A 72,089-nucleotide genomic window follows, 5' to 3' on the forward strand; every position below is an offset into this window, starting at 1 on the left:
ACTGTCCAGTTTGACCAATGTACATGGCAGAGGGGCATTGCTGGCACATGATGGCATATATCACATTGGTGGATGTGCAGGTGAACGAGCCTCTGATAGTGTGGCTGATGTTATTAGGCCCTGTGATGGTGTCCCCTGAATAGATATGTGGGCACAATTGGCAACGGGCTTTGTTGCAAGGATAAGTTCCTGGGTTAGTGGTTCTGTTGTGTGGTATGTGGTTGTTGGTGAGTATTTGCTTCAGGTTGCGGGGCTGTCTGTAGGCAAGGACTGGCCTGTCTCCCAAGATTTGTGAGAGTGTTGGGTCATCCTTTAGGATAGGTTGTAGATCCTTAATAATGCGTTGGAGGGGTTTTAGTTGGGGGCTGAAGGTGACGGCTAGTGGCGTTCTGTTATTTTCTTTGTTAGGCCTGTCCTGTAGTAGGTAACTTCTGGGAACTCTTCTGGCTCTATCAATCTGTTTCTTTACTTTTGCAGGTGGGTATTGTAGTTGTAAGAAAGCTTGACAGAGATCTTGTAGGTGTCTGTCTCTGTCTGAGGGGTTGGAGCAAATGCGGTTGTATCGCAGAGCTTGGCTGTAGACGATGGATCGTGTGGTGTGGTCAGGGTGAAAGCTGGAGGCATGCAGGTAGGAATAGCGGTCAGTAGGTTTCCGGTATAGGGTGGTGTTTATGTGACCATTGTTTATTAGCACTGTAGTGTCCAGGAAGTGGATCTCTTGTGTGGACTGGACCAGGCTGAGGTTGGTGGTGGGATGGAAATTGTTGAAATCATGGTGGAATTCCTCAAGGGCTTCTTTTCCATGGGTCCAGATGATGAAGATGTCATCAATATAGCGCAAGTAGAGTAGGGGCTTTAGGGGACGAGAGCTGAGGAAGCGTTGTTCTAAATCAGCCATAAAAATGTTGGCATATTGTGCGGCCATGCGGGTACCCACAGCAGTGCCGCTGATCTGAAGGTATACATTGTCCCCAAATGTGAAGTAGTTATGGGTAAGGACAAAGTCACAAAGTTCAGCTACCAGGTTAGCCGTGACATTATCGGGGATAGTGTTCTTGACGGCTTGTAGTCCATCTTTGTGTGGAATGTTGGTGTAGAGGGCTTCTACATCCATAGTGGCCAGGATGATGTTATCAGGAAGATCACCGATGGATTGAAGTTTCCTCAGGAAGTCAGTGGTGTCTCGAAGGTAGCTGGGAGTGCTGGTAGCGTAGGGCCTGAGGAGGGAGTCTACATAGCCAGACAATCCTGCTGTCAGGGTGCCAATGCCTGAGATGATGGGGCGTCCAGGATTTCCAGGTTTATGGATCTTGGGTAGTAGATAGAATATCCCAGGTCGGGGTTCCAGGGGTGTGTCTGTGCGGTGAATTTATGTGGGGGGGTGGAGGGTGAGAAAACCTGGATTTGTGCTGGAAATGGCCCACCTGATGATCACTTTAGATAAGCTATTACCAGCAGGACAGTGGGGTGGGAGGAGGTATTGTTTCATATTCTCTGTGTATATATAAAGCCTGCTGCAGTTTCCACGATATGCATCTGAGGAAGTGAGCTGTAGCTCACGAAAGCTTATGCTCTAATAAATTGGTTAGTCTCTAAGGTGCCACAAGTACTCCTTTTCTTTTTGCGAATACAGACTAACACGGCTGTTACTCTGAAACTTATCTTATTAGAACTCCTGGGGCAATTTAAGTAAGAAAAATTAAATTAGCTAAATTGGAATTTAGCCAACATACTCCAGTTAATCCTTTTACCTCAGCAAAAAGTGCAGCAAAATTTAAATGACAACAAACAATCAAGGCCTTGGTTTTAAGTCTTCTCCAAAAGGCGTGTATATTATCTAAATATAATGTATATTACATATACCTTCATACTAGGCCTCTCCACTCTGTTTTCAATGTGAAGAAACCATCCCACCTAGAATGACAGAGCAAAACTCATCCACTATGTCCTTCCTACCATGGGTTTCGTCCCCGGGCTCCACCCAATAGACCTCTGCCCTCATATGTCAGTAACTCCTTCCAATTCAATTCTTCTGGCTACTCATTTTGAGCTCATGCCTAGCCACCTTTTGCTTTGCACTGAAGGTTGGGCTGAGACCAAGAGCACTCATCGTGTGCTCCAAATTAAAACATAGGCTCTTTGTCGGAACCTGTTCTAGTAAAGCAAATGAGTGCACGTGTTCTCTTAGGGTAAGTCAACACTCAGGGTCCCAGAGCCCAGGTTCTAGCCCAAGCCTGGACATCTACATTACAATTTTATAGCCCCGCAGCCCAAGCCCGGCAAGACCATGTTGGCTGACACTGACCAGCCACAGGTGTTTTATTGCAGTGTAGACATACCCTAAGAGCTACTAGTCTTCTGGCTCTTTTTTATGGAGCTTAATCTGTCTCTTTTATGAAGCTGAGTACATTTTGGAAGGCTCTGCCATTTGGGAGTAATTATCACATTAGAACTATTCAGGCTTTGGACACACCAAACTGAAATAAACCAGGATCTTTTGTAGACCAAAATCACCTCTCATTTGTGAATGGCAGTGAATTCCCTCAACATTTAACCATGCTTTTTTTGTCCCCGGAAGCACTCAGAATTTAAAACTATTACCATATAAAAAAGCCTGGAGCTGCTGGCAGAATACCCCATGCCAGAATGATCCCTCTATGGGCTATAGTTTGAAATAGTTTATCAGTATAAACAACCTAGACTAGTCACTAGTGCTGGCTGAATAGCAAAATAAAACCGATTCACTAATATTTTCAGAAATAAAACTGCCATGTCCTCTTGACAGTGATTAGGGAAATTATAAGGGGCCAGACTGTTAACCCTTTACTGTCATTTGTAAGCAATTACTCACTTGAGTAATCCCATTGAGACTGGCCATGTAAGTAGCTGCTCACTATTGCAAGGCCATTGTTAGAGACACAGCTGTCTGGGAAATGTCAAAAATATTGATGTTTCAATAAAAAATGAACAACATTTTCAATGGAGTTTCCCACAGACTTTTCTCCTCCTTGTTTTTCCACTACCTTAAATTAGCCAGTCTCTGAGTATCAGTAAAGATACTATGAATCCCCAATTAGGGTGAGCAGATAGCCCCAAATATCAGGACTGTCCCTATAAAATCGGGGTTTCTCTTATATAGGCACCTATTCCCCCCATGTCCTGATTTTTCACACTTGCTGTCTGGTCACCCTACCCCCAATATTTAACTATTTTAACACAAACAGTCTGAAAGTTCCTACAGGAAAGTGGGCTGTCCACTATTCACTATTCTTCTGTTAAAAACACTTCAGTCACCCAATCAGGAAGCAGAAACAGTACCATGTGGATTAGATGACCAACCACACAATAGGAATTGTGGATAATTGAAGATAACTTTCACATGCTTCTCCAAATGCTATCTGTCCAATCTATTCAACTAATACTCATGCATAACACATCCATTTTTTGGAAATCAAGATCAGCCCATAGACAAATAAAGATAACCAAAATGGGACTGAATTCATAATGAATATTATTGATAATGAATAGTTTGACCATTTCTACCAACCTTTGTATATGGATATTGAGAGCAAAGTGGATTAGTCTACTGAGATTGTCCAGATGACACCATGGATAATTTTCATCCTGTATAATGAGCCCAATGGTGGCTGATTACCTCCTATTCTCAGTATGTTACAGTTTGGGACGTGTATTGCCAGAACACCCATAGAAAAAAGTCTAGAACTGACCTGAAGGGTAGGTGACAGTTTGTCAACGTTTCCCATTTTTAACAGGTAGGATACTTTATCAAGTTCTGATCAAGAACACAGCATATGTTAGAATTTTTGTACTAGGAAGTTCCCCAATTGAAGAGAATTACTTGAACTGGTGCTGAAAGTGTAGGGTATTATTATTTATTCACTTGCATTATAGTAGTGCCTATCTGGGACCTAGCTAAGCATTGTACATACACTCATTCCAAAGACCATCCCTCCCCCAAAACACTTACAATCACTTCTACAACAGGCGGACAAAACAAACAAAAGGAGGGGGATCAGAGTGAAAGGTAGAGAATGAAGTAATAGACACATTACATATATGGCACAGTCATGGCTCTCCTCCCTCATAGCCATTGTCAGCTAGCACTGTCTTTTAGGCCTCATGGGAGAGTTGAGTTTTAAGGAGGGTTTTGAAGGCAGCTAAGGTGGTTATTAAACAGATTTGTCAGAAAGCTTTTCCCCATGCGTATAGATCATCATGAGATGAAGTCTGTAGCTGAGACAAAGCCATAGCGTCAATGAAGCCAGACCACTGTCTGCACCATTACAGATGGCATGGCTGAGAAACAATTTCTAAAGAAACAAAATAAAGATTTTTTTAAAAGAAGTCATTTTTAGAAACGCTAAACATTTTCCATTCTTTCCCCATAAATAAAGACCAGGACAAAGAAACCCTCACTAAATAAAATATCAGAACAAGATTTTATTATTTTTGCGGGTACCTTATTAGGAAGTGGTGGTAAAAAAATGAGGAAAGCTTTGTAACAGTGACAGGTTTCAGAGGAACAGCCGTGTTAGTCTGTATTCGCAAAAAGAAAAGGAGTACTTGTGGCACCTTAGAGACTAACCAATTTATTTGAGCATGAGCTTTCGTGAGCTACAGCTCACTTCATCAGATGTTTACCGTGGAAACTGCAGCAGACTTTATATACACACAGAAATCATGAAACAATACCTCCTCCCACCCCACTGTCCTGCTGGTAATACCGTGGAAACTGCAGCAGACTTTATATACACACAGAAATCATGAAACAATACCTCCTCCCACCCCACTGTCAGTGGGGTGGGAGGAGGTATTGTTTCATGATTTCTGTGTGTATATAAAGTCTGCTGCAGTTTCCACGGTAAACATCTGATGAAGTGAGCTGTAGCTCACGAAAGCTCATGCTCAAATAAATTGGTTAGTCTCTAAGGTGCCACAAGTACTCCTTTTCTTTTTGTAACAGTGGTTATGATTGTACCCTAACACTCACAGATCTCTGTTGCAGCACTCCATTCCCCTGACTAGTACCAGTAATGACTAGGAAACAGAGTGACACCCAACAATATATTTGCCATAGGCCTCTGAACAGCCCTCTGATAGTAACGGCCTTCAGTCACTACTGACGTGTTGGAATCGAACCAATGAGCTAGAGATGAAAGGCTCTATACCTTATTACCAAACCTCTGAGTTATACCAACCATGTTTCTTTTTAGCCCTCTCCTCCTCTTTCTCACAACTTCTGTGCTGCAGGCTTTCCATCCCATCCCATCGACATGACAGGGAAGTTCGGACGAGCATTGTATGTCTAAAGCTGTACTCGAGATGGTCACAAGGAGTTGAAGAGAGATGCCCTTTTATAGGCAGGGTGAGTTTTGATGAAGGTGACAAAGGCATTCCCATGATCCCATGAAAAGGGAAAAAAGATTTTAAAGGACTCAAATGTTCTGAGTCTCCCTCACCCCGGTCCGGTCTGGGGCTGGACTGAGGCTAATTTTCTCCCTCCTGTCTGGTTGGTTGGATCAACAAAATGCAAGAAGACCTGGAAGACCTGGCTTTTTTATTTTGGGCAGGGGGTGGTGGAAGGTTGGCCTCTCCCTTTGAGACATGGGGCCCAGATTGTCTGATCTGACCCCTCCTGCCTTAATCAGCCATTGGCGCCATCTCCCCTCTGGAGCAGAAGCCTGTACAATTGCAGAGTACTTGGCAGGCCCTACCACCAAGCATGAGAGAGAGAACAAAATACAATTTTTTCTCATCTGTGTGCAAGGGTGCAGGGGAGGAGAGTGGGGAATGGGGATATCACCCGCTGATTGTTTGGTGTATTTTTTTTTAAATGTTGTTCACAAAGACAGTGAAATGAAAAAATGTGCCTCTAATTATTACCCCTCTGTGCTCCCTAAAAGCCTCTCTCTGAACTTTAAAGTCTGCTCAAGTTTCAGGTCCTCTCTCTCCATTTTTTTTATTTAAACTAATCTAAAAAAGCTATAAAAAGCCTCTGACACTATAAATTCCCTTGTAAACCCTGGTTTTATAGGTTTAATTGCCTCATTTTACTGCCTTGCATGCTTTGTTCCTTGAGCATTTTGAAGAGCAGCCCCAGTACTTCAGTGCAAGCAGGAGGCTTAGGAGAAAGAGGTTGTCAGTGAGCTTGCTGCTGGGGTTGGACTTCATCAGGTCTTGGCATGATCAGTGTCCTACGGAGACTGAGCCTTGAAACACTTCCAGGCAGACTCACCACATGTCGTAAACTGACCCAGATAAAAATAGGAAGCGCTTGGAAATTCAAATGTCATGTGGCATGGGAGGCATTGAATCTCCCAAAGCCTTAAGGGAAGGGAATGAGACCAACCGTAAAGGCATTCTCATCAAGGTAGGTTAATAACAATATATTACCTAGCTTATAACCACAGTCAATATCTATTTTATAGATGAGGAAACCGAGGCACTTGCTGCTTGCCCAAGTTCAGGTAGCAGGCCAGTAGCAGAGTTAGAAATAGAGCCCAGGTCTTCTGAGTCGAAGTACAGTGCCCTATCCACTAAGTTATATCACCTCCCCATCTTTGGAGCTCATCCTTATTTATTATTTTCATTATGCTGGCCCTTAGGACTCCCAGTCAAGGATTAGAACCCCATTGTGCTAGGCACTCACCAGGCAAGAAACACAGAAGATGGCCTCTGTCCTAGAAAGCTCACAGTCTAGGTTGGTTAGGATTATGTGAGAGAAGAGGAAGCAGGTCCCATAGAGACTTTCCCTTTGTTCTTTATAGCTGTGAGATAGCTCACTCCTGTTAGCAGCCCACAGCATTTTTACAAACAATGGCCAAAATCCAGTCATGGTGTAAACGTGTGCAAATCCTAGTTATGTCAATAGAGGTCTCTGATTACCTAAAGCCAAATTCTGTATGTAGCATTGGTGTAGCCATGTTGGTCCCAGGATATTAAAGAGACACAAGGTGGGCAAGGTAACATCTTGTATTGGACCAAACTCTGTTGGTGAGAGAGACAAGCTTTCAAGCTTACACAGACCTGAAGAATAGCTTTGTAAGCTCAAAAACTTGTCTCTCCACCAACAGAAGTTGGTCCACTAAAGACATTATCTCACCCACCTTCTCTCTCTAGAGCCACATGTGACCTTATGGCTAGATTGTGTCTGGCCCTGCGTGGGTGCAACGTCAGGGTGGCTGCAAGGAAAATTCTACATCGGGGCAAGGCACAAGCCCATTATTGCTGGAGATTTTGCTGGACTACCCCTCCAGAGGGTAAGCAGCCCTAGGCCACGCTGCCAAGCAGAGTGGGCTGGCCATGGGGAATATAGGAAAGCAGCAGCCTGTGTGACAGGTGTTGCGGTTGATTCTGCACTTTTGGGGAGCCCAAGGGCCTCAGGACTAAGTAAGGCTTTTATACGGGGTGAAAGGGTGCTCACGTTATAGGACCGTGGAAGCTACCATATGGCACTTCAGAATCTCCATCCTCCCCAGTTATCCAGCTTGGTACAGGAGTTGCTCAGGCTGACTGGGTGACTCCCAATGCCCATGAGTAGGATAACCCTCTGGGCTGGCTCAGGAACTCATGAGCAAACCCCAGGTGGCACAGGCTGCAGTTCTGTGATGACTGAAGAGAGAAGGATCCACCTTTGTCATGTTAAAACTATCATCCCCACTCCAGTCAGAGGCCAGAACCATCCTTTGTTCTTGTCAGGGCAGAGAACCTATGTCACTGAGCCTCCCACAAAGCTTGATGGGCCTGGCCGGATTTCACCTTCAGCCAAAGGAGTATACTGTAAAGTCCTTGGCCTACTCTGTCAGTAGCTGTTCAGGGTATTATGGCCTCCTCTTCTCAAATATTCATAGTGTGCCTCCTTGGTATCTTCTCCCAATACCTCATCCTTACTGGTCTCTTTGGTACATATGTGGCCTGTGATATATAGACTCTGATTTAAAAAGGGTGCCTAACTCCTACAGATTTAAGTGGGAATTAAGGGCCTAAATACCTTTCTGAATCTGTGCCATAAAGCTATGGGGTTCGAGTCAATAGTGGAAAAATCATTCCAAGTTGGATTGATTTCAGTACACTGTCCTTTGATTTGGCTGTGAGAAAAGCAGAGACTTCATTTCTCTCCTGCTAGAGGACCCACCAGGTCCCAGCCAGAGGGCTGTTCCACTTGATCAACAGCTTGGTAAATCCAGACTGCTCAGAAAGTCAAATTCTTCTGCCTAGGAGAGTTTTCAAGTTAATTTGGACCAGAATGTCCACCTACCTAGTACCCATTCTCTGTCTTCAGGGGACAAATTCAACAGCCTCCCTGTCTGAGTATGAGCCCATCATGCTCACTGAACTAATAGGTATGGCTTGAAAACTTCTCCCACAGTGACTTGAGAGTTGGACTGTGATCACTGGCAAAATAAACTGGAGTGGCCCACTGTTGGCCCCGATTGTTAGCACCTTCTAGTGGAAGAGCAGGATAGCGCCTTTCTGACATGTATGGCTGTTAGGCCCATACTGCAAAAGAATCCATCTTTTTATATTATTGATCTGACCAGATGCTGCACTATTTCTAATCTCCTCTCTTAGGGAACATTTGAGAAGATTGTGAAAAAGCAGCTTCAGGGTTATATGAGCACACAGATTTCCTTCTAATCTTGTCAATGTGGTAAGAATAGTGTAGAAATATGGCAATTTCTTTGAAGTACAGAGTAAGAACAGCCTTTCTCCCACTAGTACTCCTCCATTAGTTCCAGTTCAAAGAAGAAGTCTCGTGCGGAAAGGTATTTAGAAATAGAAAATAATAGGGAGCAGACCGGAGGTAAGTAAATATTTCGGAACCTTGAATGAATTTAGTTTTAATTATGTCAAGAAATGGGAGAAGGTTCTGGGTGTGTGTTTTGGGATGACATTTTTATTTGCTTCTGAACTTGTTCTTCCTTCCCTATTTAGGGTACCACTTAGTGTATTAGTTGGGATGGGGGAACTGGTTTGGATAAAATCAGTACACGCCCCACTTTGGTTTTGCGCCAAACCAAACCCCATGTTTATTTTTTCAAATTCAACAGCAGTCAGCCAGCTTTGTTTTCCTTTTTTTCCATCATTTCATGCACCACCAGAGATCAGTAGCAGGAATACCATAAACTGGATTATTCATCCACTGGAGAAGTAATGAACAAATCTGCATTCACCAAAACATTCAGCTGCCCCCAAAATACCAGTCCCACCCCACTTTTCCATGAAAGACTTCCCTTCTCCCCCCACTCTTTATTCTTTTCCTCTCCCCTGAATAGCCTGTCTCTCCTTATCCCCCACTGCTTGCTTCTGTTGGCCTCCTAGATCTTCCCCGCCCAGCTCTGATGGGTAGACCCATAGTTTCTTATTGATTCACTGGTGTGCTGTGTCCCCCGGGCTTAAATTCCAAGAGACCAGCCTTGATTTATCATTGCTTCTCATACTATTTTATGTCTGGCTGAGCACAGAAAGTGCTGGATCTCTCATGAGAAAGATCATTCACGTGTAATTTCCAGGCCAGCTTCCAGAGTAAAGAGGTTTCTTATTCAAACCAAACCTTCTGAAACTGCGTCGCTACATCTAGTCTCTGCTGAAGTTTTCTATGGTACCTTTATCTCCTAAGGGTACCATTACCTGTCTCCCATGTCTCAAGAAGAAACATTCCTTACTCATGAAAATGGAGTTTCACATCCAAACGTGGTGGACACACACACACACACACACAATTCCCCATGAACTGTGGTTCCAGAAAGGAGAAGTCATTTGTTTTATTCATTAAGCTGTTGGCAGCCAGGAAGGGGAGACAGGCAATCAGGGAAGCCTCCAGAGGAAAGGGGAAAAAAGAGGGAGGCAGCTGAAAGGAGTGAAATCTGGAGGAAAAAGTACATTAAAAACAAATGAACTGAAGAAAGAACTTGTTGATGAAGTTGATCCTACATGCAGCCCCACCATCTTGTAAAAGAGGTTTTATTTGCTTTTTTGTAGGAGTCCTGGGAGGAAACTATTAAAGGAACAGGCTTTAGGCATTTTGTGTGTACGTGCGTGTGTACGTGTGCATATACGCATGAGCCTGTGTGCTTTGCCCCACCTTTTACAAGGGCTAACTGGGTTGCAAGGTTAAAACCGGGGGGGGGGGGGGGGGACTTAGTTTGCATTGTAAGGCTTTTTACAAAGTGCAAAGGATCTAAGTAATTAGCTAAGGGTAAGAGCCCAGGACTGTCAGAGAAGTAACCCAGCCCTGACCACCAGACTGTAACTCCATACATCAGGGGCAAGTTAATCAACAGGACTGAGCACAACATGAACTGTGGGCCAGATGCTGGGCAAAAAGAAGCTGTGACAAAACTTTGGCTGGAGCAGCCTCAAAGGGTTCAGTTCAGCTGGCCCAAGCACTGAATACTTGGAATGTTTTTTAACCAGCTATCTGAGCCTGTTGGGTCTGCAAAACCACACTGGGAACAGGCTTTCGAGTGAAATGTCCAGAACTTCCTGCTTACAACTGGACTGAAAGTATCTCCAGAAGAAAGTCTATTGTGCTGGCATTATTTCCAGTCCCCCTGCTGAAGGCGTAACACAGGGAGACATGTACAAACCAGGCTGGGGAAAGGGGAGTGATAGATAACCAACCTCTCAACAGTTTTACCTGGTGACTCCAAGGCAGCAGGCCAAAGGCACCTGCAAAGCTGTGTGGTGGTAACCAGGCTCTTGACTGGAGCTTGCCTTTGTTTTCATTGTTTTCTCTGTGTGCTGGGTCTCTCTCTGCTGCCTCTGCCATGCTGGGTGAATTTGAATCTTTAGGCAGTTACCCTGCTGCCACTAACGTCAATAGGAAAACTCCCATTGACACTGACAAGAGCAGGATCGAGTCTTTGGGGTAGTTGAAGCAGGAAAGTTTTCTGCATTACAGCAGTATCCAAATTTCAGTGCCAGATTAGAGTATGGCTGCAGCAGGGAGCTCACTAGCTTCCTTCTGGATCCCTAAAGGAAATATTTTGGGAGCAGGTGTTTCTCCAGAAGCAAGGAAAGTTTCTTTGAAAGTGATGTGGTGAAAGCTGAGGAATAGTCATCAGCATGACTGATAATTCCCAGCTTTGCCGCTCACTTGCTGGGTGACCTTGGGCAAGTCACTTCACCTCTCTGGGCCTCCATTTCCTCATCTGTAAAATAGGGCTAATACTACTGCCGTATGCCAGGCCATAGGGATGCTGGAAGGCCAGATTCATTAGTAGGTGCAGTTCATACCTATGCAGTAGACCAGACCAAAGCCCAAGTCCCACTTAAGCCCCATACCAGAGAGTTAAATGACGCATAAGCCTTGGGGTGTCCCTCTGCACAGAAAAAAACTTCACCCTTCATGGTTTATGAAGTGCTTTGAGCTTCTTGCACAGAAGGTGCCATTGGAATGCAAAGTATAATTAGTTATTGGCATTATAAAGGCTTATGGAAAGAACTATTTCTTGGAAGGAGGATGCATTTTAGTAAAACAGAATTTCACATGGAAAAGGATGAACAAGCCTTTGATGAACTTGGTATGGATGAAACTAAGCAGATCCCTCTCAAGCAAATTTAAAGGATACTATTTCATATGCAAGAAAAGAATAATTTGGCAGAATTCAGTTCACTGTAACAGTTTAAATGCTTTGCAGTTTCCTAAAAGCTTCAGAGAAGATCCCAAAATAACTTTAAAAAATAGTAGAAAAGTAGATCCTTTTGGCACTGAAGAAGGAATTTTCATAAATGCATATTTTCTTCTTGATAATAAAGGTGGTTCCTATTTCAGAGCAGCCCAGAGAACTAGCAACTCAGCGATATTCATCCATTGCCAGCATAAGACCTGTGCATAGTGGTGTTGGAACAATTTGTATAGTGGGGGTGCTGAGAGCCATTGAACCAAACTCTAAACATTGTATATGATGGAAACCACTTCAAGCCAGGGGGTGTGGCAGCACCCCCAGCACCCCTACTTCCAGCACCTATGCCTGTGCACCACTTAAGTTCCATGTCAGCTTTCAAAATAGGCCTTCAGTGGGCCATAAGTGGTGCATAGACCTTGTGTGGGCGCTCTGCACAGGGGTAAATTAATTTCACCCACTAGAAATATGGATGAGGCTCTGTCTTAGTTGTTGGAAAAGGTAACATCTCTTACACCATCTAAGATCATGTGAGCTAGCCTCATAATTTGATATGAACATGATTCAACATCAAAACCACCTCAGCAAAACTGCACTTAGCTATTTCATGTTCAGCAGGATCGTCCTAATTTTCCTGACACTTCTCAGCCTGTGCACATTAAATGATGCAGGTTCTTAGAGTACAAGTATCCACCGGAGTCACCCCTGAGTCCCTAACTAAAGAACAATCTCTGGTCCTTTAACTGCAGAATTTCATGAGAAGAGTGATCATCTTCTCAAACCAGAAAAAGGACACATCATATTACTGCAGCATGCTGCACTCACTTTCCCGTCCTCTTCACAATGACGAGAGCTGGTTGAAAATTTTCAAAATTTTTCAGTGAAAGGCAAAAGGGACACTTTTCTCCATTTTTTAAAAACTCAGTGGCTGATAAAAAAACTTCAAAATTCAAGTTTCAAAAAGAAAAAAGAGTCTCAATTTTCAACCAAAAAAATGTCAAATTTTGGTCAAAAAAGGGACAATGTTTTCATGAAATTTATTTTTCCAAAAATCCAAAAGTATCCCTTTTCTTGACCAGTTGTAATAATGACCTATAGTACCTCAGTAGCCACCAGCGATATCATGGCTGGTGCTATGCTGCACTCAGATCTTCATGGTGACAATAGGGAGAGACTAGATGCTGCTGTTCCCAAAGCAGAGGCCCATACTGCTTAACGTGAAGGAGAATCTCTTAACTGTTAGCAGCATAAGGTCTATGCCACCTCGTAACTTTTGTCTAGTGGAGGGCTCTGGTACATATACACAGTAGTTAGTTCATTACAATACTTCCACTGTGTCCTTACATTGCATTATTATCTGATGGTCTAAAAAGTGCTATTATTCTCAGTTCTTTTTCTTAGCGTGTAAGCAAATGTCAGTCTTGGGAAGACTAAATGTCAGTTGATGCTAGTTTGGTTATGCAAAGTTTAAGATGGAGGGAGGTGTGAGAACAGCTGGGGAATTTGCTCTCTGCCTGGGAGTTAATTTTTGAGGCAGAGTTTCTCCCTGGGAACCAGGCACGGCTCTTGGGCTGAGACTCCTGGAAGGATGGACTGCCCTGCATGCTATTTGACTACTTCTATTCCAGGACTGTGCATATGTGTAACTAAGACAAGTGACACTTAGCATATATTCAGAATCTGTCTCACTGAGTTCTCCTCCATTGGGGAAACCAACCCCCAAGTCCCTGGACATATGTTACCATTAGGCAGGGAAGTAGTAGTAATTTGCAAATGTGGGTTATCCTCATTCTACAGCTAAGGAAACTAAGGCAGCAGGTAGCTTGCCAGTTGTCACATAACAGCTCAAAGCCAGAACCACCAGTACAGGAATAGAATTCAAGTCCCCCTGTCCTTAACCACTCAACCACACTGCATGCTTCAGCTACCAGCCAGCCAGACCATATCCATGCATTGACTCCGCACTAACAGCACCGGCTGTGGTCATCCGAATTTGGGGAAAGTAGAGGAATTGGGGGAAGATAGAGCCAAATGCCAACTTTATCTGATCTGTTGGGGAAAAAATCGGCATCTTGTTGATCCAGAGAGGTGCAGTGCACACACGGGGGAGTAGGTGTAGTGGTTTTGTCTGCTCCCAGTAATCCTCAGAGTATAGCCAGACATTTGCTCATTCCCAGGCTCTCTTTTAAATTACTGCATTAGTTTTATTAACCGTTCGGAATCTACGTCCCCTCCGCCCCCAAATTAAGTTAGTTTCTCAGGGATAGAAAAAAAAAATTAGCTGTCTAACAATGTTGGCTTGGAGCCTCTTGCTGCCTTCAGTCCCAGCTAGGATGAGTTAGTGCTTTGTAGATATTATTGATCGGCCTGGCTGTACCGTCCCTATGTCTCCTGTCCTACCTCTCCCCTCCCACCCATGATCCACCCTCCCTTGGTTCTTCCTCACTCCCAGCTTGTCCAGGATTGTTGCAGGAGTGACCAAAAGGTAGGCTGTCAGGTATGGCCGCACCATCGCCCGCAGCCATCTATCAAGCACCTCTCAATAAGCTAATAGCCCTAATGTGTGAAAATTGATTTCTGGGGTGAATGTGACGTCTCAAAGATTTACACTCTATTTCCTATTGATGAGGCTCAATTGATCTCAACAAGTACTAAAATATTTACCACTGTGGCAGGTGGGGGAAGGGGAAGCAGTCAAGGAGAGGAACTGGAGTGGTGTTTTTAAATAAACACAGTCAAATTGATGATGGGGCCACCAGGAAATAAACCCATGCAGAATAAAAACAAGCCCAGCCGCACAAAGTTGTTCAGAAGGAGGAAAGCAGCAAAGGGAAGGAAGAGGAAGACCAAGGAATGCCCCTGTGGCATTCTTAGGAGGGAGTGGGGTGAATGGTGCTAAATGGACCTGGAATACAGTAAAATCATCACTTCTGCTAAGGCTAGGGAGAGGCTTAGAATGTCCGGACTTGGCAGGTGCTGGGGAGGGAGCAGGATTCTGCAACGTAGTCGTGCAGGGTGGGGAAAATGAGCTTGTGAACTGCTTTGGTTAAAAAAAGGTGTTTAGCTCTGACCTGTGGGGGCTTCAATACACGGGGCCCACCCAGAACAGGGGCAGTCACAGCTGAAGGGATGTCAGAGCAATCCTGACCTCTATCCCTGGGTACCAAGATCCAGGAGTAGAGGCATTGCTGGGGCACAAAGGAAGCTGAAGATGGTGCCATGGCAACACGGGGGGCAAGAGCTTCCTCAGCTCAGCCGTTCTGGCCTCCGGCAGGAATCTGGCAGCTTCCCTCACAGCAGTGTTCTGTCCAGACCAGCTAAGAAATCACAATGTCACATCTTAACTTAGGGGCCAGCCCTGCAAGCATGCGTCATGCTTCCTCTGATGGGGAGGCCCAGAGACTTCACGGCGCCTACTTGTGGTGGGAAGCATTGCACCCACTAACAAGAGTTTGTAGAATCAAACTCTTAGGCTCTGATCCTGCAAACACTTGCACCCAGGCTTAACTGTACATGCCCAGAGCTATCCCACAAGCTGGCAGTTCTGCAGTGCAAGTCACAGCGTTCAGCCCACATGTGGGAGTTATCAGGATGGGGATATTAGATAGCTATCCCTTGGAGGCAGGGACAACGGGGTAAATACAGCCTGGGGGCAAGCAAGCATAATGCCATTAAAGCCAATGGCATTTCACCTGCTTACACCAGAACTGTACATGGCCCCTTCTGATCACAGGGCCCAAATCCCCTTAAATTGTCTTCTGTCTCTCCTAGGTTTCTCTTTCTCCCTCTTTCCCCCATCTCCCACTTCATGGCTGCCTAGAGCAATAGGAGAGGAGGCAGCAAGCTCCTGCCCATTTGTCTGGCACTTCTATGAGAGCCGTCACCGCCAGAGGAACTCCAATCATGCCCATGGACTCTGAAGGATCTGCATAGACTCATGGGTTGAGCATCACCACCTGAATTCACTGTTGTCCCCTTCTTCAGCGCTGTGTCCTCCCCAACAGCATCTGGCACCCACAACCTCAGTAGGGTTAGGTGTGATCTTCCTTCCAGCAGAGCTATTTCAGGGCCAGCTGGGATCCCGGCAGACAGAGTGCCCTGACAAAGCCAACGACTGCTCTGAGAAGTTAAGCATCTTCCTACCTGGCTTCCCACAGGCAGTAGATACACTCAGCAGCCCTGGCAGGAATTAAACTGACTGCTACTAAGTTAGACTCTCCTCTAGACTGTAGGCCTGTTTGTAAGTAAACCAGTGCCACAAAGGGAAGAAGGGTATGTAATGAGAGGGAAATAGATGCTAACACTCACCTGCAGTTCACAAGTTCATCCACTGAGATTTCCCCGAGGCCCAGGGAGGTGGGCAAGGATCACATATTCTCCACCCTACCCTGACCCAGCCCTTAGCTCCTGTTGATCTTTCCCAAGTCAGGCGGTTTCCCTTCCCCCACAGCCTCTCCCCCAGCCCTGCCTTTGCCTCCATAGGGTAAAGTTCCCATTTAGCAGATTAAAGGTCAGCTCTTGTCAGACGAAAGGCTTTTGAAATACTTCTCAGCAACTAATCATTTCCAAGTTAGTAGCCGCCCCCCAAGTCCCTGTGCTCAGCTCCCTTGAGACACTCAGGGTTATAGGCTTGCTGATGCTTCATGAGAAACTTGGAACAACATTCTATCTAGCAATGGGCCTGAAATACAAGAGTTCAGCTCCAGATCTGGCTGTAAAACAACCTAAAATCTGACTGGTTTATTCATCCTGATGTACAGAACTGGATCCAGATCTCAATCTCCTCACCACCGCCACCACCTAGGTCCTAGAGTTTAGCTTCCAACAATCTATTTCAGGAACATCTCTTAATCAGCTGTGCATCCACGGTCTTCTATTTCCTTCATTTTCCTTCCCTCTTCCTGTATTTCTAAAGACACCGTCATTAAGGTGGTTTCTCTTTCCGCTTAAGCATCAGTCTTGCTCCTGCTACTTTCTACCCCTATGGATGTCACATCTGGGTGCTGTGAAAGCTATGATGTGCCAAAGAAAGGATGAATTCAGGTGTGGAAATAAGTGACATTTACCAACATCCTGCCACAGAGCAGTAGAGAACACAGGTAAGGTGTGTTTGCTCGAGCTGACTCCTTGCCTGTTGTGGGCTTTCCCATATCAAGATCAATTATATTTGTTTCTAGACCTAGGGCCAGATCTTAAACTGGTGAAAGTCAGCAGGGCTCCATTAAATTGAGCTACACTATTTACACCAGCTAGGGATATGGCCCATAGATATTTCTTTCAATTATTAGAAAGGGACATTTTCACCTTTTACAGCTCTTCAGTCAGTTGCTTTGCAGCAGCTGGGGATCTGGCCAAGATTTTTAACTTAAGTCCCTTTTAGTAATTGAAATAAATATCTATCTATGGGCCAGCTGGTGCAAATTGACTGATTAGAGAGGTGTAAAAGTTTACAACAGCTGGAGATCTGGGCCCTTATGTTTAATTTTTTAAAAATCCCTTGCAGAGTTTACCACAAGCCCTCTAGAGGAGTCAGTGGCAAGAATTTACTTTTCCCCATTCATGTTACTGGTTTACTTTTGTTATTTCATGTTTCTTGGAGAGTAAAGATGGATGAGTCACTTTCACTTTTGCTTTTCATCAGTTTCACTTTCCTGTTCTTATGCATTGCCTAAGGGGGGGTCAAGATCCGGGTTGCAAACACAGCAAGGGAATGTTTCCATTCACCGAATGTTCCACTGCCATAGAAGCATTTCTATTACTATTAAACTCTGCCCACCCCCCCTTCCCAGCACAATAATTTCAGGAAAAATTCCTCCAGGGCAGCCTTGTGGCCTTTTTTGTCTCACTGCAGCTTCCTCTGCTGGGTTCTCCTGCCAGACAAAAATCCCTCCAAATGCTGAAGCACTCTTTGCCGAGTCGCTCACTTATCGGCTTTCCCTCCATTCTAAAAGGCAGATGGACCTTTGGCTCCCATGATTTGATCTCCCATAGATCAAGAAACAGGAGAACTCCCTTCTCTCCCCAACATCTCCCCTATTTTGGATAGTTAAACTTACTTTTCCACTTTCAAATGTAAGCAGGTAGAATGATTCCCCACACCCTAAAGAGATGGGGATGTACTGAAAAGAAGGAAGGCACCGTGTCTAGTGGTCAAAACAAGACACTACAGGTTAGAGAAACAAAAGGACTTAGGCACCTAAATCCCAGAATCACACCCCACTGGGATTCACAAACCCCTCTCAGCTGCTGCCAAACTCTGTAGGTGCCAAAACTCACCCCGGACCTACATTTTTGCAGTCGATGTTCCCTAGGCACCTACATTTCTGCCTCAGAGCAGGCACACTGCAGCCCATGCCGGAGAGCAGCACAAACTGTGGTGAGGCAGGCATCTCTCCCACCTCACTTGCCTGTGGGGTCTGACCCACTAAGCAGGTCTGAGCTCACCTACCAGATCAGACCCCTCTAGGTGAGCTCACACAAAAAAGCCATGAGGAGGGGAAAGAAGGAAGGAAAGGAGAAGGAGAACCTCCCTCAGAACTGTTAGCCCAGTGGTTGGAGCCTTACCTGAGTTATGGGAGATGCCCCATTCAGGTTCCCCCCACACCTGAGTTATGGGAGATGCCCCATTCAGGTTCCCTCCACACCTGAGACATGGGAGATGTTCCATTCAGGTTCCCCCCATACCTGGGAGGTAGAAAACCCAGAACCCTGTCCCCCTGCTCCACTGACTTCAACTTACCCACAGTGCATCAGCTTCAACAGGAGAGAGAGTGAGGGAGCCCCACATCAGACTCTCACTTAGTCCAGTGGTTACAGCACTCACCTGACAGGTGGCAGAGCCCTGATCCAAACCCTTCTCCCCCTTATGACTTAACATAGAATCATAGAATATCAGGGTTGGGAGGGACCTCAGGAGGTCATCTAGTCCAAACCCCTGCTCAAAGCAGGACCAATCCTCAACTAAATCATCCCAGCCACGGCTTTGTCAAGCCTGACCTTAAAAACCTCTAAGGAAGGAGATTCCACCACCTCCCTAGATAACCCATTCCAGTGCTTCACCACCCTCCTAGTGAAAAAGTTTTTCCTAATATCCAACCTAAACCTCCCCACCTCCAAGTGAGTGCCCAGATGACCAGGTTACCCCTCCTCCATTAAAACAGCATAGGCACTTAATGTCAAGAGAGGGTTTGCAGACAAGAATCCCAGGCAGAGAGAGGCACCTCTGTCATAAATATAAAGGAAAGGGTAACCACCTTTCTGTATACAGTGCTATAAAATCCCTCCTGGCCAGAGGCAACATCCTGTTACCTGTAAAGGGTTAAGAAGCTCAGCTAACCTGGCTGGCACCTGACCCAAGGGACCAATAAGGGAACAAGATACTTTCAAATCTTGGGTGGGGGAAAGGCTTTTGTTTGTGCTCTTTGTTTATGTGTTTGTTCTCTCTTGGGACTGAGAGAGGCCAGACAGAAATCCATCTTCTCCAACCATCCTAATCCAAGTCTCCAATATTGCAACCAGTATAGGTAAGCCAGGCAAGGCGGATTAGTTTATCTTTTGTTTTATGTGAATTTTCCCTGTGTTAAGAGGAAGGTTTATTCCTGTTTTCTGTAACTTTAAGGTTTGTCCAGAGGGGGATCCTCTGTGTTTTGAATCTGAATACCCTGTAAAGTATTTTCCATCCTGATTTTACAGAGGTGATTCTTTTACCTTTTCTTTAATTAAAATTCTTCTTTTAAGAACCAGATTGATTTTTCATTGTTCTTAAGATTCAAGGGTTTGGGTCTGTGTTCACCTGTACAAATTGATGAGGATTCTTATCAAGCCTTCCCCAGGAAAGGGTGTGTGTGGGACTTGGGGGGGGGGGATATTTTGGGGGAAGACTTCTCCAAGTGGGCTCTTTCCCTGTTCTTTGTTTAAAACAGTTGGTGGTGGCAGCATACGGTTCAAGGCCAAGGCAAAGTTTGTACTTTGGGGAAGTTTTTAACCTAAGCTGGTAAGAATAAGCTTAGAGGGTCTTTCATGCGGGTCCCCACATCTGTACCCGAGAGTTCAGAGTGGGGTAGCAACCCTGACATGGTGGCAGAGTGGTGGGATCATTTTGAACCAGAGATCATTTTGAATCAAAAGCACAGACCTGAAGAGGGTTTTTTTTAAGCTGAGAGCAGCTAGAGGGTTTTCTGTCTATTTGCCTGGAGACAGAGGTGTTAGTTTTTTTAAAAAAGGGATTTTTCTTTTTTGAGCTGGAGTTTTCTCTACCTGAAGGCAGGGTAGTTAACCTCCTGCAGGAAAATTCACAATTTTTTTTTCTTCCTAACTCTCGGATATAGCTAGAGTTAAGCACAAGAAAATGTGCTTAACAGGAAAATGACTACCAGTGAAGCAGCTAATAAACTAGAGCTGGCCAGATTCAAAGCTGAAGAGAAACAAAAAGAGCATGATAGACAGATGGCCTTAAGGTGCTTGGAAGTGGAGGCAGAAAAAGCCAGGGTGGAGGCAGAGGAAGCTACCCAAAAGAGAGCTATGGAGGAGAAAGAAAAAGAGAGGAAGCATGCACTGGAGATGGAGAAGGCAAGGGTTCAGCAGAATATACCAACCAACCCTAGCAATCCTTCTCCAGGTACCGCTTCCCATCCCAGAAAATTCCCCACCTACAAGGCAGGCGGTGATACCGAGGCCTTCTTAGAAAACTTCGAACGGGCCTGCCTTGGGTACAGCATCTTTACAGACCACTACATGGTAGAGATGAGGCTGCAGCTCAGTGGACCCTTAGCAGAGGTTGCGGCTGAAATGCCGAAGGAACACATGAACAGTTATGAACTTTTTAAAACCCAGGCGAGAGTCAGAATGGGGCTAACACCCGAGCATTCCTATTGGCGGTTCAGAGCCCTAAGGTGGAAACCAGATGTGTCATTTACCCAACATGCCTACCACACTGTGAAACATTGGGATGCCTGGATATCAGGAGCAAGTGTTAAATCTCCAGAAGAGTTGTCCTTCCTAATGCAAATTGAGCAATTCTTAGAGGGTGTTCCTGAGGAAATAGAAAGGTACATCCTAGATGGGAAGCTCAAAACTGTAATCATGGTGGGGGAGATTGGAGCCAAATGGGTGGAGGTGGCAGAAAAGAAAAAAAAACTAGTAGCAGTTGGAGTGAATATCAGAAGGAGCAACCCGAAACAAAACCCTATCACCGGGGACAACCCAAGGCTCCACCTATACCCCAAGGAAAACCCCAGACACCTTATTGTCCCACCACACCATTCTCCAGCAACTCACCTTGCCCCAGTGACCAGACAACTGGGCAATGTTTTAAATGTAATGAGCTGAGGCATGTGAAGGCCAACTGCCCCTTGAACCGCAATAGATTACAGTTCATTGCACCGGGGTCACACCGAAGGTCCTCAGGCTCAGATGCCTCCCAGATACCCTTAGAGCAAAGGGAAATTGTGAGTGTGGGTGGGAAGAAGGTTACAACATGGAGGGACAATGGAGCACAGGTGTCAGCTATCCATCAATCCTGAGTGGACCCCAACTTAAGAAACCCTGTGGCCCAAGTGATGGTTCAACCCTTCAAGCCCAACTCTTTCGATTTGCCTACAGCCAAGTTGCCTGTCCAGTACAAGGGCTGGTCAGGAATGTGGACTTTTGCAGTCTATGATGATTATCCCATTCCCATGCTGCTGGGGGAAGACTTGGCTAACCAGGTAAAGCTGGCCAAGAAGGTGGGAATGGTCACCCGCAGCCAGACTAAGCAAGCTTCCACATCTATCCCTGTTCCTGAGCCTTCCACCAGGACCCCGTCTGTGTTACCAGAGACCCAGAAACCCAGATGGAGGTGGTGGAACCGGATCCCCTGCCAACAACTGCAACGGCCGTAGTGGATCCAGTCCGAGAGACCCAGCCAAAGCCAGTCCCTGAACCGAAACTGGAGAAGTAATCAGCACCAGAACCATTGCCAGCACTGAGTCCAGCGCTTGCAACCCAGTCTACAGCTGCAACACCAGAAGGCACCACTGAGCCTGCACTGGCAGCAGTAGCAGATGACCCTACACAAGAGGCTCAGCCAGAGCCTGAAGTACCCCAGAGTGCACCAGCGGAGAGCGGTTCACAGAATATCAGAGTTGGAAGGGACCTCAGGAGGTCATCTAGTCCAACCCCCTGCTCAAAGCAGGACCAATCCCCAATTTTTGCCCCAGATCCCTAAATGGCCCCCTCAAGGATTGAACTCACAACCCTGGGTTTAGCAAGCCAATGCTCAAACCACTGAGCTATCCCTCCCCCCAACATCAACGGAAACAGCCCCATCACCTGCATCGCTTCTAGAGGGACCAAGCCCAGGTCTACAATCCATTGAGGAACTGACGTCTCCAGCATCAAGGGAACAGTTCCAGGCCGAACAGGAAGCAGATGAAAGCCTCCAGAGAGCTTGGACGGCGGCAGAGAGCAACCCACCACGTCTCAGCTCTTCTAATCAATCCCGGTTTGTTGTAGAAAGAGGACTTTTATACAAGGAAACTCTTTCTGGTGAGCACCAGGAAAACTGGCATCCTCAGAGACAGTTAGTAGTTCCAACTAAATACTGGGAAAAGCTCTTGAGCTTAGTCCACAATCATCTTAGTGACCATGCTGGGGTGAACAGGACCAAAGGCTGTTTGGGGAGGTCATTCCACTGGGAGGGAATGGGCAAGGATGTTTCTGCCTATGTCAGATCTTGTGAGGTATGTCAAAGAGTGGGATAACCCCAAGACCAGGTCCAAGCTTCTCTCCAGCCACTCCCCATCACTGAGGTTCCATTTCAGCGAGTAGCTGTGGATATTCTGGGTCCTTTTCTGAAAAAGACACCCAGAGAAAAGCAGTACATACTGACTTTCATGGATTTTGCCACCCGATGGCCAGAAGCAGTAGCTCTAAGCAACAGCAGGGCTAAAAGTGTGTGCCAAGCACTAATTTTGCCAGGGTAGGTTGGCCCTCCAACATCCTTACAGATTCAGGAACTAATTTCCTGGCAGGCACTATGGAAAACCTTTGGGAAGCTCATGGGGTAAATCATAGAATCATAGAATAGAATCATAGAATATCAGGGTTGGAAGGGACCCCAGAAGGTCATCTAGTCCAACCCCCTGCTCAAAGCAGGATCAATTCCCAGTTAAATCATCCCAGCCAGGGCTTTGTCAAGCCTGACCTTAAAAACCTCTAAGGAAAGAGATTCTACCACCTCCCTAGGTAACGCATTCCAGTGTTTCACCACCCTCTTAGTGAAAAAGTTTTTCCTAATATCCAATCTAAACCTCCCCCACTGCAACTTGAGACCATTACTCCTCGTTCTGTCATCTGCTACCATTGAGAACAGTCTAGAGCCATCCTCTTTGGAACCCCCTTTCAGGTAGTTGAAAGCAGCTATCAAATCCCCCCTCATTCTTCTCTTCTGCAGGCTAAACAATCCCAGCTCCCTCAGCCTCTCCTCATAACTCATGTGTTCCAGTCCCCTAATCATTTTTGTTGCCCTTCGCTGGACTCTCTCCAATTTATCCACATCCTTCTTGAAGTGTGGGGCCCAAAACTGGACACAGTACTCCAGATAAGGCCTCACCAATGTCGAATAGAGGGGAACGATCACGTCCCTCGATCTGCTCGCTATGCCCCTACTTATACATCCCAAAATGCCATTGGCCTTCTTGGCAACAAGGGCACACTGCTGACTCATATCCAGCTTCTCGTCCACTGTCACCCCTAGGTCCTTTTCCGCAGAACTGCTGCCTAGCCATTCGGTCCCTAGTCTGTAGCTGTGCATTGGGTTCTTCCGTCCTAAGTGCAGGACCCTGCACTTATCCTTATTGAACCTCATCAGATTCCTTTTGGCCCAATCTTCCAATTGGTCTAGGTCCTTCTGTATCCTATCCCTCCCCTCCAGCGTATCTACCACTCCTCCCAGTTTAGTATCATCCGCAAATTTGCTGAGAGTGCAATCCACACCATCCTCCAGATCATTTATGAAGATATTGAATAAAACCGGCCCCAGGACCGACCCTTGGGGCACTCCACTTGATACCGGCTGCCAACTAGACATGGAGCCATTGATCACTACCCGTTGAGCCCGACAATCTAGCCAGCTTTCTACCCACCTTATAGTGCATTCATCCAGCCCATACTTCCTTAACTTGCTGACAAGAATACTATGGGAGACCGTGTCAAAAGCTTTGCTAAAGTCAAGAAATCACTTGGTTGCCACTCCTTACCACCATCAAACAAATGGCATGGTGGAGAAGTTTAATGGAACTTTGGGGGCCATGATATGTAAATTCATAAATGAGCACTCCAATGATTGGGACCTAGTGTTGCAGCAGTTGCTCTTTGCCTACAGAGCTGTACCGCATCCCAGTTTAAGGTTTTCACCATTTGAACTTGTATATGCCGTGAAGTTAAGGGGCCAACCCCTTTACAGTTGGTGAAGCAGCAATGGGAGGGGTTTACACCTTCTCCAGGAACTAACATTCTGGACTTTGTAACCACCCTACAAAATACTCTCCGAACCTCTTTAGCCCTTGCTAAAGAAAACCTAAAAGATGCTCAAAAAGAGCAAAAAGCCTGGTATGATAAACATGCCAGAGAGTGGTCCTTCAAAGTAGGGGACCAGGTCCTGGTCTTAAAGGCGCTCCAGGCCCATAAAACGGAAGCGTTGTGGGAAGGGCCATTCATGGTCCAAGAGCGCCTGGGAGCTGTTAATTATCTCATAGCATTCCCCACCTCAAACCGAAAACCTAGGGTGTACCATATTAATTCTCTAAAGCCCTTTTATTCCAGAGAATTAAAGGTTTGTAAGTTTACAGCCCAGGGAGAAGATGATGCTGAGTGGCCTGAAGGTGTCTACTACGAAGGGAAAATTGATGATGGTGTGGAAGAGGTGAACCTCTCCATGACCCTTGGGCGTATGCAGCGACAGCAGATCAAGGAGCTGTGCACTAGCTACGCGCCGACGTTCTCAACCCCAGGACTGACTGAATGGGCATACCACTCCATTGACACAGGTAATGCTCACCCAATTAAAGTCCAACCTTACCGGGTGTCTCCTCAAGCTAAAACTGCTATAGAATGGGAGATCCAGGATATGCTACAGATGGGTATAATCCGCCCCTCCCGCAGTGCCTGGGCATCTCCAGTGGTTCTAGTTCCCACACCAGATGGGGAGATATGTTTTTGCGTGGACTACGGTAAGCTAAATGCTGTAACTCACCCAGACAACTATCCAATGCCATGCACAGATGAACTATTGGAGAAACTGGGATGGGCCCAGTTCATCTCTACCTTGGACTTAACCAAGGGGTACTGGCAGGTACCACTAGATGAATCCGCCAAAAGGAAAGGTCAGCCTTCATCACACATGTTGGGCTGTATGAATTTAATGTGCTCCCTTTCGGGCTGCGGAATGCACCCGCCACCTTCCAAAAACTTGTAGATGGTCTCCTAGCAGGATTGGGAGAAAATGCAGTCGCCTACCTTGACGATGTGGCCATATTTTCGGATTCCTGGGCAGAACACCTGGAACATCTGCAAAAAGTCTTCGAGCGCATAAGGGAGGCAGGACTAACTATTAAGGCTAAGAAGTGTCAAATAGGCCTCAGAGTGACTTACCTTGGACACTAGGTGGGTCAAGGAACTATCAACCCCCTGCAGGCCAAAATGGATGCTATCCAAAAGTGGCCTGGCCCAAAGTCAAAGAAACAGGTCTAATCCTTCTTAGGCTTGGCCGGATATTACAGGCGATTTGTACTGCAATACAGCCAAATCGCCGCCCCACTGACGGACCTAACCAAAAAGAAACAGCCAAATGCAGTTCAGTGGACTGAAGAGTGTCAGAAGGCCTTTAACCAGCTTAAAGCGACACTCATGTCTGACTCTGTGCTAAGGGCCCCAGACTTTGACAAACCGTTCCTAGTAACCACAGATGTGTCCGAGCGTTGTGTGGGAGCAGTTTTAATGCAGGAAGGACCAAATCAAGAGTTCCATCCTGTTGTGTTTCTCAGCAAGAAGCTGTCTGAGAGGAAAAGCCACAGTCAATCAGTGAAAAGGAATGTTACGCCATTGTCTACACTCTGGAAAAGCTACGCCCATATGTTTGGGGATGGTGTTTCCACCTACAAACCAACCATGCTGCACTACAGTGGCTTCATACCGTGAAGGGAAATAACAAAAAGTTTATTCGGTGGAGTTTAGCTCTCCAAGATTTTGATTTCAACATACAACACATTTCAGGAGCTTCTAACAAAGTGGCTGATGCAATCTCCTATGAAAGTTTCCCAGAATCAACTGGTCCAAATCGCCCTTAAGATGTGGGAAATATTGTTAGTCTTTATACACTTAGTAGTATATTTAGAGATGCATGTGTCTTATTAACTCTGTTTTATCCTAGAGCTCCAGGAAGAAATCACAGCCAGTGTTTCACCCTATCTTTGATTTGGGGGCATGATATAAATATAAAGGGAAGGGTAACCACCTTTCTGTATACAGTGCTATAAAAACCCTCCTGGCCAGAGGCAACATCCTGTTACCTGTAAAGGGTTAAGAAGCTCAGCTAACCTGGCTGGCACCTGACCCAAAGGACCAATAAGGGGACAAGATACTTTCAAATCTTGGGGGGGCGGAGGCTTTTGTTTGTGCTCTTTGTTTATGTGTTTGTTCTCTCTTGGGACTGAGAGAGGCCAGACAGAAATCCATCTTCTCCAACCCATCCTAATCCAAGTTTCCAATATTGCAACCAGTATAGGTAAGCCAGGCAAGGCAGATTAGTTTATCTTTTGTTTTATGTGAATTTTCCCTGTGTTAAGAGGAAGGTTTATTCCTGTTTTCTGTAACGTTAAGGTTTTGCCCAAAGAGAGATCCTCTGTGTTTCAAATCTGAATACCCTATAAAGTATTTTCCATCCTGATTTTACAGAGATGATTTTTATCTTTCTTTTTTTTTAATAAAATCCTTCTTTTAAGAACCTGACTGATTTTTCCATTGTTCCAAGATCCAGGGGTTTGGGTCGTTGAGGATTTTGTAACCAATTGGTTAGGATATTATTCTCAAGCCTCCCCAGGAAAGGGGTGTGTAGGGCTTGGGGGGATATTTTTGGGGAAGACATCTCCAAATGTCTCTTTCCCTGTTCTTTGTTTAAAACACTTGGTGGTGGCAGCATACTGTTCAAGGTCAAGGCAAAGTTTATACCTTAAAAAGGTTTTTAACCTAAACTGGTAAGAATAAGCTTAGGGGGTCTTTCATGCAGGTCCCCACATCTCTACCCTAGAATTCAGAGTGGGGAAGGAACCCTGACAACCTCCCTGAAGCCTGGACTTAGGCACCTATCTCTGAGAGAGAGATGGGGCTCAACACACCCCTTGGCTTGGTATCTCCCATTGGCAAGGAGCCCCCTAACATGCTGGCTTTTGTGAATCACATTTTGAGGCACCTCTCTCCCCCTACTCATTGTATAGGGACCCTAAGGCACCACATTCAGGTTTTGTGAATCCCAGTAATTTTCTAGGGGCCTAGAAGTTAGACATGGCAATGCAAAGTATTGCCATGCCTACGTTTCTTTGGGAATCTAGCCCTGAGAGTTAGGACTCCTGGGTTCCCTTCTTGATTCTGCAGCTGACTAACCCGGTGATATTTTGGCAATTCACTTACCCCCTCTGGGTTTCATTTTACCCTTTTTTTCCAACGGATATAGCCAATTACAACCCTGGGGTGTTTGGAGAGTCTTGAACAGAAGTCAGTGCAAGTAGTAGTAATTATTATTATTAACTTGCTCACCCAACAGGGGTGTTTTGAGGTTTAATTAATGAGTGTCTGCAAAGTGCTTTGAGGGCTTCAGCTGAAAGATGCTATATAAAAGTCAAAAGTATTATCAGAAAATAATGGAAACATTTTATAAATAATAAAAGAAGGGAAACTTTGGTTTTAGAGGATGTATATTCCTCTGCCCACCCCCCCTCCTTCTGCTCCTGCTAGCTCTGCATCATTTCATATAGACATGGACGCCAATCTCAGCAAGTCCTATTGCCTGTCTCCTGTCACTCACCTGATTAAAGGTTCCACTTACATCCAAATGGTTAGAGCCAGGGCTCTGAGCCATTCATAAAACTCATATTGAAGGATTAGCTTTCACAAAGTTTGCCTTAATGATTATGCGCTCTATTGATCGGTGAGGGAAACTATAAAAATTGACACCAGAATAAACTTTGAAGGACTGCTCTTGCTCAGCAAAACTAGGATCAATTTGAATCGACCGGGATGGTAGGGAAGCAGGAGGGGGGGGGAGGGACCCTGTCCATTAGCTGGGTGCAATCCTGACCAGCTAACTGTCTTTTTCTCTCTTGTTCTGTGATCTCATAGCATCTCAGCGAGGGTTAGACTATAGACCCTGGGCTGAATTCTCTGTACATGTATAGAGTACATCCCTGCTACCCAGCTAGCCAATCACTTACCACTACTTTTGATTTAGGGATTTTTTTCCCTTTTAAAAATGTGATGAATTTATTGCTCACAAAAGCAAATAAATATTATTCACAGATTAAGGCTAGGAATAGTGCATACGGCACATCAGATAAATCATTGCATTCTCATGGCAAGCCAATGCTAGCCCACTATATTCCAACATCCAACTTCTGCTTAGCCAACTGCATTCAATTTTGGGTAGCCCACAGGAATTCCAGCATGCAACTGCTAATGACCACACTGCATTTAGATTTGCAATTTGCTCATGGCAGACTGCATTCCAACATGTAGCTGCTATGAATCCCATGCACTTCAATATGCGACTTTCGGCCAGCCCATTACATCAGGATATCCATTCCCAGCTCCTTGCATCCTACTGCTTGGTCAAGACCATTCAGTTGCATCCAGCCATCATCAGCCCATTGCACTCTAACATCCACCATTGCCAGATCACAATATTTAAGCTGGATGCTCTCCTTCGGCAGCCTGAAAACTGGACTTGTGGCATAACATACAGCTCCTTACTGTGCTGGTCTAGAGGTTGTAACTACACAACATTTGTTCTGGTTGGTACATTATCTTCCCACTGCATCTATCTGTTGCACTTCACCCAGAGGACAAGGGGCAGCAGAAACCTACTGTGAGGTTTTCCTGTGAGGTTTGCTTCAACAATTGGCTAACACGTTGATCCTCTTAATTAATGAGCAGGCCTTGGGAATTCTTGATAAGGGACATCTATGCAGACTTTATAAGTTCACTTATAGCACATACAGATATACCTTGGCTTGGAGCTTTCCTTCATGCAAAATATGCATTCTGCCAATACCTAATATCAGAAGCCCAAGTGACTCCCATTGGCTTCAGTAAGAGCTGACACAGACTTAATAGCTTCAGCTGTGGGACGGAGCTGGCAACATGATAGATAACACTAGAAATTTACCATTGGGAGTGAACTTTACACACGGGATGTAAGAGTCTGTTTCTTTAAGGAAAATGTTTCTTTAAGGAAATGTTGCAAAACCATCCTCTGAAAAAGCTGTTCCACCATAAGTGACGTGCATAATACAAACACCCCCTTTTATCTCCAAGAATCCCCTCTGAAAATGGAGGCATGCCAGAGATGCCATGAAGTCCACTAGGGACTTTGTTGTTGCTTCTGATTTTACGAGCAAGGTGCTCAGATCCTACGGCAATGGATGGCAGCATAAAACCAGTTGGTAGATAGATACTGAAAAGCATCACTGCAATGTATTTTTTCAGTCATGTGTTGTCCACCTTTCATAAAGTCTATAGACTCCAGAGACCACTCATCCCTAAGGCTGAGTGGGCAGAAACCCCTAAAACCAAAAAGTATGCATGAAACAAAGGTGTTCCAACATGAAGAGTGAAAAATGACTTGTGACGTGAAGGAGTTAGAGGGTATGAATACCTTTCGGATCATTAAGTAGAAAGCAGCTGTGTTCCAGAGTCATATTCATATAAATAGCTATCCTATTCCAAGGAGCATGTATGGGATCCAGTCCAGGTAAGAGGTGTTTTTTTCTCTTGCAAAGGGACTATACACAAAGTCCATTCCACATGGTAACTGGAATCCAGTTCAGGTCGTTGTCCTCTTTGTTGGAAGGGCATTCAAAGAATGAGTTTTTCCTTTGTGTGACAGTCTACATGCCATTATCAAATATTTCTCACCATGGAAAATGTGTGGATGGCCTGGTCCAAGTGGACAGTTAACAATGCATGGAGACGAAAGTGCCTAGATTGCCCTGGTAAGAGGGTCTATTTGAAGGGCTGGACTCTCCCAATTAAATGAGGAAATTAGAGCCATCCCTTCCATTAAGACAATTTCAGGGGCTGTAGAAGTCACGTAATTTCACAGTCAAGGTACGTAGATATTGCCACCTCAAAGATCTCCAACTGAGTCACAAGCTGTGGCCCAACTTCAATCCTCCACCTTTGAGTTATTCCTTTAACTCTTGAATACGCCAGCAAACCTCAGACAAGGACCACAGGCAGCATGCTGGAAGAATTCTTAGATCTCTTCAAGTCCAACAGAAGAATATTAAAGCGAAACAAATCAATAACTCAAATATTCCATTCAGCAAGAAAAATCCAGTCTGCCCAGACAGAAAAAGGAAAAAGAGAACTTGGTCATTTGGAAAGGCTGAGTATAATTTAAAAAAGTAGAACAACCTAGAGACTGGGTTTGGCTGGAAGTTAAAGCTAGATACATTCAAATGAGAAAATAGGCATTAAAAAAATCCAGCAAAGGTGATTGACCACTGGAACAAACTACCAAGGGAAGTGGTGGATCTCTTGATGTTTTCAAATCAAGAGTGGATGCCTTTCTGGAAGACATGTCAGCCAAACACAAGTCACTGAGCTCAATACAGAAGTAACTGGGTGCAGTGTTATGGCTTGTGAGACACAGGGGGTCAGACTAGATGATTTAATAGCTCCTTCTGGCCTTAAACTCTGTGAACCTATGGACACTGGGTTAATTCTATGTCTGTAATTGAAAAGCCAGATAAAGTACAGATCTGTACTGATCTATATGGTATAAATAAAGCCATAAAAGGGAACCTTCTCCAACAAAACCTGAAATGGAAACTAAATTCTCAAAAATAGGAATATTTGGAGTTGGGTATTTTGGTAAGCAGGAGTAGACAAGGCAACATAGTGTCTTTTAATACACTCCTTGGATGTTCTACTTTCATGCAAATACTCTTTGGTATTAGTTCTCTTCCCAGTGTATTTTTAAAAAGCAGTTGAATAAAGCTTTGAGGGATTACAAATGATATTTGTAATGGGGGATTTTCTAATTTGGGCTGGGGACCTAAAAATAAGTATATAAAAAAAATCTTAGGCAAGTTTTGAGAGGGCAAGAGAAATAGACCTATGCCTGAACTAAAAATAAAATAAATTGCTTCTAACAGAAGTAATCTATAATGGACATAAATTGAGTAAAGTTGGCTTAATTGCTGATCCAGATAAAATAAAAGCAATAGTTGAAATGCCCACTCTGCAATGTAAAAATGGATAGAAAGATTTATGAGGATGATAACTGATTTGGCAAAACACATTCCAAACATATCTCTGGTCAATAAATCCTCATGGAAATTGTTGGCATATGACATTGCTAGCATTGGCCAGACAGACATTAACAGGCATCTGAGTAGTTAAAGACATTTATCAACAACCCTGTGGATTTAAAATATGATGATGTGACCAAGCCAGCTGCATTGTCAGTGGATGCACCAATCTGTACCCGGCATTGAGCATCTGTCAGTGTTTCAGAAATTTGCAGTAGTGTGCCTTGCCCTGAGAGTGGCATCTGAACATTTTGATTTAGCACACAGGAGACTTTGTGCATGGGCACAATTGTTAGTATCCATTTGTTCTGAAAGAAACAAATAGACTCCTTTGAAATTCCCACCCTAGAGGATTTATTATGGGAATTAGGTGCCAAATCCCATTAAAACTGAATGGCAATTCCATGCCTAAATCCCTTAGGCTCCTTTGAAAATCTCAAACCTTAATTCCATCCCACATTGGGTGTTTTCTGCTTCAAAGTATCCCCCTTTACAATTCTTCTGTCCACCACACCTCAAACCCAGTGACACAATAATCATCAAGGGCCATCAAGTAAATAGCTGAAATGGAGAACATTGCAATGGTGAGCTGATGGCTGCAGGCTCCTTGGAATAATACAGGATTGTTTAGACTGGGAATGGGGGATGATCACAAAGAGAGGCAGCATTTGAGCTTTTGGGATGTCAGCAGATAATGGTGTGAATATTTATCTTTCTAAAGAGCCAAAAAAAAAAAAGTACACTCCCTTTTGCAGTTGCCAGTGATAATGGATGCTGTGTGAGCTAAAAATCCGGCAGTTAAAAGCAACATTTATTATCACTCTATCTCACACCAGCAAATTTATGATCCCTTCCAGATCTGAAACATCAAAGCAGGAAGGAGTAGCAGCCTTCTCAGACTATCCCTCCACACCCCCTTCTTCTTCTCACATAGATTGCTTCATTTTTTTTTTAAAGGGAAGCGGGCATTAAAACCAAAAACTCACCTTTGACCCTTCAAGGCTTCTCATAACTTACAAGGGCAAATAAGGAGCTGAAAGTTTTTCCTGCACCAAACCATAAATAATTCTTCCATGCATCCACAAATCACTCCAGGTTGGTGGCGTAAATAGTTATTTCTGGGTTTCTCCCTATGGGCAGGTCCTGGGGGAATTGTAGGTTGGGGGGTGGGTTAAAAAAAATTGCAAAAATGCCTTGCCCTCTACCCTCTGATCCAGACACTCCGGTATTTGTGTGTTTTATGCTTTATGATTCCCAGCATCTGAAGTTCACAACTTTTTAGGGAGTTCAAAGGTGAAAAGGTTGCCCCATATGTGCAATGACCTCCTCTGTGGGTCACAACAGGGTTTCAAGTTGGGACCTTTGACACTGAAAGCATGAGCCTGTGCCACTTGAGCTGGAGGAGCAGCTCCATCAGTTAGTAACAGCAGTAAACGTATCTTTTTATGTGGGTAGGCCACTAGAGGGGGACACGACACACACTGTACCCGTGTGTTACACATGTTCCTTAGATAAAGTTCACCCCAACCATCTGAAGTCTACCACAGTTCAATCTCTCTTCAGGTATCATCACTGGTTATAATGATAAATGGTAATGGGTTATCAGCAGGTTTTGAACAAATGCCCCTCAGGATCACTGAACAGACTTCTGTTTTAAAAGAAGTAACATTATTAGCTGGTAACAGAAGCAAGCTGTTGTCCTCTGATGGTCCAGCTACTAGGAGCGGGATACTATGCAAAGGTGGGTTATTTTTATCATGTTTATTATGGTCATTCCAAAGGACCAGCCAAGAATGGGGCCCTGGACAAATGCACACTAGTTGGCCCATCAAAAGGAGATGTGAGAGCACTCCATCCAGATATTACCTCACAGCACTGAAATACCATTACATGGTGATGCATTGTCATGGTGCAATGATTCATTTGCCCCCAAAATTTCATACTCTGCAAAAGAGACTTGTTGGATACAGGATTGCCCTGTGCAAAACAAGAGGATCCTGGGAAAAAACAACCGTGTGGTGGTCACACCCTTGTGGGAGGCCAAGGGCATGAAGGTAAAGGGGAAAGAGTAGAGAATGGCATGCTCGCAAATTTGGAGATGTACACATACCCACTTATATGAACTGACTACAGCCAAACATGGTCCAGTGCAGGGAGAAACCAGGGCCCCAAACTGCTCTCTGGTCTTACTACAAAAAATTCTAAAAGCCAGGGTACCAGGTGCTGGCCCAAATTTTCAAACCTGGGAGCCTAAAGTTAGGCTCTTAAATCCATCTTCTGACACCTAAAAAAAGTGGCCTGATTCTCAGAGGTACAGAGCACCCAGCAGCAGCCAATGATCCCAATGCACCTTTGAAAGTCAGGGCAGTTGTTTAGGAAATTGGAGTTTCTAAGGAGCCAAAGGGAGTTAGGTATTGGAGTTAGGGGCCAAACTCCCTTTGGCTCTTTCAAAACTCCCAGCTTTAGTGCCCAAATGTGGATTTACCCAGGTTTTAAATGTTTGGCCCCGGACTTCAAGCTTGTCTTCAGCTGCAGAAAGCTCCTCATATTCTAACCCCTCTATCACCCAGTCACTAGTTCACTGAGGAGGATCAAAGATCCAGACAGATATTTATTGGGAACCCAGTGGATAATGATGATGTATGATAAAATACTCAGAACTAACAAACTGCTTCCTCTGACTGCAGCCTCCTTATTTACAAAAAGAGTAGCAGGCACAGTCAGTAAACCGAGTGGCAATAACTTGCATGAATAAAAATATACAATTGCTGGAGACACCCATCTAAGAAACACATTAAGACTACTGACTTCTGGCCTCTTAATCTTTCTTGGGAGTTGGGTGATTTTTCTCATCCCCTTTTCACTCTCTCCCTTCTAGGGACTTTCATCCAAGCTACAAACACGCTGAACGCTCTCGCTGGACATTGCGCCTTGATTAGAGAGGATTAGGACTCTCCCTCGCAGTACATATTGGCTATGTTTACTGTGACAGGGTCGGGACAGATGGCTACAGGAGAGTAATAGAAGGCAGACATATTAGCCCCAGGTTAAGTAGGTCCCTTTTCTCTGGGTAAGGTAACAGGGAAGGTTCCACAACAATCAGGAGCCTTCTGGAGACAATTAAGACAGACAGGCTGATTAGAACACCTGCAGCCAATCAAGAAGCTGCTAGAATCAATTAAGGCAGGCTAATCAGGGCACCTGGGTTTAAAAAGGAGCTCACTTCAGTTTGTGGTGAACGTGTAAGGAGCTGGGAGCAAGAGGCATTAGGAACTGAGAGTGAGAAGTTGGAGGACTGAGGAGTACAAGCATTATCAGACACCAGGAGGAAGGTCCTATGGTGAGGATAAAGAAGGTGTGGGGAGGAGGCCATGGGGAAGTAGCCCAGGGAGTTGTAGCTGTCGTACAGCTGTTCCAGGAGGCACTCTAGACAGCTGCATTCCACAGGGCCCTGGGCTGGAACCCGAAGTAGAGGGTGGGCCCCGGTTCCCCACAAACCTCCCAACTCCTGGTCAGACACAGGAGGAGTGGACCTGGACTGTGGGTTCACGAAAACAGCCAAACTGAGGGCTGCCGTGAAGCTCCAAGGCAAGCAAATCTGCCAATAAGTGCAAGACCCAACACAGGAGGAACTTTGTCACACTACATTGTAAACCCAGGTCTGTGAACTTAGTGTTTCCAAGCCCATGCTTGAGAGTCCACTCTGCATTGTAAATCTCACAGCCGTGCTAACACGTCCATACTGCACTACACAGACCTCCCAACCAGGTCCGCAGCTTGTGCTGCGTCTACATTGCAAAGTGACAGGGCTTGGACCCAAGTCTCAGTGGGACTTGGGCTCTGACCTACCACCTTAGCAGGGTTTTAGTGCTTGCAGACCAAAGTCAGACTGATTTGTGTGTAGCTGGAAGGGGGACTGGGGCTCAAACATGAGTCAGGGCCTGGGCTTTGGGAACGTCTGCACTGCAATAAAAGACCCACAGCATGGCCATGGCTGACTTGGTCTTGCAGGGATTGGGCTGCAGGGCTAAAAATTGCCGTGTAGACGTTCGGACTTGGGCTGGAGCACAGACTCTGAAACCCAGCAACGGGGGAGGGTCTCAGAGCCTAGGCTCCAGCCCAAGCCAAAATGTGTGCACTGCAGCCCCACAGCCTGAGCCAGTTGACCCAGACTGATATACAATGCTGTGTAAAATACCCAAAGACCTCATTACCATAGTACCCCTGCACCAATGACTTATTCTCATGATCTCCCTGTAGGAAAGTGTTATTACGCCCATTTCACAGATTCTGTGCCTTAGTTCCCAGAGATTAAACACCCATGATCACAATAGAATCCACTGTCAGAGCCAGGAATTGAACCTACCTCTCCCTTCAGCAGCCCAGACCAGTACCTTAACTACAAGACCATCCTTCCAAACCTCACAAGGCCTATACATATACTACTTCTGTGGGGTTCAAAAGGATGCAGGCAGCAGCCAGTAAAAAGCTCCTGCTGGCTCAGAGCCAGAACCTGTCTGGCACACTGCATTCAGGGAGCAGGTTTCTGGTTTCAAAAGGAGCCAAGGTGAAGTTGCTTTCCATCAGTCACAGCCTTTTTAACAAAACGGAGAGATTTTGTTAAAAATCTCCTACTAGTAAAGCCATAAATCAGGACATCTCCTGAGGTTCTTTTTTTCCCCTTTCGGGTTAGCGTGCCCTCCCTCCCCTTTCCATCCCTCCAGACCTGCTTCATAAACATTAGCTTTCAAGCATCTCTCCCCCAGAGGAAATATCATAAACATCATGTTAAATATTTAGAGCAGAAAACCACCTCGTTTTTCTAGCTACATAAAAACTACCTTGCAAGGGTGCATTTTTGGTTCTTACTTATTTATTTTCTTTCCTTTTGCAGATCATTTCAATAATCAAGGAAGTGTCAGTTGTCAGTCCCCTATCACAGTGGTGTTAAATGCTCCCCCAACCTCGGCATAGGCAGCACCGCTGGATGGCTCATGTATGGCAATTTCCGGCAATACGACAGCTGAAAAGCCTGAAGCCTAGCGCGGATGCCCTTGCTGGACTACAGAGGTGGGGGAAATGCAGGTGCCCTGAACTGTGACAGCTGCCTCAAAATATCCTGCTTGGTGCGGGATTTTTGCAGGCCAAGTATGGTCAACATTGTATAGTTATAAGGCCTAGAAGGAGAATTAAGCTACAGAGAACTAAGGCCACTTTACTTCTGAATGAGGGCATCCACTCAGGGAGTTAATGTGCTTTAACATCACATCTTTAGTTAATGCATCTTATCTTCCCTGAGTATCTCCATATAGACAAACCCCCAAGACTCATTGGTTGAGTGGCTGTATGTCGGTCTAAGTATCCAACCAGCAACAAGATTGACTTGTGTTAAAGGAAAAGGACTGGTGACTCTAGGCCTGATCCAAGACTCCTTGAAGGCAATGGTGGTGTCAGAGGTGGGGAAGGGGTGTGTCTTTCCACTGACTTCCGTGGGAACAAGATCAGACCCTGTACAAACAACACTGCATCGGGTGTCATTTCCTACAGTCTGATCTTTACACTGCTTTGAAAACTCCACAATGTTTCACCAAATCATAAGGGCTAGAGATGAAGACTCATTAGATGATGGGTCCCAAGCTGTATGACCCTGATCCTGTGCATAATACATTGTCTGGTACTTTATGCAGTCTAATTGTAAAAGTCACAGCTGATGAGGCTTCTGTTACTTCCCTTGGGAGACTATTTCACAGTAAATTGACTGTTGGAAGGTTTTTCCATGATACTCTAATTGAATTTTCCCTTTCTTAATCCCAGCCCATTGCTCTTACCATTCCCTCTCTCTGTGTTTACACCCTTCAAATTCTGCTACCTTATATTCCCACTACACGTCACTTATCCAGACTGTATATATTTAATTTTTAATCTTTCCTCATGAATCAGTGCTGCTCCCTAGTCATTTTGTTGCTCTGTTCTGAATTTCAATTTTTTGGTAACACCGTGCCCCAAACTGAATGCAGTATTGCAGATATAATTGCTCCAAAGCCATAAAAGAAGGAATTATAGGATGTGATGCCTTTATTTATGCAGCTCCAAATTACGTTTTTCTTCTCCTTCTTCCATATTATATTGCTAATTCATGTCTAATTTGCTTTCCACCATCACCCTTGCATCTTCCTGGTTGATTTGCCCCTGTGCAAAGGGGCTAGGACAATGACTTTGCAAACTTGACTCAAAATAGATCCTCTTTCAGTATTGGGGAGCCTTGAAAGGAAGCTGTGGCTAGAGCTAGTCAGGAATTTTTTTACAAAATGTTTTTTTCCCCATTGGAAAATGCTGATCTGTTGAATTTTTAGAACTCAAAAATTCTCCCTGAATGAGGAAAATCATTTCCCATGCAGTTCTCTCCTGTTTCTGTTAGCCAGGGCCCAAATTAATGACTTGTGTTTTAGGAGCCAGAAGTTGAGATAGAATATTATGACTGGTTTCAGAGTAGCCGTGTTAGTCTGTATTTGCAAAAAGAAAAGGAGGACTTGTGGCATCTTAGAGACTAACAAATTTATTTGAGCATAAGCTTTCGTGAGCTAAGTGCTGTAGCTCACGAAAGCTTATACTCAAATAAATTTGTTAGTCTCTAAGATGCCACAAGTACTCCTTTTCTTTTTGCAATATTATGACTGACTCAATTGGTCATTCACTGACTTCTGAGCATAACATGGTTAAACATTGCTCTGTGCTGGGGATAGGGAGTCCATTTCTGCTATTCATGTTCACATTGGGTAGTATCTTACTCTGAGTGGCCCTGTTTTCAAAGGAAGGTGTTACTCAGTAGGAGTTTGAATGGAAGCAACGAGTCTTGGGTAGGAATAGAAATTGCAAGAAAGAATCAGGGATTTTGCTTTGAAGGTGCATCTTGTCTCCTTTTGCTTCTGAACCTGTTACTAACAAAAGCAGCTTTATATGATTATCCACCCTGCAGTCCTCAGGCTTGGCTAATAACACACAAGATCATATTGTCCTTTGACTCTCTAGAGTTATCTTCTAGATGGATCAGAAAGGTCAAAACGGACCCACGGGTGGACACATTTAGAGGAATATTGGAGAGAGCCATGTCAAGCCTTCCCCCAGGGTAGTCCACCAGCTTTTTCCTGGAAGGTATCCACCAAGATCTTAAAATGGCATAAGGATAGAAATCTGACTTCTTGTTCAGAGAAAATGAAGTTATCCTGAATTATGTATAAGGAGCCTAGAGATTTTACTGCAAAATTAGAGACACAGGAAGACAGATACTCTAAAAATTTATAGGAAATTCAAGCTCTAAACCTGCTAACAGAAAGTGGCTTTTTTTTTCAGAATGGCTGCTCTACTGATGTTTTCTTCAGGGACTGTATGAACATCATTGTCCTCTGGTCAGTTTAAGCAGTGTACTGTATATGTGTCATTTTTAAAACGTGAAATCTTTGAAGCATTTCTGGATTGAAGTCATCTTGCCAATGTAACACACTGCCCCTGAATGGCGCTGCATGGTCAATTACAGATGGTAAACCACATGCTGGAAATCTACCAATCCTGGGTGCCCACAAAAGCCAAAAATTAAAAGGGTGTATCCTCAGTGGATGGCCAGCCTCTCCTGAGACCCTGCCTTCCCCTGTGGGGTTTTCTTAAAGCTTTCAAATGCACGGCCAGCTACATCTTGAGCAGAGCTGGCCAGTGATCTAGGAAACTCTTCAATTATAGATGAGCGCCAATAAACAGCCAGTGATTTGCTGGAAATTATTAGATGTAAATAATTGAGAAGCAAGGAGCTGGCCCAGAGGTACCCTTCTCTCTTGCTGATTCATCTTAATGCATTTCCTTGATGCAACTCCCTACTGTGTACCTACTGCTGTAGGGAGCAGTGAGATAATACTCCTTGAAGAATATGCTGACCAGCGAGTACATATTGTTATAAATATATGAACAAATGCCAAATTGAAAGGCAAAAGAGGGTGAAAAGGGTTAACTCACTGGGCCTGATTCTCATCTCACACCACTGTACACTGGTAGAAATTCCCCTTCAGTTGCTGGGGTTACCGCATTGTCAACAGGAAAAAAAATTAGATCTGGGGAGAAGAGCTTGGATAGGCAAGTGCTGATCATTCTTGTGCCTTACTCAGTGAGGTCTTTAAACAGGAGGTTCTGATCTCTATAATTCAAGGAGATTAGTCCTCAGTCATGTAATGGTCTGTGATTCAGACAGGGTCTTTCTGAGAGTGGAAAGGGTTAGCTTTGGAGCCTGGCCTTCCATTCTAGACAGACTCGTTCTAGGATAACAATTTCAGGGAGCATTTCAAGGGAGATTAGCCCCCAGGTGATGCAGACAATTCCAACTTGGAGCAATGGCTGCAGGGCACAGACTGCGGTACTGCATCCAAGGAGATGAGGCGGGAGCACTCAGTCACAGACAGTGAGGCCTAAGGGCAACAGTTTTGGAGAGCAAAATGGTTTGCTTTCAGGCAATAAATCTCCTGTTTCTGACTGTTGGGGTCTGGGACAGTTCCGGAGGGAAAAGAAAAATCAAAAGACCAAACCAGTATTCTCACTTCTGTGACATTCTCTGAAAAGTTTGTAATAAGAGATTATTACATTGGAGGCAATAAAACATTTCTCTGCTACAGGGTTGGAGGTGATGAGAAACACAAGTAGAAGAAGTGCAGACAAGAATATAGGAATTGTCATACTGGAGGAGACTCAAGGTCCAGCCTGTCTCTGACAACAACCAGTATTTTAGAGGATGGTACAAGAAACACTGTAATGGACAATTATGGATAAACCTATCCACAGGGGAAGTTTCTTCCTAGCCTCCACCATGCCTCATGCCTTGAAGCATGAAGATGCATATCCCTTACACATGTTTATCCTGTTTAGCGTAACTGTGGATGTTCTCATTATCCATACAGAATTCCAATCCTACTAAGCAGTTGGCCTCAATAATAATGTATAGCAAAGTTTTCCACTGGCTAAATAATGCCCTGTATCAAAAAGTACTCCCTTATTGCCTTCATTTTTATTGAGTCACCTTGCTCTTGCATTAAGCAAGAATGCCTGAGTTACCTCCTCCACATCATTCATCATTGTATGCACCCATATCACATCCAAGACAGCTAGGCTAATGCAGAAAACCTTTTGCAGTAGCTATTTGCTCATGTGTGTTAATGAATTCACTTTGAGTGTGTTTGTGCCCCCTTTTGTACTTAGTGTCCAAGAGCATTAGTGCAATTGAATATAGAAGCATAAATACTTGTGGATGGTGAAACTGGCCTCCTCTCACCACCACCCTCAGACCAACCCCAAGGCTTATATACCTCTTCTGCCTCCAAAACAGGGTCCAAGTGGGACTTCCCTAAGGAATAGACTCTGTGCTGGTCCTTGGCCCATAGGTGAATTGCACACAAACAGTGAAGATCCCAAATATTTGTGCCAAGCAAAATTTTAAATACGCACCAGAAATCTGATAAGAGTTACACACACACACAGCTGGGGAGCAGAAGCTGTATCATGTAACTTAGGGTGACCAGATGTCCCGATTTTACAGGGACAGTCCCAATATTTGGGGCTTTGTCTTATATAGGCTCCTATTCCCCACCCCCACCCCCGTCCTGATTTTTCACACTTGCTGTCTGGTCACCCTATGTAACTTGTGTGATCAGTCACAACCATGCAATACGGTTTGAATAGCATGCCACAAAATAAGCCAAATTCAAATTCTGAACACCATAAAATTGCAATCTGCCTGGAGACATCCCCTAGAGAATAGTAAGCAAACAAGCAAACAGGTTAAATAGGGAGAATAGGTCTTTCACTACTACATATTCACCCTGCCCAAATTCCAGAGCATACCTCTTATCTGCCTAATCATGTCTATTCAGTGATTGACATTTATAATGGTTTCCTTACACAATAGCAGCACACATTCTCTGCAGCATCTACCACTCCTGTGCCTTGCACCGGTACTTCATTCTTGTCCCCTGGGGGTCGTGCGATGTAGTTCAAGGTTTGTCATGCATGCCGCAAGAAGTTATAGCTACAGGGACACAAATCATAGAATCATAGAATATCAGGGTTGGAAGGGACCCCAGAAGGTCATCTAGTCCAACCCCCTGCTCGAAGCAGGACCAATTCCCAGTTAAATCATCCCAGCCAGGGCTTTGTCAAGCCTGACCTTAAAAACCTCTAAGGAAGGAGATTCTACCACCTCCCTAGGTAACGCATTCCAGTGTTTCACCACCCTCTTAGTGAAAAAGTTTTTCCTAATATCCAATCTAAACCTCCCCCACTGCAACTTGAGACCATTACTCCTCGTTCTGTCAAGACCATTACTCCTCGTTCTGTCATAAAAGAACAATAAAAGAAATAAAAAGAAATAAAAGAACAATAAAAGAACATTTATGGTATCCCTCCTGTAGGATTGGGTTCAGAAGGCCTGAGCAAAGTTCCAGTCCAGTGCTGAGTCTTGGGTGCTCCTGGTCATCTTTGGCGCCAGTGAAATTTCCCCAACAAACCCCTCCAGTGCCCTCTTCTGCCGCTCTCTCCAAAGCCACACAGAGCGACCACCTCCCCACTTAACTAGCTAGCAGCCTCACTCCTTATTCCCAATGCAGAGTCACAAGCCCCAGTACTCACAGCCCCATACAGCTCGGGCGATTCCTCCCTGGCACAGTGCTCCTCGTGGCTCATGTCCTGGGGTGTCCCTGATCGGCCGCCCTGTCCTTCCCAGGCTTCAGGCATGTTCTCTGCAGTTTCACTTTGCAAGGGCCTGCAGGCTGCAGCCCTTCTCCCTCTCTCCCTGGCTCCAGAGCCCCACCTGGAGTTTCCCTCCTTTCTCTCACTGCTCCCCTTCCCCGCTTAGGGAAAAGATTTAAAGGAGCCATGCTCTCTAAACCCCAAGGGGTTACACTCTCCCTGGCCCAAAAGCAATAATCCTTGATATCCCCATCAAGGAGGGCAACACTACACCATGGATACCCAGCAGGAGACCCAGGGCCCCCATTCATCAGGAGCATTCCCATCATCCATCCCACAGGACCCCGAGGGGTGGAAGAGGTTTCCCATGAGGCAACTCACCCCTCATGGCACCCCAGAGATCTGTAGCTCACTGGGTTCCCCTAAACGATCATACGTCCGCACACACCTGGGCTTCCCTTCCCTAGAGGAACATCTGACCGGGAAAACAGAGAAGTCTGCTGCTTGCCAGGGGCTAAGATTCGTGATGTGACGGAGAGACTGCCGAGACTCATCAAGCCCTCGGATCTCTACCCCTTCCTGCTTCTCCACATGGGCACCAATGATACTGCCAAGAATGACCTTGAGCAGATCACTGCAGTCTACGTGGCTCTGGGAAGAAGGATAAAGGAGTTTGAGGCGCAAGTGGTGTTCTCGTCCATCCTCCCCGTGGAAGGAAAAGGCAGGGGTAGGGACTGTCGAATCGTGGAAGTCAATGAATGGCTACGCAGGTGGTGTCGGAGAGAAGGCTTTGGATTCTTTGACCATGGGATGGTGTTCCATGAAGGAGGAGTGCTGGGCAGAGACGGGCTCCACCTAACGAAGAGAGGGAAGAGCATCTTTGCGAGCAGGCTGGCTAACCTAGTGAGGAGGGCTTTAAACTAGGTTCACCGGGGGAAGGAGACCAAAGCCCTGAGGTAAGTGGGGAAGCGGGATACCGGGAGGAAGCACAGGCAGGAACGTCTGTGAGGGGAGGGCTCCTATTTCATACTGAGAATGAGGGGCGATCAGCAGGTTATCTCAAGTGCCTATATACAAATGCACAAAGCCTTGGAAACAAGCAGGGAGAACTGGAGGTCCTGGTGAAGGCAAGGAATTATGACGTGATTGGAATAACAGAGACTTGGTGGGATAACTCACATGACTGGAGTACTGTCATGGATGGATATAAACTGTTCAGGAAGGACAGTCAGGGCAGAAAAGGTGGGGGAGTAGCACTGTATGTAAGGGAGCAGTATGACTGCTCAGAGCTCCAGTATGAAACTGCAGAAAAACCTGAGTGTCTCTGGATTAAGTTTAGAAGTGTGAGCAACAAGAGTGATGTAGTGGTGAGAGTCTGCTATAGACCACTGGACCAGGGGGATGAGGTGGATGAGGCTTTCTTCCGGCAGCTCGCAGAAGCTACTAGATTGCACGCCCTGGTTGTCATGGGCGACTTTAATCATCCTGATATCTGCTAGGAGAGCACTACAGCGGTGCACAGACAATCCAGGAAGTTTTTGGAAAGCGGAGGGGACAATTTCCTGGTGCAAGTGCTGGAGGAGCCAACTAGGGGGAGAGCTTTTCTTGACCTGCTGCTCACAAACCGGGAAGAATTAGTAGGGGAAGCAAAAGTGGATGGGAAACTGGGAGGCCGTGACCATGAGTTGGTCGAGTTCAGGATCCTGACACAGAGAAGAAAGGTAAGCAGCAGAATACGGACCCTGGACTTCAGGAAAGCAGACTTTGACTCCCTCAGGGAACTGATGGGTAAGATCCCCTGGGGGAATAACATGAGGGGGAAAGGAGTCCAAGAGAGCTGGCTGTATTTCAAAGAATCCCTACTGAGGTTACAGGGACAAACCATCCCGATGTGTCGAAAGAATAGTAAATATGGCAGGCGACCAGCTTGGCTTAACAGTGAAATCCTTGCGGATCTTAAACATAAAAAAGAAGCTTACAAGAAGTGGAAGATTGGACAAATGACCAGGGAAGAGTATAAAAATGTTGCTCGGGCATGTAGGAATGAAATCAGGAGGGCCAAATCACACCTGGAGCTGCAGCTAGCAAGAGATGTTAAGAGTAACAAGAAGGATTTCTTCAGGTATGTTGGAAACAAGAAGAAAGCCAAGGAAAGTGTGGGCCCCTTACAGAATGAGGGAGGCAACCTAGTGACAGAGGATATGGAAAAAGCTAATGTACTCATTGCTTTTTTTGCCTCTGTCTTCACGAACAAGGTCACCTCCCAGACTGCTGCGCTGGGCAACACAGCATGGGGAGTAGGTGGCCAGCCCTCTGTGGAGAAAGAAGTGGTTAGGGACTATTTAGAAAAGCTGGACGTGCACAAGTCCATGGGGCCGGATGCGTTGCATCTGAGAGTGCTAAAGGAGTTGGCGGCTGTGATTGCAGAGCCATTGGCCATTATCTTTGAAAACTCATGGCGATCGGGGGAAGTCCCGGACAACTGGAAAAAGGCTAATGTAGTGCCAATCTTTAAAAAAGGGAAGAAGGAGGATCCTGGGAACTACAGGCCAGTCAGCCTCACCTCAGTCCCCGGAAAAATCATGGAGCAGGTCCTCAAGGAATCAATCCTGAAGCACTTACACGAGAGGAAAGTGATCAGGAACAGTCAGCATGGATTCACCAAGGGAAGGTCATGCCTGACTAATCTAATCACCTTCTATGATGAGATTACTGGTTCTGTGGATGAAGGGAAAGCAGTGGATGTATTGTTTCTTGACTTTAGCAAAGGTTTGGACACGGTCTCCCATAGTATTCTTGTCAGCAAGTTAAGGAAGTATGGGCTGGATGAATGCACTATAAGGTGGGTAGAAAGTTGGCTAGATTGTCGGGCTCAACGGGTAGTGATCAATGGCTCCATGTCTAGATGGCAGCCGGTATCAAGTGGAGTGCCCCAAGGGTCGGTCCTGGGGCTGGTTTTGTTCAATATCTTCATAAATGATCTGGAGGATGGTGTGGATTGCACTCTCAGCAAATTTGCGGATGATACTAAACTAGGAGGAGTGGTAGATACGGTGGCAGGTAGGGATAGGATACAGAGGGACCTAGACAAATTGGAGGATTGGGCCAAAAGAAATCTGATGAGGTTCAACAAGGATAAGTGCAGGGTCCTGCACTTAGGACGGAAGAATCCAATGCACCGCTAAAGACTAGGGACCGAATGGCTAGGCAGCAGTTCTGCGGAAAAGGACCTAGGGGTGACAGTGGACGAGAAGCTGGATATGAGTCAACAATGTGCCCTTGTTGCCAAGAAGGCCAATGGCATTTTGGGATGTATAAGTAGGGACATAGCCAGCAGATCGAGGGATGTGATCGTTCCTCTCTATTCGACATTGGTGAGGCCTCATCTGGAGTACTGTGTCCAGTTTTGGGCCCCACACTACAGGAAGGATGTGGAAAAATTGGAGAGAGTCCAGCAAAGGGCAACAAAAATGATCAGGGTTCTGGAACACATGACTTATGAGGAGAGGCTGAGGGAACTGGGATTGTTTAGTCTGCAGAAGAGAAGAATGAGGGGGGATTTGATAGCTGCTTTCAACTACCTGAGAGGTGGTTCCAAAGAGGGTGGTTCTAGACTATTCTCAGTGGTAGAAGATGACAGGACAAGGAGTAATGGTCTCAAGTTGCAGTGGGGGAGGTTTACGTTGGATATTAGGAAAAACTTTTTCACTAGGAGGGTGGTGAAAGACTGGAATGTATTACCTAGGGAGGTGGTAGAATCTTCTTCCTTAGAAGTTTTTAAGGTCAGGCTTGACAAAGCCCTGGCTGGGATGATTTAATTGGGGATTGGTCCTGCTTTGAGCAGGGGGTTGGACTAGATGACCTCCTGAGGACCCTTCCAACCCTGATATTCTATGATTCTATGATCTAGGCTGGCTGTCAGGTATTGGCTGAGGTGACACCACTGAACATGGAGGCATGAGTCCTTGAGACACGAATTTGAGGGCATCTGGGTTTAAAGTGGCTGTTTGCAGTACAGGGTTCTCTGCCTGCACTGAACCTTCATCATCATGTTCTTGGGGGGTCTCCACAGCTTTGGACAGCAGGGCCTTGGGAGTGCTCAATGTGGGTTCTTCCCCTTCACCATCTCTTTGTGCGACAACTAGAGGATCCATTAGGATTGGGGCATTCCAAACTGGATGATTGCCAAACCCCATTTCATCCTCACTCTCCGAGGAGCTGGGCATTTGCAGAGGACAGGTATATTTCCGTTGTTGGGACTGTGTCTGACATGCGGGGCCAGGAGGCTCAGAATCTGTGGAAACATCCTTATGGCGAAACAATATTTGTCCTACAGGTAACAGATGATTCCGGTGGAGAGTTTTGGTGGGGCCGTGACTGCCCTCAGGACGTATGCCATGCACTGGTAGATTCCCCAAGTTTCTTCTCTATAATGTATGGGTGTGACTCCCAATGAAAACTCGGTCACCAACCTGAATCTCCTGTTGCCTCACTTGCTGATCATATCGGATTTTATTCTTTTGATTCTGGTGACCAGCTGCTTGCATCGCTATCTGATATGCCTCCTTCAGTTGATCTCTTAAGCGAGTCACATACCCCAAGTATGTTTCTGGGAGTGCCCCATCTGAAGACACTCCAAAACAGAGATCGACCGGCAACCGGGCTTCTCGACCAAACATTACCATGTATGGTGTGAACCCCGCTGCGTCATGTCAAGTGCAGTTATACGCATGTGCCACATGCTGGCTCCAGTATTTTTTCTGCTGAGGCTCCAGAGTTCCCAGCATGTTCAGTAGCGTGCGGTTGAATCGTTCTGGCAGTGGATCCCCTTGTGGATGATAAGGGGTGGTGCATGATTTCTTAATCCCCATGATCTTACAAAGTTCTTTTATTAACCGACTTTCAAAATCCCGTCCCTGATCTGAGTGTAGTCTGGCAGGCAACCCATAGTGAATGAAGAACTTTTCCCACAGGATCTTGGCAACCGTGGAAACTTTTTGATCTTTGGTGGGGTAAGCCTGGGCATAACGAGTAAAATGGTCAGTGACCACCAAGATATTTGCAGTACCCTGGCAGTCAGGCTCTAATGATAGAAAGTCCATAAAGACAAGCTCCATGGTTGCAGAACTTGTGATGCTGACAAGAGGAGCAGCCTGCTTAGGCAGAGTCTTTCGTTGGATACATCTGGTGCAGGTGCGAATATGGTGAGCAATGTCATGCCCCATCTGGGGCCAATAGAATCTTGCCTTAACTAGGGCTTCCAATTGCTCAACTCCCAGATGCCCCATTCGATCATGGCAGGCCTCTAACGTGCCTCACCAGTACTTCTGTGGTAGCACCAACTGTTTTGGGTGAGGCCTCCGGGGATGCTTCTGCCCTCGATAAAGTCATCCATCTGAAACCGATAGGTGGCCCCATTCTTCCAGCAAAAGGGCCTCCTCTGGGTGACTCGGTCGAACAGCCTTGGGATCCTTTCCCCTTTCCAATGCATAAAAGATGTCCTTCATCCGTGGATCAGCTTGCTGGGCATGCTCCACCTCTCAGTCCTTTAGTCTGGGCAGATGAGGGTCCTGTACTCTAGTAGAACTTGAGTAGACTATGGGTATGGCTTCTGGTGGTGCACCCAGACGGTCAATTGCTCGTTCTCCATTGGCTGTGGATTTTTCCTCCACAATGGATACCTGTTGGCATAAATCTCTCAATTCAGAGGTCCCCACATTCATCTGATCATTGGGTGATAAATCCTTAGAGTGAGGCTGCCGAGACAAGGCATCTGCATCCATGTTTGTTCGACCGGGTCGATACTGCAGAGTGAAATCATAGGCAAAGAATGCCGCTAACCACCGGTGCCCTGCTACAGATAATTTTGCTGTTGTCTTGATGTATGTCATAGATTCATAGATATTTAGGTCAGAAGGGACCATTATGATCATCTAGTCTGACCTCCTGCACAACGCAGGCCACAGAATTTCATCCACCACCGACCAGTCCCATATAAGCTGCTCCATTATCTGTGATCAGTGTCAGACTGGGGTCATCTCATTTGCCTTTTAAAATATTGTTACAACATTAGCTTTCTTCCAGTTTTCTGGAACTCCCTTGGTGTTACGGAGAACAGCTAAGCGGCGGGGGGAGGGGTGAAGGGATCATCTCAGAGAATATCCATGTCAAAGGGTTATTATCATTTTTTATAGTGAACTTGGCCCCATAGAGGTAGTCATGGAACCTCTCCGTGATGGCCCATTTCAATGCCAGGAACTCCACCGGATGAGCAGGAGGTGTGAGACCTCGACTTGCAAATGCTACCAGTCAGAGTTTGCCCTCATGCTCTTGATAAAGGACAGTGCCTAAACTGGTGTAGCTTGCATTGACATGAAGTTCATATGGACGAATGGGATCAGTATACACCAAAACAGGTGCGTCAGTGAGCTGTTGAATGATTTTATGGAAAGCTTCTTCACATTCAGCAGTCCACCGCTTTCCAAATGGTGCACCCACATTAAAGTATTGATGCCGAGTTGAGCTCCCCTTCTTCTTATTTGTGGGGGGGGGTAACCCTTGGTGAGTTCTGTGAGTGCATGTACGATGTGCAAAAAATACTTGATGAACCTGTGGTAATTGCCATAGAATCCCAGAAATGATTGTAATTCCTTGAGGGTGGTGGGCCTTGGCCAGGTGGTTACTGCCTTCACCTTCTCTGGGTCTGTAGACACTATGTGTCCCACATACCGCACGGATGTCTGGCAGCAGATGCACTTGTCTAAGGATAACTTGAGGCCAGCCTGTTCCAAACGATCCAGGACTTTACACAGCTGAGTCTCGTGTTCTTCTAAAGTGTGCCCGAACACTACAATGTCATCCAAGCACACCAGACACTCCAACAGGTGCATGTCCTTTACCAACCCGCTTCATGAGTCGCTGAAACGTGGCTGGAGCTCCAGATACTCCCTGGGGCATGCGATTAAATTGGTAAAACCCTAAAGGGCAGATGAATGCTGTCTTCTCCCGGTCCTCTGGTGCCATGGGTACTTGATAGTATTCACTGCGGAGGTCAAGGCCAGAGAACCAGCAGCTACCATTCAGGCTATCCAAGGCATTGTCCACCCAGGGCATTGTGTATTGGTCAGGGATCATCCGCTGATTCAGAGTGCGATCGTCGACGCACATGCACACATTTCCACTTTTCTTTCATACTACTATGATCGGCGATGCGTAGGGGCTCCTGGATTCCTCAATGATACCTGCTTGAGCCAGTTCCTGTAGGTGCTGCCTCACATCTTCAATATCAGCAGGGGCTAATAGTCTTGACCTTTCTCGAAAAGGCCAACCATCCTTCATTTGGATACGGTGCTCCACATCATGTGCACACCCAACATCCCACTCATGCATAGAGAAAACAGCCTTCCTCTTAATTAACTTCTCACACAGGCGATCCTTCTACTCAGCAAGAATGGGGGAATCCCCAAACTGGAAACTATCCCTTCCAAAAGGTCTAGCTTTGGTCTCCTCTTGGGATGGGGGGCCCCTCGCTCGTTGGTATGCGGCTTTACATAAAGTGTGCATTGGCAGCTCCTGCAGATAGTTGTTCCCTGCCATCTCACGGCATTTCCACACCAATCTCTGGAACAGGTTTGCATTTGTCCGTAGCATTAAAGGTGCATACTCTCTTCCCTTTGGATCTGGGCAGACCAGTGCCAATGTTTCTGTTTCCTGGCTTACCCCCACAACATTCTTTGGAAACTGGACCTTCAACAGAATATATCCCCGATAGGGGCAGGAGTCACTCCAATTCCCCAGACTGTCAGGCCAGACAGGGGACACTAGGGTAAATGACAGGTTTCAGAGCAACAGCCGTGTTAGTCTGTATTCGCAAAAAGAAAAGGAGTACTTGTGGCACCTTAGAGACTAACCAATTTATTTGAGCATAAGCTTTCGTGAGCTACAGCTCACTTCATCGGATGCATACTGTGGAAAATACAGAAGATGTTTTTATACACACAAACCATGAAAAAATGGGTGTTTATCACTACAAAAGGTTTTCTCTCCCCCCACCCCACTCTCCTGCTGGTAATAGCTTATCTAAAGTGATCACTCTCCTTACAATGTGTATGATAATCAAGGTGGGTAAATGCTGCAGGTATTCTTGGTAGTAAGATTAATAACGTATGGTGACCTGTGATCCGCTGTCCAGTAATGCATCACACAATCGTACTCCTATACAAACGGTACTATAGACTGAGGGCCTACCAGCCCAACTGGGTAACCCCTGTTTGTGTTTTTTTCTGGGGAGCCTTGGAATTTCAGGGTCTTGGGTTGCTCCTTCACCAAAGCCCTGTTGGTGTTTCCCTGAAGCTCCCTAATGGCTTGCTACAATCTCTGAGATACCCTTGCATGATCTGTCTTGTTTTGGCAGTCCAAGGTATAGTGACCATCTCTCCTACAATTGTAACAGAAACCTTCTCACCGGCTATCACCCCTCCTGCTACTCTCCCCACTTGAGGATGGCACAGTATGTCTCTGTGCCTTTATCATGGCCACTTCTCAGGTCCGATCTCTCAGTGCCACTGCCACTGACGGGGCCTCTTCCATCTCTCCAAGCACTGTGGTGGTGTGACTCCCTCCCTTCTTTGGCTGCACCACTGCATCCACTTGCAACAGTCGCTCCTCCTCTTCACGTATCTCTCGAATGAGTTTGTGGAACAGGGGTGGGTTGGGGCCCTGTCCCTCAGCTGCAGTCGCCACAACATCAACCCATCTTGTCAGGTGCCCCGAAGGATCTGGTCCAACCTAGCGGAATCAACGCGCTTGGTGGGGATGCCCTCCTTCCGCACTACCTGCTGTAGCAAATCCTCCAGTCACCCGATGAAATCAGACAATCGTTCATGGGGCTCCTGATAGGTATGGCAGAAACGATAATACAGGTCTTCACTGCTATCAGCGGCACCGTAGACACTCTCAAGAGCGGTTAAATAGTCTTGCACGGTGGCAGCTGGTTGGGAGTCTTTCAGGGCTCGGACAATTCACATGGCGGGTCCCCTCAGACTCTCAAGCACACGTTTCTGCTTCTCAGCATCAGAGCATTCCCACTCTTGGACAAAGTGGCACCGTAAAATCCCTCCAGGTCTCGTAATCATCCTCCCCAGAGGGTAAAGGTGACACCCCCAAGAAAGAACGTAACCACTTGTATGGAGCACTTTCATAGGCCGGCTTCAATGCATCTTTGAGAGCATTTCCCAACTCTTTGGCCCATCCCACCAGGCTGGGTGCTGCGGGTGTTGGAGCCCTCCCAATGCCAAAATTAATTCATCTCTTGTCCTCTTCTCATCCACCATCAGAGCTTTCAATTTCTGGGCTAAAGAATCCACCTCAAGTGACATAGGCACACTAGTAGGGGACAACTCTGCCCCCAGAATTGTCCAGGGGATACCTCCTACTTCCACCTCTTTAGGAACTTTATCAAGCTCTGCTTCCTTGGAGTGAGTACATAGTGCTACATGCCCTTCACTTTGCGGTTGTAAATATAGGGGTGGAGCTTCACTCTCCCCAGTATTTCAGCTGCATCTCGGCTTCCCTCAATTTCATTTGGTTCCATCTCTTCTGGGAACCCTGCCACCAGTACAGCTTTGGTTCCTGGGATTCGTGCCCCTCAGCACAGGTCTTCTAGTAATCCCTGCTCCATTCTATTTATTTATTTATTTAACTGAGATGAAAGTCATTCGGGAGTTTCTTTGCTCTGTGAAGGAGAGCCCAGGGTGCACAACATGGTGTACGCGTGTGTGTACTGCAAAGTCCCGGTACGGATCACCAAGTGTAACTTTAGCGCCCTCATGCCCAATATGGAGTCTGCTCTGCAGGCAGCTCTGGCCAAGAGAAGGTGCGTGCAGGAATGCAGCAGGAAAAATCCCTTCCACCCCAGGGGCACCTGTTCCAAACCCCCCAGAGTGAACACACACACCCACAGGAAAAGTACAATTGATATAACAAAGGGAGATATTTATTTACAGAGGGATGAGAGGAGAAAAACAACAAGGGGAAATATAAGGGGAGCAGTAGAACAGGGTTGCATCCAAACCAAGGCCCCACAGGCCCAGTGGTAGCACAGTCTGAAAGGGGAGACTCTGAGCAATGTGTCTGCAGACAGAGTTCAGGAGGCCTGAGCAGAGTTCCAGTCCAGTGCTGAGTCTTGGGTGCCCCAGGTTGTCTTCGGCACCAGTGAACTTTCCCCAACAAACCCCTCCAGTGCCCTCTAGGGCCGCTCTCTCCAAAGCCACACAGAGCGACCACCTCCCCACTTAACTAGCTAGCAGCCTCCCTCCTTATTCCCAGTGCAGACTCACAAGCCCCAGGACTCACAGCCCCATACAGCCCTGGGCAGCAGTGATACTGAGTCCAGCTTCAGCCTGTCCTTCTTGGGCGATTCCTCCCTGGCACAGTGCTCCTCCTGGCTCCTGTCCTGGGGTGTCCCCCGATTGGCCGCCCTGTCCTTCCCAGGCTTCAGGCAGGTTCTCTGCTGCTTCACTTTGTGAGGGCCTGCAGGCTGCAGCCCTTCTCCCTCTCTCCCTGGCTCCAGAGCCTGACCTGGAGTTTCCCCCCTTCTCTCACTGCTCCCCCTCCTCCCTTAGGAAAAAGATTTAAAGGAGCCATGCTCTTTAAACCCCAAGGGGTTACACTTCAGGTACGGAACTGAAAAAGATCAGTTATTTGTACAGCTCTAGTCATATGCTGCATTGTCCCAGCAATTCATAAGACAATACTTTTTTTCTACATACAGATAAAAATAAAACTCTACACACAGATTCACAGACAGGCAGGCAGACAGTAAGCTCCTTGGGGCCGTGATCCTCTCTGTTATGTGTCTGTACAGTGCCTAACACACTGACCCGGGTACTCATCTATGACTGGGCTCCTAGGTCCTAATACAATGCAAATAAACAAACAAATCATACTAATGATGATCAACTGTATGGCATGGCCTGGCTTATGGTGCCAATCAAATATAGGGCTAGTCCCATGTGGGATAAATCCATCTATAAACCATAATCAGGATTTTCCAACTGAAAAAAACCCTAATATATATTTGTCACACAGAGCCAGCATTATCTCCTGCTGCTTCAACATGCAAATTAGTGACAATTTGGCAGTAAACCTAGCTATGGGGGTGAAGGGGGGGTGGGGAGAGAAAATAAGACAACCACAAGAAATAGAATATCCTCCTGGTCTAATGAGGTGGCTGAAGAAGGAAGCTTGGAGCTGGCAGTGTCTGAGGCCAGCATCAAGGGCAGGATGGGCTGATGAAGTCTGAGTAGATGCCACAGCTCGTAGCTTTTAAGATCCAAGTAAATAGCATAAAGGGACGTGGAACCGGGGCTCTGTATGCAGATTTTGCTCCATTACGTTTCCGAGCTGTTTTTCCTCTTTTCACTCCCAGCAATGGAAGACGCCAAAGCTGTTAAATATCAAGCATGCATAATGGGAATCCCAGAAGCTGGGGGAATGGCCAGGATTCAAGGATCTGTCCAGAGAAGGGCAGGATGGGGGAGGGAAGAGGGAAAAAAAAAAGAAAAACAAGCACAGGGAGAGAGGGACACAAGGAGGGAAGAATCAGATCCATAGTTTCTCACCTACTCTCAGTTTTCTTGGGCCACAGTTTGGTGACATCAGAATTATGTATTGTGATTAAAGCAATGCCTAGGGACTAACCAAGAACAGGGCACTGTACAAACACCTGCCCTTTGTTCTGTATGGGTTTCTTTGGTCTCCCTAACCCAAAGGCTGCGTGTGGAGTCAAGGGCCAAGAGATAAAGGGGGCCCTTCTGTCATCAGCCTGCATTCTTCTTCAGAAGTGGTTCTCAAACTTTTGTACTGGTGATCCCTTTCACGTAGCAAGCCTCTGACTGCGACCCCACCCCTTATAAATTAAAAACACCTTTGTATATATTTAACACCATTATAAATGCTGGAGGCAAAGCGGAGTTTAGGGTGGAGGCTGACAGCTCGTGATCCCCCATGTAATAACCTCGTGACCCCCAGAGGGGTCCTGATCCCCAGTTTGAGAACCCCAGTTCTGTGGCACCCTGTAACACTATCTCCACCCGTGGTGTTTTGGACCCTGATTTGTAGCACACTGTAGTGCATTTCTATAAGGAAGTTGCTTTTGGGGGGGCAGATTGTGCCATTGAAGAATAGGCTCATATTAGGAGCTGCATGAAGTCCATAACTCCTAGGGGGAATGTACTAGCCAATACCCCTGTTAGGAGAATAGATTGTGCTCGCTTCTGTATGTCCGAGGGTCAGAATGCCTCCCTGACCCCTTGGCTAGCAACTCAGCAGAGCACAAAGACAGCATTTGGGTCTGACCTCTTGTAGAAGACAGGTTCCTTATGCTTTCACCTTCTTACAAGGCCCCTAGCCCTGATTTCTAACTACATACTTACATGGCTCCTACCTGAGCATCTCACAAGCAATGATTTTATCCTCACCACACCCCTGTAGCAACCTGCATGGAACCTGGAAGGAAAGACATAGGCTGCAAGAGGGAAGAGTTTGGAGGTAACCCCAGCAAGTCAGTCAGGGTGTGTACATGGCAATGAATACTAAGCTGCAGTTGGAGCAGCTGTCAGTCAATAGTTGGTTTAATAAAGAGCTAGTTTAATTTGGGATGGAGTCTTCATGTTATTACTCAGCATGTGATACATGAAACAGGCAGTACTAGCATCCTCATTTTACAGATGGGGAAACTGAGGCACGGCATATCTTAAGTGACTGGCCCAAGCTCATACAGGCAGTTTGAGGCAGAGCCAGGACTTAAGCCAGATCCCCTGCATTTTTAGTATAGCTAACCCCAAATGTTCCAAAAATTGTGAGCTGAGCCCCCCAAAATTCCTGAGATTAAAACAATATATTTCGGACTGAAGAATGCAACCGGGTCATGTTTGCAGCTTGTTACTGCAAATAGTAGAGCTAGAAACTTACTTTAAAGAAACCAAAGCTGAGATTCTCACATAATCACATTCATGACTCCAGAAGCTGGGGCTTTAAGAAATAAAAAACACCACATATCATGAGACTCAAGGTAAAATGGAGAGAGTTGGCATAAGCACTGTGCCTTAACCACAAGATGATTGCAAGGATGAATGCTTCTTCTGGGGACTCAAAGTTTGTTCCCCCTAGTCCCAGTTTGCTTGTCTTCACATGGGAACTGTTAGGTACGGAAGGAAGGGGGAGAGAATGCTATTTTTATTCCACCAGCTACTCAGCTAAGAAATATACCAGCAGATGCAGCTTCATTCAGAGGCAAGGATAGTCTTGCAGGGGATCTTCCCTCTCTCTGGCACTGCAGTACTCATTCCTGCTTAGATTAACACACTCGCCAGGATCAGCAGCAGGTGAATCCGAAATGAGACCTAAATCTGTTGGATTTCAACACAGACCTTGTTAAACTAAATGCTATTTTAGCTCTAGCTGTCGATGTCAAGTTTCAGACTGAGGGACAGACTGAAAAGTACTGTGAGAAAGTCCACTGGCTTCAGTAACAAATAGTGGGCCAAATCTTGAGAATCTTTACTCAATTCTTACTCAGAAAAATTCCTGGTGGGATTTGCCTTTGCAAACCAAAAAGAAATGGAAAAAAGAAGGATAAGCCACTATTCCTTAATAGTGTCATTAGGAAATATGAGGAGTTGTGGTCTCCAGCAATCTCAAGTTCACGGTGCACACGTAAGACAAGGGGTAATTTAAACCGTGAGAGCAAAGTGCAAAGTGAAGGGGGACTGATAATCCTTCTTGTGTTTAGCAACAAGGGGAGGAAGGATTTCTTTGTAAATAGCATGCCCTCCCTGGCTGACTTCCTGATCCACCTCCTCCAGTTTAACACAAAAATATACAGGAGAAAGAAGATGATTTCCCCCCTCCCCATTTTTTGATAAAATAATCCATTTTACTGCTTCAGACAAATCATTATTCATCTTGAACCTGTCTGTCTCTCCCACTGGGAGGTCCAGATTGATTTAACATCTAATCTGGTTTGTAGCTCCTGCCAGCCATGGCAGTCTAACATCTCCCTAACAGGAAGGGGGGGAAATTCTCTGTGTGTGTAAGACCAAGAGAAGGAATAACCAAGAAGATGCATTAGCTGAAAAGCCACTTTCAAACCCTCCCAGCAGAACTAGCTTCCAAGTGGTGAGGGAAAAAGACTCTGGCAGAACCAGATAAGAAAAGAAAGGGATGTGAGTCATAAAATAACACAGACTATTTTGGTATGACTGGAACATATCTTGGGCATAGGCTTGTCTTGGGCCTAGGTTGAATTTATGACACCGCACAAAGGTTTGAATAACTCTGAACTTAGTCATTAGTTTTTTTCCTTTGATTGGGTCCCACTGTTGCTCTCCAGCCACCTGATCAGATTGGATGAGTTTTTATTTATTTTAAAAGGCTAATGTACTGAGTCAGCTGTTAAAATATCTCACGGCAAACCTTCTAAATTATGCCTTTCACAATGAATGTTTTGGTGGCAGTGAAAGACAACAGATTGACATCCCTGGAGTCTGAGATCCTTCATTAATTATCCCTTAGAAGAAATACGTCTTGGGCAGCAACAGGGCAGCCCGCTTCCTGGCAGTGTTGCCAGCTCTCACAATCTTATTTCAAATCTTGCATTAGGTGGCATTTTGCTTAAAGCCCCAGCTCCTGAAATCACATGAATATGTGGGAACCTCATCTTTCTTATTTAAAGAAAAGAAAGTTTCTAGCCCATATGGTTACAGAGAAAAGGTGAACTCTAAAAGCTCAGAAACCAGAAGGCAAATAAAACCCAAACATTGTTTGAAAAGCTCATGATAGTTCAGCCAATCTCATGATTTTAGGGGCCTGACTGATGCTTTTCGAATATTTAGGGTTGGCCACACTGCAAGACTGCATCCTGTCAACGTGCTTCAAGTATGACTGGGATAGGCCATCTTTAGAGTAAATGGAGAGTTAGTTCTCCGGGGACCCTTTGAAGTATTTGGCTCAGCCACTGTCAGAAGACAGGATACTGGGCTAGATGGATCATTGGTCTGACCCAGTACAGCAGCTCAGATGTTCTTATGACCATTCAGCCATAAGCTGCTCTGCTGAGACCTCCAAGAAGTAGGCCAATGGTGGTGGTGATGAGGATTTTGGCTCATGTACAGGAAGGTACTTCAGTATGGTCCCATCTTAAATCTCCTGAGAAGTCTCATTGACTTCAGTGAGGCTCCTCACCTTCTTAAATGTAGGCCTGTGCTTAAATACCTTGCTGAATAGGGGTCGTGGTGATATGAACACCTGTTTTCTAGGAACACCAGTGAGAAACAGTCAGCTGTTCGTACGTATGCTACCAGACAGCCACTCATGGCAATTCAGTCCTCTTTCCCCCTAGTTCCATGGGGGAGGTAATTTGTGCAAGTTAGTTCCCTGGCACAGTTCTACACTCTGGCTCAGCTGTGTTGGCCTTCGCACTGAGAGCTAGGCAGAAACAGGCCTTCATCCATTACCCATCCCTACACATCCAACTGCAGTGGGGGATGATGAGTGGGCTAGCAGTGGATCCTCTTCCACCCCCATGCCTACCATCAGTACAAAAAGCATGTGCAGGAGGTAAGGGATATTCCTATGCCCACTTATTTCCTGGTCAGGAGCACAAGCCAGCTCACTTTCTGGCTTTAAGGTATTTAGCATCATTCAGGGCTTCCAGCCCCTCTGGGATGGAGTCACTTATACTGCAGCAGTGCCTTGGTACTTTATAAACATCGGAATAAAAGGTAGGTGCCTGCTGCAAAGCTCTGCCAGCCAAATATAATCAACATACACCATGTCACTCCCTCTGCCCTTCTACAGTTCAGCGTCTCCCCTCCAGAGCTCTGGACCTGGAGAGGCCACACCTGAAGGAAGTAGGTGGGACCCAAACATGTGGCAGGATCCTGCGATGTAGGAAGGAAGGAAGGAAGTGGAAGGGCAGGGAATGATATGCTCGCTCACTCCCCTGCAGCTCCTGCTGCCCTTGGAACCAAGTTGTGCAGCCAGGCAAGCTTCCTTCCCCTGGGGTCAGGGTACTGCAGAGAGATCTCCCTCGATAAAGAAATCTGGTAGTAATGGTCCAATCCCCTACACAGTTGTGTTACTGCAGTGTCTGGGGCCATCTCTGCAAAGCAGAATCACGTTTCCATTAGGAGGTAGGGTGCTACGGTACCCATCACTCAGAATTCCCTTACCTCATTAGGTCATGCCAATCACACTCCAGCAAGAGGAGAGAGGGAGGGGTGGATGGGGGGGGGAGAGCATGGTTTGAGTGTGAGAAAGAGAGAGCATGTGTACGTGTGTTGATACGTGTGATTTTCTCAGTGAATGTGTTTGAGTGTGCATGGCATGTGTCACGTGTGTACTTGTGCAACTACATGTGTTTCAACATTTCAAAATGATTCTTTGAATCGGCAGGTTAAAGGTTATTCTCTCCAACGCCTAGTCCTGACATTCACCATTCATTTATCCATCTATCACCCTTCTCACAGGAAACTAAAATAGCAGAGGAGCACAGAAAGTAAGTGGGAAATGAGCAAGTGTCGTGGCACAAAATTGGTAGCCTGAAGCGAAAGCCGCTTCTCTCTCCCCTCTCTCTGATTTGCTTGTGCATCTCCAGGGCTTCTTTCCCTCCCCCTCACCCATCCTCCCTCCCCCGCCACCGCAAACTTGGAGATCATGATAATGAAGGCTGGTGTCCGAGCCACCAGGCAACCCCATCACTGCAATCAGAACAGCGGCGCGAGATAGTGCCCTGCAGGCTCATCAAGCCATCCTGATGCTGGCCAGCCTCATGCACATGAAGATGCCAGTCTTGCCTCTTCTCTATTCCTCCTCGGCAGCCCAGGCTCCTCAACCCCCACCCCCCTTCGCAACCTCTCGCTGCGCAGCCCCTCCATCAATGCACAGCACCATAGGAACGCCAGCCCAGGCCACATCTGAGCATCCATCGCTTAATGATTCTGATAGGAAATGCCCAGAAGGCTGAGTCTTTCCTAGAAAAGCAAGGGGAGGTCGGAAGGCATATGGTTACTGTCCTCCAAGCTCCGGGTGACAAGGTTCGTGATGCCGCATCCTTCCCGGGTGGAAAGAAAAAAGAAATTGCCTGCTTGGGCTTTGGGAAATCACAAACTGCTCCCTGCAGCGGGTAGACCTCTCTAACCCCATGGCACACTGTTGGGTATGCATCTGCACAGCATCGGCTGTCAGCGGCTCCCCATTTTGTAGTCTTAAAAAGATCTCTAAACTGTAATCTGAAATCTCTGTACTTTTTAACACAGTCGTGCCCAGTTAAATGAGCAACCATCCTCCCCAACCTAGAATCACAAGTTTTTACGGACAGTTAGTACTAAAGATGAACTGCAGAGGGAGGAGAAAAGACACCCAGGATCTCTCCATCTTCTTTTGTCATTGTTGCTCTGTTTAACAGGATTCCATGCATGCATCTGACCGTTGCATAAAACCCTAGTTGAAACAAGAGATCCTCCTTAATGGTCCCTGTGTCTCTAACCCTAACTGGATAGGTTGTTCTTTATGGTAGGGTAGCACAGCATCTCAAGTCCCAGGGGATCTCTCTCTTTCTCTCTCTCTCTCTCACAAACACATGGATTTCTCTGCATTGCTGCAAAACAATGGGAGTTATCACATACAGTGGTTGTTGCTACACTATTAGAAAAGTGTTTGAAGAGCATTTTGAAAATGTGAAGACACTACTGAGTCTGGGCATTTTTATGTATATGGGTGGGACTTTCAAAAGAGTTTAAGTGACATAAGCATTCAAGTCCCATTGACTTCAAAGCTTTTGAAAATTCCTTCTAATTCCTATTGGACATTGGAGTTTCTAACACAACCCATGTGCCCAGTTTCTTGGGCAACAATAAGACTTCGGACCTGGATCCTCCACTCACTTATACCTGTTTCTACAGTGGCAGGTAATAGGATTATTACAAAGATAAATAATCACAAGTTTGGAAGGGCTAATGTAAACCCAACCTCTGAGGGCATCAGAAGAAGTTTCTCTGGACAGATTATTCCATAAGGCCAGAATTTTCAAAAGGGCTCAGCACCACCTTTAGGATCAGATTTTCAGAAGCGTTCTGTATGCTCGGTACACACAAATGTGAGCTCGACTGAAAATCTGTCCCTAAATCATCCACTTCAGGGTTTCTTGCTTCTCTGGTTGAAGCATCTAGTACTGGCCATTGCTGGAGACAAGACACTGGACTAGGCAGACCACTGGGCTGATCCCATCTGGCAATGCCTGTGTTCCTGTGTGTAAGTCAGAAATAGCTTCACTGAAGTCAGAATTACATAGGTATAAAATTGGTGTAAATGAGAGGGGGATCAGGCCCTACTGGCCTGAACCAGCCACCACTGCAATTAATGCAAGTCCTTCCATTGACTTTAATGCTTGTTGGACCAGACCCTTTATCTGTATATCTTCCCAGCCTCCCTAAGAATAATAATATTTAATCCCTATTTTACAGAAGCACAGGGAGATGAAGCCCAGAGTCACCCGGCAAGTGAATGATGGAGCTGAGCATGGAGCCCAGGTGCTCTGTCTGGCTCCTTCTCACCTGCTCTAACCAACCTTTCACTAGTAATACTCAATTTTCTTCTCCAAAATTTTCAGATGGGCTTCAAATATTTAAATTCAGGAACTAAACAGGTCTTCATTTGGGCCAGTGTTAGCTTCTCAAACTCAACCACAAATGCTAGAGAGCTCCTTTGGTGAGAGGGTGGTGTGGGAATTGCAATTGTCTTCTTTTACTTCTAGGTAAATCAATCGTGGGTTGGTAGTGACCAAAAGGTACCTTTGATATTCTTTATGTCAAACTCAATGGAGGCTTCCATTTGGTTCCTAAGGGACAAGGGTCCATCATGAAACCTCTGCCCCGGTCATGTAAAATGTAGGCAACAGCTGGAAAGAGGCCAAAGCTGGAAAATGGGACTAGAGGATGAACTCCCCTTTCACTTATAATAATGTTCCCTTTGCAGTGGGTTTCAGTCAACCTCAGCGGGCAAGATGGAAAAAGCTTACACTTTCAGGCTATACTCTTGCACTAGGGAAAGCAGATAAACACAGGACTTTATGGCTGTTAACCTGGTACCTCCCTCGTAACAGTAGTAAATTCACATAAAAATATCACAGAAATGCACAATATACTTTCACTCCTCAAAATGAAGCCAAAGACCCTCCTTTTAAGGTTATGCCAGCGACCTCTCAATACACAAATCCAATGACAATTTTTAGCATGTGAATCAAATGACCTTTCTTACCATGCTAGTCCACTGATCTCACTTAGCACACGAACCCAAAGCTTCTTTCAGAATGCTAGCCCTTTCCTTTAATAATCAATATTTTCTCTCCACCTGCTCAGGTGTCAAGGTCAATATGTTCAAAGGTTAATCAGACTTTTAAAAAATCCCTTCTTTTAGAGGGTTGCTTGAACTGACATTACATGGAATTTAAAGTAAAAGAAGAAATATTCCAAACAGTGGTGGTGCTTGTCCTTGCTAAGGAATGTTGGGCCAAAATAAAGAAATTAGTGTTTGCCTAGATATTTACCCTCTTACACATCATTTCCAGGCCCTTAAGAGACTGTTACAAATAGCAGAGCATAAACAAGTTACCTGATGACAGGACCCTATTAAAATTCTACAGATGGAAGAACCTACAAGCAAAAAGATCACTGTATATCCTGCTACAGGTATAGATGAACTCAGTACTTGTTCAAGAGAAGTCTATTCTCAATCATGTTCTCCAAGTAAAGCTGGAGAAAATTTGTCAGATGAAAACTTTTCTTTCACCCACAAATGCAGATTAGGGTCAGCTGAAACATTTAGAAAATTCATGGCAAACTGTTTGGTTTGAAGACCTCCACCTCTCAAAATTTTCAGAAAAAAAGTGGAAGCATTTCATTTTGCTTTGAAACAACTTTTCATTTTGAAATGTACTTCAATTTTATTTAAAAAAAAATTAAGAGGGTAAAAAAGTTGAAAAGAAAATAATTTTGTTGTTCTTAGGTCAGCAAACTGAAATCAGTTATTCGCACAGCTGTAGCTCCAATAGATGACACGTCCATAACATTTCACTTTTACTCATCCATGTTAATCTTTCCATTGATTGCCTAATGCCTCCTTTAAAATATTTCCTCAGTTGGGGTTCTATCATTCTCTTAAGGCAGCTAAGCCAATGGGAGATGGAGAGAGGAGAAAAGTTTGAGAGATTTTTACGGAACTGTCTTTGGTGTTTAGCTATCAAGGTGACAGATACGTTAGAGAGACAGCCGGTCCATTGATAGATGTGCAACACAAGAGCCAATGGGCAGGATTTATAAGTGTCACTAGGAAAGTGATGGATGGACACCACATGAAATTGTGAGAGATTTGTTTGTTTTCTAAGCATCCTTTTTATTATTTTCTTCATCTCTGGCCATGTTAAAGTTTTTTAAATATCTAAAAGACACTCACTAGAGATGGGTCTGAACTGGGACCCGAAATACAACCCCTTCGTCCTGAACTTTGAAAAGGTCGGGGCAGGGATCAATTTGGAGAGCACAGCTTTCGGAGCAGAAAATGGTGGCCTCCCAGGCAAAAGTAACAGCTTGCAAAGTCACTTAAGTGCCAGCCCAGTTCCATGAGTGGGAGGACTTCAGACAGAAATGGTCCAGCTCAGATACAAGACCAGAAGGGGCCCCATTTCCTGGAAACGGTTTGGATGGAGCTCACAAGGATGGAAATCTTCAAAATAGCTGAACTTGCAAGGTTCACTACCACATGGAAAACACTTAACTATGCTGCTGATGTGCTGAGACCACTGCCTATAAAGCTAACCAATACTGGCAGTTTCCTTGTCACACACACTTCTGACAGTATCCATCTGTTATTTCTTGTCTTATATTTACATTGTAAGCTCTTTGAGGCAGGGACTTTTTTTTCTATGTTCCTACAGCACCTATGTGGGGCCTGGTCTATAACTGGGGCTCCTCGCAGGCCAACTAGAAGCCACCAGCACACAAACCATGGTCCTGCCCCTCCACTCCACCTCTTCCCCTGAGGCCCACCCCTTACTTGCTCCTCTCTGTCCCCAGTCCCCAGTCACTCATCCTTAAGGCAGGTAAGAAGTGGGAAGGCATAGTGATGGGGCCATGACCCCTTTCCCCTCCCCAGTTCCAACAGCCCTGGCTCCTAGATTTTACAAACAGGACTGAAATCTCTCGAGTTCACCAGATTTCAGCATCATTGAATCCAAGACCAAATCAAGTCATGGTTGGCTTCAAACCCAAAGCTTAAACCCCAGGGCCTTTATCTGACCATCTGCTCATTAGTACATCTCTACTAATACTGCTACTTAAGACTCATATAGGATCTGAAAGTGTTCTCCAGACATGAGTTAAGCCAAATCACTTCCTCCCCTGACCCGACAGGTCAAGCATTACTACCCTCCTTTGACAGATGCAGAAATCAAAATCACTTAAGGCTGTGGTGATATGAAACAAGGGTAAACAATAACCGAGTGGCAGGTGTGGGATTAGAACCCAGGAGTCCTCCATCCCAGCTGCCTGCTTACCTCACTAGACAACACTGCAAACAGCTATGCCCTTTATTTATTTATTTTAAATGGAAAGCAGAAGAGCAGTGGCACTGACTTCCTGCCTAATTAGAAGAAGGGGGGGGGAATGGTTGCTTTGGCTGTCTGATGGTCACACAATGGTGTGCACCTCCATGTTCATTTCTCTTGTAATGTCACCAAGAATTACACTCTGCCTAAATGCCTAAGCAGGTCGAAATCATGTAATAATAATAATGGTATCAGAATTCCCTTGGAAATCTGAGTAAGATCCCGTTTTCTAAGCAGTTCAGGGAGAGGAGACTGCATAAACATTTTGTCCTTTCCTCCATGTGTGCTAAGTTCTCTGCTAGGTTTTCATTTCCAGCTAGAGGTGTGGAAATGAATGCAGCCTTCTTAAGGACGGGCTGTTTCAAGCAGAAGTAGAAGAAGGGACTTAAAGGGGAAATTCCTGGAACATTTGCCTCAGGAGTTCTCGAAAAGCTGGCAGGGAAGGAGGGAAATCTACAGCCAAGCCTAGAATTTTTGAGTCACTCCACCCGGTGTGGCTCACTTGACCTTCTCTTAACTGTAAGGGCCTGTTACCTATCTCACACCCAGTGATATTGTCCTGATCCTCCATTTTAGACTTTGATCCTGGCCAGCTACCAATAACCTCAGCACCCATAACTTCAGCAGGGTGAGCAGAACCTCAGCCTCTCCATGAGGTGAATGTCACGTCACAGGATCAGGCAGATTCGGGTAGCTGGAACAAGCCTTCCAGCTAAGTTCACGGACCTACTCCTCCCCTCTGTGTGCTCTACAGGGCCAGGAAAGGGTTAAAGCCATCAGGGCGACAACAAAAGCAAAGATCCCTAACATCCCTTCATGCAAATGACCTTTCAGTGGCTTCCTGTTCGTTTACTGTGCTCTTGTCTGCCAGGGCCCCCGGGGCCTGGGAAACCCGGGGCTAGATTTTAACTCATCTCCCCTTATCTGCTTGACTGACTGTCAGCCTAGCACATCTCCCAGCTTGTGACGAAGGCCTTAATTAGCGCTTGTCTGTTTACCCTTTTCCTATTGCCACCTCTCTCCCCCGCTCTCCATTCCTCATCTTCATTCACCCCAGGCTTGTTTGCTTAGGCAGGCATCACTTGTTTACTCAGCAGAGAGGTTATAACATACGTAAATAAGAGAAAACGCCCGCCAAAAATAAATAAATAAAAACAATCATGTAAAAGATGAAGCAGCAAAAATCTATACAGAAAGGCATTTTCAGGCAAATATTTCCGAGGAATCGCCATGAATGTCGGTGCCGTCGTGAATAATCCTAGCCCCTCCTTTCCTCCAACACGCAGAAATATATTGCTGTGCTTTGCCTGCAAACGCAGCAGTGAATCTGGAGTTTCTTTTTCTCCAGAGTTTTTAGGATCATGAAACATCTTGTATGGGGCTGTTGGCAGTGCACTGTGCTCAACTATCTGCACTGTCAAAGACCTGCCTCCATATGCCTGCGTGGAGACTGTAACGAGTACAGCAGACTTCTGTGCAGGACTTTTTTGAGAAGGCATTTCAAGGCTCAACAGAAGCTTGGCAACCTTTGTAAATTGCAGGAAAGAAGAATTCCAGGTAGTTGGATTAGTTCTATTCATTTAGAAAACACTAATCACCAATGTATTTGCTATGTCAGTTGTCAAAAGCAATCAAGGACGTAAAGGAGGAAGAGAGGTCTAAGGGTAAGAGCAGAGGACTTAAAGTCAAGACTTCTGCTTTTATTCCTGGTTCACTTTTTTAACTTAAATAAGTAATGTACCCTCTCTTCTTATTACTAATTTGTATTTTAGTAGTGCCCAGAGGACCCAAACAAGGGCAGGGTCCCTTGCGCTAGGCATTGTATATACCCATGCTAAGAAACAACTCATGCCTTGAAGATCTTTTTTAAAAAAATTAAATAGATATGATCAGACAAAGGGTGGAAGGGGAAGTGACCTGTGCAAGATCACCCAGCAGCTCAGTGCCAGAGTCAGGCATAGAACCCAGACCTTCTGTGTCCCAGTCTAGTGTCCTACCCATTGGACAATGCTGTCTTTGCTTCAGCTGGCTCTTCCGTAAAATGGATATATATTTACCTTCCTCACAAGGATGGCAAGGCTCAGTGTTTGGGAAGCACTTTGAGATCAGGATTATAGGAAGGGACCTATTTTGTGCTCCTGTACAGAGAGGCGGACACAGTCTGAATCCATGCACCCCTCGAGTACAAAGACAAGGGGTGCCTAGTACAGCGTGGCCATTGTGTACATTCCCTTTCTACAGAGGCTGGTGGACTGAAGTTAGCATGGATGGGTGAGGGTTGCATGCTACACCCATGCAAAGAGAAAAGCAATAGCCTCCACAGTGTATGCTCCCCCATTGACTTTGGACCTCTGGCAGCTCCTAGTAAGCAGGCCCCCCTTTCTTCCCTCCATCTAGAGCTGTCACTTAGCCACCACGTAGCCCATAATGAAAGATTCTTACAAAGAAAAGGAGTACTTGTGGCACCTTAGAGACTAACCAATTTATTTGAGCATGAGCTTTCGTGAGCTACAGCTCACTTCATCGGATGCATGCCGTGGAAACTGCAGCAGACTTTATATATACACAGAGAATATGAAAAAATACCTCCTCCCACCCCACTGTCCAGCTGGTAATAGCTTATCTAAAGTGATCATCAGGTGGGCCATTTCCAGCACAAATCCAGGTTTTCTCACCCTCCACCCCCCCACACAAATTCACTCTCCTGCTGGTGATAGCCCATCCAAAGTGACAACTCTTTACACAATGTGCATGATAATAAAGTTGGGGCATTTCCTGCACAAATCCAGGTTCTCTCACCCCCTCACCCCCCTCCCAAAAACCACACACACAAACTCACTCTCCTGCTAGTAATAGCTCATCCAAAGTGACCATTCTCCCTACAATGTGCATAATTAAGGTGGGCCATTTCCAGCACAAATCCAGGTTTTCTCACATCCCCCCCACCCCCATACACACACAAACTCACTCTCCTGCTGGTAATAGCTCATCCAAACTGACCACTCTCCAAGTTTAAATCCAAGTTAAACCAGAACATCTGGGGGGGGGGGGTAGGAAAAAACACCCCCCCCCCCCAGATGTTCTGGTTTAACTTGGATTTAAACTTGGAGAGTGGTCAGTTTGGATGAGCTATTACCAGGAGAGTGAGTTTGTGTGTGTATGGGGGTGGGGGGGATGTGAGAAAACCTGGATTTGTGCTGGAAATGGCCCACCTTAATTATGCACATTGTAGGGAGAATGGTCACTTTGGATGAGCTATTACTAGCAGGAGAGTGAGTTTGTGTGTGTGGTTTTTGGGAGGGGGGTGAGGGGGTGAGAGAACCTGGATTTGTGCAGGAAATGGCCCAACTTTATTATCATGCACATTGTGTAAAGAGTTGTCACTTTGGATGGGCTATCACCAGCAGGAGAGTGAATTTGTGGGGGGGGGGGGTGGAGGGTGAGAAAACCTGGATTTGTGCTGGAAATGGCCCACCTGATGATCACTTTAGATAAGCTATTACCAGCTGGACAGTGGGGTGGGAGGAGGTATTTTTTCATATTCTCTGTGTATATATAAAGTCTGCTGCAGTTTCCACGGCATGCATCCGATGAAGTGAGCTGTAGCTCACGAAAGCTCATGCTCAAATAAATAGGTTAGTCTCTAAGGTGCCACAAGTCCTCCTTTTCTTTTTGCGAATACAGACTAACACGGCTGTTACTCTGAAACCTGATTCTTACAAAGATACTGGAAGAGTTATGGAAGGCGGGACTTAGAGAGAAAAGTGCCTATGTTCCTACAGAAAGAAGACACATGACTCAACTCCAGCACGCAACCCAGGAAAGAGTTTCAAGATGTTCAGGTGTTTGCCAAGGGAGCTTTGAGAGACCAACAAACATCACAAGAAATAGAGTTCAGGGTGTACTAATAGCAAAGCACAAGTGGGAGCTGCTCTCCCATCAGCAGGGAAAAGCCATTAGCTTTAATAAGAGCAACTAGTACTTGCATCGGGGGTGAGGGGGGTAAGGGGGTAAGACAATAGATTGATGAAGAAAAGCAGGGGGGGGGGAGACAATGGAAAGAGTGAAGAAGAAATGGAAGGGGACGCAAGAGGGAAAAGCAGCAGAACAAAAACATTTCCCTGTTCACAGAGGGTTGTAAGAATAAATTTATTAGCGTTTGTGAGGGGCTCAGACAAGATGGATGGGCAGATGGATGAGAAAGAAAATGAAATTAAATGGAGGCTTAGTGACTTCTTGGGCAGAAAGAGAAATTAAAGTGGAAGTGTGGATAAAGAAAGACATAGCTGGTTAATGGCCTGAGAGTCTGCCAGACGAGCCAAACCCATCTTGGCCTTTACAATAGTTTAATGTGTTTTATGAGACAGACAATGGTGGCAGACAGAGGGAAACCACAAAATACTGATGGTGCATCAGTTCTTAGGTGAGACAAGGCCTCAATCTGCCTGACAGCTGCACTCTGGAAACCAACACAGTCACTCTACTTTGGAGGCTGGTTTGGGGTTGGAATCCTGTTAACAGGTTCAGTACGATTAACAGAAACAAAACAAACACTCAGAGAAAGAAAAGAGCCAATAAACTTCCTGGCACAAAGTTACAAGTATTTCCGGGTCAGTCCCCTGAATAAGATATCTGTGTCATGCTTCCAAGACCATCCACTCCTCAGAAAGCTTTATCAGATGGTTCACAGGGGCAGGGGGCAGTGTTAACTGGGTTAGGTAGCATTTGAGGGCTCATTTGTGAGTATTCGTGAAAGGTGAATTTAAATGATGCTTACTCATTAACAGGGTGCCTGTGCAGGCAATACAAATAAATGCATTTCAAAAGGTAAACGGAACAGCTTGTCAGGACCTGAGTTCAAAGATCTCTCTTTCACCTGATAACATCTGCTAATGCTTGAACATCAGAGGGAGTTGCATCACCCCACACTGCTTTAGGTATTAGTGATGGTATCAGTTATAGATGGAGAAATGCCACACCCTGAGCTCAGGCCGTAGGTGGAAACTGAAAGAGCAACCTGCTCTATAGAGCATGTATTTACACTGAGCTGCTAAGTCAAAGGGCCTGATTCTCTTCTCACTGATTCCGTTGTAAATCAGGAGGAACTCCACTGAAGTCCATGGGGTTGCATAAGTGTCCCTACTGGAGAATCAGGCCCTCTGCTTGTGTCCTGTTAATGATCTGACACCTCGGAGTGCACTGGACTCTGCTAAGCACCCTGTGGAAATGACATGCTGGGATTCTCTGTTCATTGCCTCAGTAACTTCTAGATTAAATATGCTTGTAGTACATGGAAAGAAAGCCAAGGGTAGAGAGAGCCATTTCATCCTTCCAGCACCATAGGGATACCTGTGTGATATGGACATATACAGGAGAGATTATTTCCTGGGCCTAGTCCCAGGACATGGGTCAGGGTCACAGCAAGTCACGCACCAGGTCAATAACCACAGGAGTCTGTAGTTATGGTTACATTTTTCCTTTTAAATAAATCATATGCAGATAAAAACAGACAAAAGCAAACGAACATTAACTGATACAGCCATTTAATAGTAGCACTAACAGATAGAAACAGCTAGGTTACAGGTCAGGGGCAGTTGACCTGAAATCCACCATCCTATCTCCCTGACGGATGAGAGAACTGTGCAGCATCTTATTGGAAACCTGCCAATAGTTGCTACTGCTAAATCTCACTCGCTTTCAGACCACTTTTAGTTACCAGGTATTGAAATAAGGCTCAGTGACCTACAAATGAAGGTTCACTTACAACACTTGTTTGTAGAGCTGGTCAGAAAAATGGGGGATTTTTTCACAGAAGAGTCCAACAAAAATGAAAAAAAAGTTTCAAAAGTGAAAATTTTAACATTTTACTGATAAAAACAAAAACCTTCCACACACCCGCCCCCCCACCAGTTTTCATCCAGAAACTGACACAGGTGGAAAGGGGCACCTTGAAAGGGACCTAAGCTTAAATGGGAACCTGACCTTTCATTCTTTGTTTCCTGCCAAACTCTTGGGTGTACACCATGTAGGCCTGGTGATTAGTTGCTCTTTAATTTCAAAGTTTGCTCCATCATCTCATCTTTTGACATGTGTGTCCCAGACAGTGTCTCATCTTTATTGCCTGAAAAGAGTAGGTCTGAGGTATGCATCTCCCCAGATACCTCTTCTAGCAAGGACCGATTAAAAGAATATTTAGCTTCTATGAAATCTATCTTCCTTAACTGCTCCTCTTTCCCCATAGTGGTCCAGTAGATCTACTGATTCCCTCATAGGCTTCTGATACACTTGAAGAATTTAGGAACATAGGAACACAAGAGTTGACAGACTGGAATAGAACATTGAACTAGATGAGCCTCACGTCTGTCTCTGACAGTGGCCGATACTAGAAGCTTCAGATGAAAGTGGAAGAGCCCCACATATGTGGGATGATGTACCGCCCTCTTGCCCAAGACACACACACATTACATCTCATTCTGATCTCTAATAGTTAGAGACTGGCTTAAGGCCTGAAGTATGAGGGATAACATCCCTTCCAAAATGTTTATCATTAACTATGTTAGCTGCCTGCATAGGGACACAGCATCTTTTTACCCTTTTTCTGAAGGGGGGTTCCAAAGAGGATGGGTCTAGGCTGTTCTCAGTGGTAGCAGATGACAGAACAAGGAGCAATGGTCTCAAGTTGCAGTGAGGGAGGTCTAGGTTGGATATTAGGAAAAACTGTTTCACTAGGAGGGTGGTGAAGCACTGGAATGGGTTACCTAGGGCGGTGGAGGAATCTCCATCCTTAGAGGTTTTTAAGGCCTGGCTTGACAAAGCCCTGGCTGGGATGATTTAGTTGGGGTTGGTCCTGCTTTGAGCAGGGGGTTGGACTAGATGATCTCCTGAGGTCTCTTCCAATCCTAATCTTCTATAATTCTACGATTTTTCAAATGATGATTTGCTTTTCTAGAGGAGAGAAGACCAAGGGCCAGATCCTGAGGTGATGTTCAATCAGTGACACGCCAGTGAAGTGAACTGGGAAATTCAAAACCTAGAAAAGGAAATGCTTTTTTTCACAACTCATGATTAGACTGTGGAATTCACTGCCATAGTAAGTCACTGAGGCCAAGAATTTAAGATTCAAAAGGGATCAGACATCTATATGGAGAAAGAATATCCAGAGTTATTCTTGAGAGCAAGAATTTTGGAAAGGGGAAGTCAAACATCTTGCATCAGGCCTTAAGCCATACTCTAACAATGAGAGATCAAGTGAGACTTAGGTGGTGAGCAGGCTACTCCACATCCACCTATTGGAGGGTTCTTATACCTTCCTCTGAATCATCACTCACCCCCAAGACAGGATACTGGATTAGACAGACCTTGGATCTGATCAGATACAGCAATTCCAGCTGAGGATCCACCCAGACGGCAAACCTGGACTCTGCTCTTTAGATTATTAAAATTCAGGCAGTAAACGTACAATGCAATGCTCAGAATTAAAATCCCCAACATTTCAGAGCCTCATGCCAGGACCGGCTCTAGGCACCAGCAAAGCAAGCACGTGCTTGGGGCGGCATTGTAAAAAACCTAGAGCCGGTCCTGCCTCATGCTATCTTTGCACTGGGTGTGGGCCAGGTCCCTTGAATGGAAAGTCTTTTAAAAGGCAAAGAAGTGAAATATCAGCTGTAAATAATTTGACTGATCCCTCGATTACTGACTGAACAATCTTCATTTAAAGAAAAATACCAACTTTTCTACATATAATTCATTTTCAGCATGACAAATTAAAATTCATAGAGATGTCACGCAACATGTCACTTGGAATTTCTACAGTTGCCTGACATGCAAGGAACTTCAATCAAATAAGACTCTCAATACACCTGAAAGCATCATTATCCACTTTTCTCAGAGGGGATGGGGGGAACTGATGGACAGAGAGAAGTGAAAGGTCACAAAGGGAGGCAGTGGTGGAGAGAGGAACAAAACCTTAATTTCCTCACACCCATTCCATTGCTCTAACTATTAGACCCCACTTCTTTCCATATCACGTCACAATACCTACTGTAGATGCACAAAACGTAGCAGTGTCAGTGGACCACTATCCCCTTGGTTTCTGCCCAGAATTCCAGGTACATGTAAGCAGAACTCATCTGATGTGCCTGGATACACTATGTATGTTTTGAGTAGAGAGAGGCTAAAGAAGCCAGATATTGGTTTTGCATACTGTGGGGGGCTTGCTCTACTCACCGCTGGACGGCACCCCCTGCTGGCAGTTCTGGGGATAGCTCAGTCAGGCTGGCACCCCATCCAGCAGTTACACCCCATCAGTTTCTGCTCTGCAGCCCCTCTCTCATTCTCAGGAGCCGCAGCGGTTCTCTTCGTGACTCAGCCCTCTGGCCAGGTCACTAGTGTGGTTTCCCCTTCCGTGGGGGAGTGTATCAGGATTCCTGCTCTCTGGCAGTCTAAGGCAGTCTTCTGCTTTACTGCCTCACAGTACCACTCCTGCAGTCGCTGGCAGGG

This window comes from Lepidochelys kempii, chromosome 15, assembly GCF_965140285.1.
Source record: "Lepidochelys kempii isolate rLepKem1 chromosome 15, rLepKem1.hap1, whole genome shotgun sequence".
NCBI classification, from domain to species: domain Eukaryota; kingdom Metazoa; phylum Chordata; order Testudines; family Cheloniidae; genus Lepidochelys; species Lepidochelys kempii.